This window comes from Protopterus annectens, chromosome 1.part0 (assembly GCF_019279795.1).
Source record: "Protopterus annectens isolate FY-2018-M chromosome 1.part0, PAN1.0, whole genome shotgun sequence".
Lineage (NCBI taxonomy): Eukaryota > Metazoa > Chordata > Ceratodontiformes > Protopteridae > Protopterus > Protopterus annectens.
The window spans coordinates 254857426-254929514 of NC_056725.1; positions in this window are offsets into that span (position 1 = coordinate 254857426).

Consider the following 72089-nt stretch of genomic DNA (forward strand, 5'->3'; position numbering starts at 1 on the left):
GTCATGCTTATCAGCAGATAAGCCTTGTAGTATAGTAACTAAGTCCATTTTGAAAAGTACCCCCAAAATTTACTTTCAGCTATTAAATTTAAATTCAATACTATAACCTTAAACCAATCCCAAACTGAAAAATTACAATTTAAATGGCCTTCAAAAAACTATAATGCAACCTGCTAAAATGGCATCCGATAACATTCAATATTGCAAGACCATCCGACTAACAGTTTTACAGCTCTAACAGATATTAATGTGCCTAAATTGTTAGTTATTAATAAATGCACTAAAGTAGGTTGTTAGTGTCTGTACTAACACATAATCAACCCATGTTTTATAAATTTGAGAACAAAACAGTTGGCATAACAATATTTGAAATACTATGACTATCTTACAAAACATTACCTATCATAAAATGCTGTATAACCTTCTTGTGTTGCATATATTTTACCAATACATTTAAAAATTAGTGCCGCCTCACATGATCCAACACAGGACCATATAAAACTAACAATTAATTTGCATAATCCAAATACTGTAACAACATTTCAGATACAATAATATTACTCTTTCACAAACAGTCCCAATTTCAAACCAATCTTCCCCACTCCAAATTTCCAACTGGTATATTCAAATTCCCTTCATCGAATGGTCCGCCATTGTAAAAATATTGTTATGGGCCCTGACAAACCCGACTTTACACTAAACAGTCAAAAGGAATCTGTTGAGCGTTAGCACAGGTAATTATCCTCTCAAATTTTACGCAACAATCACTTCACATAAGATGTTAGGACCCCCTTATCAACACATAACAGATGTAGCCAATGAAAGTGACCACAGCACCCCATGAATGTATTATTTATTCCAAAAGAATAGGCCAGAGAAGCACAATACATTAAACTCCTTACAAAACCACCCCCCCCCCGGCCATAATGTTTGCACAACCATTAATAATCACAGGAACACATATATAACATCCATAAATAACCAACATAAGTATTAAATCAGAATTTGAAATTCAATGTCCCATATTCAACCAGAACAGAAATATTATAATGTCCAATGTCCTTCCTTTATTCATGGATGGCAAGCACAAAAAACACAACTCTTTAGTGCACTTAAATAAATCTTTTCACAACTCTTCAATGTGCTTGAATATTTTCCCTCACCATCCCTTATAGGCATTCAAAACACTCATTTGGTGAAAAACACATAGATTGCATCAATAGATGTATTTGAAGCACTACTCCATCTCAAAAAAAATCATACATTACAATGTCCCGTATCAGCTTCAGAGACCACCAAATTAGTCCACTGGAACCAAATCAACACATTGCTTGAGTCTTCCGACCAAAAAGAATTAACAATAAGGCCAATAAATTAGTCTTTAGGGAAAAAAATATCACAATAATTTTACGTTTGTTCTTATGAAAACATGCACAGCAGCCCCAGCTCTTCAGTACATCCAAAAGTACTATAAGGGCTTATATTATTGCACTTGTTTACAAGAGCCCATCCCAGTTACATCAATAAGTTGAACAGTGTCCTGTACCAAACATTGTCTCCTACAAACTAGCACTTACACATTTCAATGTTCCATGTCAACTTATTCCCAAAATCTACCAACACACAATAAGCTGGGATCAAAGTATAAGTATAATAATTGTGTTTTCTGACACAAACTCAATATAAACAATTCTATACAGTCACTCCAGGTTACCACAATGGTTGAATTTCCATGCGAATGCAGAATCATGATTCTGCAACGATAAACACCAAAACATTGATATCAAAGCTACATAACACGCATCTATAAACGAACAACACTTTGGTCCAGTTCTCCTCTTCAAAAAGGATGCACTATTCTCAACCAAACTGGTAAAAGCCACTAAAATTATTCTCTCCTTACCCTTCGTAGCTGTATTCAACTCCGAACACTCAAATGTTCCGCCGTCTCATATCCAGAAATTCTGCAACCAGGAACGAGAACCCAAAGTGGTTTGGCACACATAAATCCTTCTCTGTTCACCTTCTATTAACCAAAAGAAGATGACACGACCTATATTTATATAAAATTAATCCCAATGAAGCAGCCACTTCTACCCAAGTGAATTTAGCCACTGATGTAAGAAAAAACGCTCATTCAAAGGCCCACAGTGGAGAAAGAACACAGTCACCTTCAAAGACACACCCAGCATGTTAAAACTGATGCACAGGCCCAAAACTCCTAGGTATTTCTCAAAAAACAAAGCCACAACCAAATAGGCATATTCATACTTCTCTTTAATATGGCAACACCATAAAAATCAGACCGGTTTTCATACTAAACATATTTCCAATTCTCTGTATAAACACACACTTAAACATAACAATGCCAAGTTCCACTTTAGAGTTTTTGATAAAGTTTGGGGGGGGGGTAGGAAAAACAAATTGGGATGGCATGCAATACTGAATAAGAAAGAAAGGGGATGGATCATTAAACGTGGGGCTTTATTCTTCCCAGGGCTTAATGACCATATGTAGTTTATGTATGTGATTATAGCCCTGATAAATGGAGCTGCTGCTGCTTTAAATGTTGATTTTTCAATTATGGGATTGATCATGGTATAAATACTGGTGATATGTGCTTTTGTATTTATTACTGAAGAAGGCAACATTGTCGAAACCAGTCTGAATTGTATGGTGTTGCCACATTAAAGAGAAGTATGAATATGCCTATTTGGTGCTGGCTTTGTTTTTTGAGAAATACTTAGGAGTTTTCGGCCTGTGCATCAGCCTTAATGTGTGGGGTGTGTCTTTGAAGGTGACTGGGTTTTTTCCCTGCTGTGGGCCTTTGAATGAGTGTTTTTTCTTACATCAGTGGCTGAATTCACCTGTGTAGAAGTGGCTGCTTCGCTGGGACTAATTTTATATAAATATAGGTTGTGTCATCTTCTTTTGGTTGATTGAAGGTGAATAGAGAATGATTTATGCATGCCGGACCACTTTGGATTCCTGTTCCTGGTTGCAGAATTGCTGGATATGAGGTGGCGGAACATATGAGTGTCTGGAGTTGAATACAGTTATGAAGGGTAAGGAGAGAACAATTTTAGTGGCTGTTACCAGTTTGGTGGAGAATAGTGCATCTTTTTTGAAGAGGAGAACTGGACCAAAGGGTCGTTCGTTTATAGATGCGTGTTATGCAGCTTTGATATCAACGCTTTGGTGTTTATCATTGCAGAATCATGATTCTGCATTCACGTGGAGATTCAACCATTGTGGTAACCTGGAGTGGCTGTATAGAATTGTTTATATTGAGTTTGTGTTGGGAAACTCAATTATTGTGTCGACTTTGATCCAGCTTATCATGTGTTGGTAGTTTTTGGGAATAAGTTGACATGGGACATTGAAATTTGAAAGTACTGGTTTGTACAGGACATTATTTGGTATGGGACACTGTTCAACTTATTGATGTAACTGGGATGGGCTCTTGTAAACAAGAGCAATAATATAAGACCTAACAATACTTTTGGATGTACTGAAGAGCTGGGTCTGCTGTGCATGTTTTCATAAGAACAAATGTAAAATTATTGTGATATCTTTTCCCTAAAGACTCATTTATTGGCCTTATGTTGATTGTTTTTGGAGGGAAGACTCAAGCAATGTGTTGGTTTGGTTCCAGTGGACTAATTTAGCGGTCTCTGAAGCTGATATGGGCCATTGTAATGTTTGATGTTTTTTTGGGATGGGGTAGTGCTTTAAATACATCTATTGATGTGACCTATGTGTTTTTCACCAAACGAGCGTTTGAATGCCTATATGGGATGGTGAGGGAAATATTCAAGCACATTGAAGAGTCATGAAAAGACATATTTAAGCTCACTAAAGAGTTTTGTTTGTTGCACTTGCCATCCATGAATAAAGCAAGGATATTGGACATTATAATATTTCTGTTCTGGTTGAATATGGGACATTGCTTGAATTTCAAATTCTGATTTAATACTTATGTTTGTTCTTTATGGATGTTATATATGTGTTCCTGTGATTATTAATGGTTGTACAATCATTATGGCCAGGGGTTTGGTTTTGTAAGAAGTTTAATGTGTTGTGTTTCTCAGGCATATTCTTTTGGAACAAATAATACATTCAAGGGGTGCTGTAGCCACTTTCATTGGCTGCATCTATTATGTGTTGATAAGGGGGTCCTAACATCTAATGTCAAGTGATTGTTGCTTAGAATTTGATGGGATACTCACCTGTGTCTAACTCTCAACAGATTCCTTTTGACTGTATAGTGTAAAGTCAGGTTTGTCAGGGCCCATAACATTATTTTTACAACGGCGGACCATTCAATGAAGGGAATTTGAATATAACGGTTGGAAATTTGGAGTGGGTAAGATTGGTTTGAAATTGGGACTGTTTGTGAAAGGGTAATATTATTGTATCTGAAATGTTGTTACAGTATATGGATTATGCAAATTAAGTGTTAGATTTATATGGTCCTGTGTTGAATCATGTGAGGGGGCACTAATTTTTAAATGTATTGGTAAAATATATACAGCACACGAAGGTTATACAGCATTTTATGATAGGTAATGTTTTGTAAGACAGTCATAGTATTTCAAATATCGTTATGCCAACTGTTTTGTTCTGAAATTTATAAAAAAGGGTAGTAAAAACGAAGTAGACCAACACCACGATTGATGAAAAAGCTTTAATTCACATAAAATCCAGGATGATTTATAAAAAAGGGGTTGATTTTGTGTTAGTACAGATGATAACAACCTACTTTAGTGCATTTATTAATAACTAACAGTTTAGGCACATTAATATCTGTTAGAGCTGTAAAACTGTTGGATGGTCTTGCAAAATTGAAATGTTATGGGGTGCCATTTTAGCAGATGGTATTGTAGTTTTTTGAAAGCCATTTGAATTGTAATTTTACAATTTAGGATTGGTTTAAGGTTATAGTATTGAATTAAAATTTAATAGTTGAAGATAAATTTTGGGGCGTACTTTTCAAAATGGACTAAGTTACTATACTACAAGGCTTGTCTGCTGATAAGCATGACTTAATGTTTTTGGAGTTGATAGGACTGAGGGGCATTTGGGTGATACACCCCATGTGGTTGACCAATGTAGTGAACTATTTAGTAAATTAAGGAAAAGGATGACCATGTTACATACTAATGTGTGGCATCTGAAGTTGTTTATGGCCTATCAGGCCAAAAATATAACACCAAAAGGGCTTAGGGTCCGAACAATGCCTTATGTGAGTATGGCTGATGAAATATTGAGTCAAGAATGGGCACAGGCACAGCAGGATGCCTCAATGACGTTTGTAAACATTTTGTCTTCACACTATGAATGTGTGGTTGACAAAAACTGTGTAGATGTACAAAAAGTATGTGAGGATCTGAAACCATTTGAGGGACAAGCCCAGTACCCAAGAGTGTCTAACCAAATTGTCTAGAGATTTATTAGCCCTGGAGAAATCTTTGAAAAGTAAAAAACGTCAAAAGTTTAATCGAGATATTAAGGATTATGAGCGTGGGAGACCCTTTGACCTCAGGAAGAGTGTTAAGTTTTCTGAGGGAAGGGCTAAGAGGGAGAAAGTAAAAAGGAAAAGACCCAGGTCAATCCTTAAAAAATCTGGCATAGAAAATAGCAGTACTTCAGGGGAAGAATCATCAGCAACTGATGTGGAACAAACTCTTATTCAGGGGTTACCCAGTTCTAAGAAACAAAGAGGCATGGAAAACCTTTTAGGCCAAGACAACACAGAGGGTGTAGAAAACATAACAAATATAAGCAATGTACAAATGTTGTTACAGACGCTGGGTCACCAGTAAATATGGTGTACAATGTTAATAATATCTCTTCTGTAATTCTAACAGAAGTGGAGGAACAATTGCTTAAGAAAGGACTCAAATATATACCTGTTTTTTTGTGAATGAAGATAGTGTGGTGGAGGACGTGTTGTTATTTTGTCGGTTACTCAATTTGAAATTGTACTTTGGTCCCCAGAATAAGGTCCAGAGATCTGCTGAATTTTGTTTTCAAAAATCCATGTTCATGCCCCCAATGGATAAACATGTGGCAATTTTTCAAGAGTCAGTTAAAAAAAGACCTACACATTAGAAATTGTGAAGCCACAATATTGAATCAAAATTTGACAGTTGAGGAACAGCAGGCATTTAGGAATTTAAAAGACAATACTAATATTGTTCTCATCCCAGCAGATAAAGGTGCGGTGGTAGTGGTCATGGACACTGAAGATTATGTATCAGAGGCCCGTAGACAGCTAAGGATGCAAGACATTACATACCCATGCCACAAGACCCCACCTTTCGGTTTAAGAGAGAGATTGATACATTTTTGGACCTGGCCTGTGATGAAGGGATAATTTGTTGCCCAAGATTCATAAAAACCTAGAAAACCACTGGCAGACTGATAGTGTCTGGTACTGGATCTCTAACAGAGCCATTATCAGCTTTTCTAACATAACACTTGCAGCCTTTATTGAAGATGGTCAGGGCTAGAATTCAAGATACAAGAGAATTCTTCTTGACAATAATAGAGAATTCTCAGCTGGAAGCACATTGTTTGCTGTGTACATTAGATGTGACAGCATTATATACCATTATACAATGACCCCCCCATTAATATTCCAAAATGTGCACACTGATTGGTCACCATGCATGTTGTAAATCAGACTTATACTAATGGAAAAAGGTCCGGTCACCCACACTTTTTCCATTAGTATAAGTCTTTTTTTACAGCAACGGAGAACGCAAGATTTCCGTTGCTGTTTAGACACTGTCTCACTATGCTAAAGGAGTTTAACATGAGACAGCTTTAAAAAAAGTAACGGAGATCTTCCTTTCTCTGTTGCTTTTCTTAAAGCTGTCTTGCTATGTTAAACTCCTTTAACATAGCATGACAGTTTGTAAAAAGCAACAGAGATCATGCTTTCTCCATTGCTTGCACCCACAGCTCTGATGTACTGCATGAGCATATGCATGCGCAGTACATCAGAACTGCCGCAGAATACCAGACAGCTGCGGAAGTGCAGCAAGGAGGCATTATACAATGCCATTATTTAAGAAAAGTAAGTATTTTGTTCTTAAATAATGTCATTGTATAATAGCAATAACCCACTTCTGGGTGTGAGTAATGCTGGATTTACCCACGGTTGTCTTTGTTTGGCCACTTGGGCTTCGCCCTCGTGACCAAACCACACCAACCATGGGTAAATCCAGCATTACCCACACCCAGACGTGGGTTATTGCTATAGTATTCCACGTTGGGCTGGACTGGAAGCTGTCAGGTATTGGTTAGAGAAAGCAGATATATACCCTCCAGGGTTCAACACCTTGCTATTATGCATGGTGGAACATGTTCTTACTAAAAATGTTATATTTTTCCAGGAGGATTGTTTTTGGCAATTTCAAGGAACAGCAATGGGGGCATGTTTTGCCCCCGTATATGCTGATTTGTTCATGGGCTATTTAGAGGATCTATTAATATATGATAGTTTACATAATATCTATTTGACCGAGATAGATATCTGGAGAAGATTTCTCAATGATTGGTTGGTTAATATGGCGTGGAGGGAAAGAATATTTGTTAGAGTATATTCAATATCTGAACAAAAAATAAGTGGGGGATAGAATTTACTCTGAATGTGGATACACAGGAGATTAACTTTTTGGATGTGACAGGACAAGAAATGATGATAACACGTTGGCATCCAGGATTTATCGTAAGTACCCACAAAATAACAATTTATTTGCTACAAGTCTACATCCCCGCCATACTATAGAAAATATACCTAAGACTCAATTTTTGAGGGGGAAGAGAATTTGTTCTTCTACAGATGTCTATCAACAATTTGAGGATGATCTTACGAACTGATTTTTGGTCAGGAGGTATCAACCACATTATATTAGGTAAGCTAAAAGATGGGTAGCAGGTCAAAATAGGTCCAAATATTAAGATATCATGATAAAAAACATGAGGATGATAACACTATTAGGTTTGTCACAACATTTGGTAGGAACATCAATATCATCAGGGGTGTAATCAACAAAAATTGTAATATCTTGTTAGCCAATGAGGAATTGTCAGGCCTACTTTCCTCAAAATGTCAATTTTCATATGGAAGGGGACGAACGTTAGGATCTTACTTAATCATTACAAATTGGGTAGCAGGGACATACATTTGGCACAACAAGGTACGTTAACTATTGATAGGGTATGTGGGTCATATCCATATGGGCATTGTTCATCCTGTAAGCATATGTTAAAAATTAAGCAGTTTTTTACTAAGAATACCAGTAGTGTATGATATAAAATGTTTTGCAAACTGTGGGTCAGATTGGTTGGTATATTTAGTGACTTGTTCCTGTGCTGCATTTTATGTTGGGCAGACCTCCAGGTCTATGTATGTTCATATTTCAGAACATCTTAGTGACATTCGTACTAAACGTATTTCAAATGCTCTGTATAAACACATACTTAAACATAACAATGCCAAGTTTCACTTTAGGGTTATTGATAAACTTTGGGGGGGGGGTAGGAAAAACAAATTGGGATGGCATGCGATATTGAATAAGAAAGAAAGGGGATGAATCATTAAACTTAGGGCTTTATTCTTCCCAATGCTTAATAACCATATGTAGTTTATATATGTGATTATAGTCCTGATAAATGGAGCTGCTGCTGCTTTAAACGTTGATTTTCAATTATGGGATCAATCATGTTATAAATACTGGTGATATGTGCTTTTGTATTTATCACTGAAGAAGGCAAGTTTGCCGAAACCGGTCTGATTTTTATGGTGTTGCCACATTAAAGACTAGTATGAATATGCCTATTTGGTGCGGGCTTTGTTTTTTGAGAAATGCTTAGGAGTTTTGGGCCTGTACATCAGCCTTAATGTGCAGGGTGTGTCTTTGAAGGTGAGTATGATCAAACACCCAACACTCTGGTCCACTGTGGTGCGTCCCTAATGCCAGGCATCCAATAATATGTCATAAGACCAGGGCCAGACAAATAGTAGTATATTATTATGACCACTGTATTGGGACAGTCCAACAACATCAGTTTGCAATAACGACAAAGGACAGTGCAACCCTGAGATATTGTACTTCCCCTGTATGTGTCATTACCACAGATCTAAAACAGGCTTCCTGCTGTACTCCCTATTCTCCATACATCTATCCTCTTAACTGTATCCTGTTATACACAAAAAACAGTTACATACCTGGTGGAGTGCAGTACTCCTCTGTTGAAATTTGCTACTAGTACTGTTTTGCAAAGGTGTGCTCTGTGTGAAGAAAGTTTCGTACAGAATGTTTGCCCATAGCCAGCTGCTTGCATTTTAACATGCTTCTCATTAGCAGGTAATTGCCTCTAAACCAATCTGTGACTCTGATATGCTAACTGCAGCCAAAACAGCTGAGTTGCATTATCCTTAGTGACAACCACTGTGCAATATATAAGGCTTTCATTTAGAACAGAACCCCTTTCTTAACTGTTGAGATGGACATTACTGGGGTGAGGAGACTACAAAATTGCAGTGGGTAGGTCTGTAGCAGAAACATTTACATAGAGCAGTGTGTACTACAGGTTGCAGGTAATAGTTATAGACAGGGAGTGTGAACACTTTGGAGGATAACATGCTGTAGGTGTATCTGTATCAGCTGTGTCAGCCTTGTTGTAGAGGCAGTATCAGGGTAAGGGTACCCTTTACACTCCAATAACGGCATGTGTTTAAGGTACGTTTGTTAGGCAACTGTGTTAATAACAGAGTACTAGGTGACATATAGTAATGTTATATGGATATGCGATGTGTGTCCCTAATTGCAAGACTCTGACTTTCAGCAGTGAAAAGCAGTTATTTAGTTTGCCATGTTTTGTGTGGATAATGAATGCATGAGTCATTAATTAATTGCTGTCTTCATAATGTAATTGAAATGCAGCACAACACTGGATTTGAATGGAGCTACTGAGTCACTGCTACATGGAGTGTATTTTCAAGATATATGTGCACGCAAACAGTGTTTGACATACATTTTGTACATCCATCAATATGTGCATGGCTTTATATAGATATATTTCTGTATCAGAGTCTCAGCTGAATATGCATTTTGCTATGAATGCCTTAGCAGGTGACTTTCTACATGCTGCTGATAAATGGTTACATTTACCTGCTATCACAGGCCTCAATTACATCCATTATCATGTCTTTGGCTGTCTAGTGGTGTACTATTGCACAAGAGTCCAAGATACACTCTAATTTATTCCATTACTTTTTATTCCAGTTTGCGTGGTGTGGCGCGGTACACAGCTCTGCTGAAACACACCTAATGACTGTAATTGGCAATTAATGTGTTTTGTTTAAACTACCTGTTCAGATTAAGAGTTGCGTGGTGTGGCAGGTTAATGCAGGGTGTTGCCAGTGAGATGGGCAGAGGTTCGAAACATACCTGAGGTGTTTATTTTGCACATTTATCTTACAATGTTAGAAACACATATAGTTATTATAGCTCAAGTTTAGCTGAGCTTACCGAAGCTATGTGACACAGCGTGTTGTGCAGTGCTGAGGCAAAAAAAATATATAAAGAAAAGAAAAAAGGGAGATAGGAAAGTGGTGAAGTCGAGGTAAGAAGGGGGAAAACATACTGAAAGGCAGTCAAGAATGTGCAGGAAGGGTGTAGGAATGAATCATAGCTATCCATTTCTTGTACAACAACTGTGCACTTTGAAAGATTTGTAAATGAATTTGGATTTTCAAACCCAAGAGAGAGGGGTGAGGACAATATAACTGAGTTGTCAAGCCAATTGGACCAAATTACATGTGTCCAGTGGACAGAAGTGTGAAATAAAGAGCTATGTATGGGACAATATTTTTGGGGGGGGACAGGTGCCCATTTTGTTTTTTTTAAGGTGAGAGTGGAATGTTGGGGAATGGACATAGGTACATGTGAGGGAGGTAAGTTAGATAGGAGAGGATGCATTTGCAAACAGACAAGACAGCATACAGGGGTGGTGTGTGACATATGAGGTGGTGAACACCTTGGAAAGGGAGGGTGTTGTGGAATCTGAGTCCCATGTGCCTCCAGACAGAAGCAGTGTGACTCATGTCCCCACCCATGGGACTGTCAACACTGCTGTATCACTGCCCTGAGGGTGGCTTTGCTGGAGGCTGAGCACTAGGGTGAGGCTGCCCTAACAGGGTGACCAGCATGCCCTCAATCCCAGTCTGACACAGGTTGTGGTCATAGCCACAGTGGACTATCCTTTACACCAAGACCAGCATCTCTGCATAGGCAACAAAAACTCCTCTGCCACTGCTCCCAAAAGGGGTCTGGGCCCCGTGCCCTGAGGCAGTACTACCCGATACTGCAGATGGTGCAGGGACAGCAGAGGGAGCACCATCTGTCTGGGTCCCAGATTTGTTGGGTCCCAGTGCCACTGCTGGCTGAGACAAGGTGGGGGGGGGGTCAGCCGGAACTGGCTTACCTTAATGTGTTGTGGTAAATGAGGTATAGCAATAAGTTACAGTTAGTAATAACCAGGGTCTATATTACAACCATGAAAAGTCAGTTCAGTGAAGGGCTTTTACATCAAAAATGCCATTCGTCGAGCTAGCTCTTTTGGGGGGCTGATCACCCCACTAATTATATATACCAACTCTGAGATCGCACTACAGTGAGGAAAGGGCAAATTTTATGATCTTCACTGTACGACGATCTCACTATAACAGTTCGTTGAACAACATTTTCAATGTAAAATGGTTGTAATATAGACCTGTAATAATAACCAAACCATTGTTAGTATTAACAGAACTGAACATCATGTTTATTCATCCAAATACATATTAATGTATATTATGTGCAACACAATATTAAGTAACAAGACAGTCAGTATGGTAACAGCATGCCAGTATGAAGTAAACCATAGGGCCAACAAAACACTTAGTTTAACAAATATGTTAATATTGCATCATAATAAAACATAACATTAGTCAACTACATTTTCCAAACTATAGTTACTTTACCAAAATATGTTATTATTAAATCATAATATAACATAACAATAATGAAACATATTTTCCAAAATATAGTTAGTTTAACAAAATATGTTTATATGAAATCATAATAATAAATAACTGTAATACATAAATAAATGAAGATAAGGGATAGGGAGAGAGAGAAAAAATATTCCATTACTGGCATTGTAAATTATATCCTTGAAAATACTGAAATACATACACTACAGGTGTGTAATGCCAGTTTTGAATACAGTGACTACAATTCTTCTATAGCTGATGTAGCACCTACATACCTCTCAAGCTGTTAGCATGAGTCAGTGTGGGCAAGCAATAACAAATGCAGGTACACCACTACACAGAACAGTTTTACCTAATGTGGACTTGTATAACTACTCAAGTGTTCTGTAAATGGATTTGGTAATACATTGCATTCCAGGTAATACTTTATCTGCTAATCATGTGACAGATGGGTTAGGCAATTTTAAGTACATTATGAGAAAACATGACACTTGAGAGGCATGTATGTGTACAATAAGTAAACTATACAGCCATCATGCCTTAGTTGGCAGGCGTGGGAGTAGAACACAATCACTGTTACTGCAGGGAACATCTGCAAATAATGTATTAATTGACTGCAGCAACATAGTACAGACATGCAAGCCATACTGGGATTACACAGCTTTATTTATGAATCAGCAATGCTGATGAACACATTATTGATATTGATGTTAACATTCTTTGAAATCTAAACATAATGCCTGCTCATAATATGGGCTACCTCGCCAATATATTTTTGTTGTGTCCCTGGTGAGAGAGAATATTTGAGCATTACATGACTGATGCTGAAACTTTAATGCTACATACCACTGGAGTAGAACCTAGGACAGTATGTGGCAAAATGTACTGCATACAAAGCATTTAACAGACTGAGATAGTGAGTCACTGTTGACTATTGAGTGACTGATACTTGCCTGGAGATCACCTGGAACTGTGAATTGAGCAGTACAAATTACAGAAATTCCTCTGACGTTCTACTATTATTACAGTGTTATACTAGACTGCAGGGGCAGTAGAACACACATGTATGGAATACAACTATACTGCATACATTAAAAAAGTTGTATTTTAGAATCAACACTGCTAGTGACCACATTTTAGTGTTATTGGTTTGAAATATCTGTGAAGTCCACACACAATATCTGCCCATGAACTGGGCTACCTCACTCATATACCATTATTACCTGCTGTCTGAGGAAGAGAGGGCATTATGTGACCAATATTAGCATGGAGATAGCCTTGGACAGTACTATGAGTTAAGCAATACAGTTTGCAGGCCATTAGATTTGTTGGCTACAGCAATTACAGTGTTTCACTTGACTGCAGCAACCTTACCATAGACAATCAATGAATACAGCTCTACTACAATGGTTTTGACAACACAATCCTGCTGAACAACATGTTGCTTACTGTTATTGGTATTGTTAATGTTTTATTGAAATACAGTTTTTATTGTTCATTTATTGAACCACAGCTCTACAGCTTGAATTGCCCATTTATTGCACTACAGTTCTACTTGACCATTTATTGCACTCCAGTTTTTCTTGTTTATACTTTATTGCAGTAAAAGCTTTACTCTTTCTTGCTTATTACAGTACAGTTAACATCCTAAATCCATACTTACCACATTCATGGTGCAACTTGGCCAGGAGCCTGGCGTGGGACTTGACATTGCAAGCACTCTCTGCTGCAGGTGTAGGGAGAGAGTCACACCATTATGCATACCAGTTTTGCAGACATTTAGCTGGCATATTGGTGAAACAAAAGTAAAATTACTTACATATTTGTGGGACATTCCCTGCTCTTGCCTCTTGGACCCAGGTGTCCAAGGTTCCCTCTTTTTCCTTTTCAGGTCATCACGGTGGTGATGACACTGCTCACCTGTGCAGGTAATACCAGTAACACTGGTGAGTTCCCAGGCTAAATGGTCCAAGGCCTCCACCTTACACTCTGAGCCCTGGAATCTGCCCTGTATCAGCCAGGGTTCATGGTTTTTAACAAGGAGCCCAACCATGACCCTGTACTCTTGAATGCTCCACCTCTGCTCCCGAAAGTGCACACCTTTACCAACACCACCAGCCATACCGATAATTGATTGAACTCCAATGACTGTTGCAGAATTCCTGTCTATTGGGATTAATACAGACATTTTCCCACCCTTAGATGGCATTGAGCAACATTCAAAAAAGCACCACTTCACCTAGCAGCTCTCAAACCAGCTAAGCAAAGTTAAGCAGCACAAACACGCACAGAACCATGGCTTAGCACCACGCAAACATTGGTAGCTATTAGCATGTTTACACACTACTTAGCATGAATGAGCAGTGCTTAGCAAATCAGCAGTGCCAAACTTCACAATAGTTTAATGAAATTAAAGATAAATAGCACATTCATGTACAGACATATTCAGCCTGTTATGGACTCGACCTCAGGAGCTATGTTGCTCATGTAGCTAGTTGGATGTTATAAAAACTAGTATACGGTCACATATAATACTAGGCTACCTGTTAGCATTGCTGAGCACCATGCCACAATTTGCAAACACACTTAAACACAACTATAAATAAATAAGCAATTGCATCCGATTTTTATTTTTAGATGTCTGGAAGGTGTCGGTCATGAATGTATGAGCTCCGCTCAGCTCTGCTGTGCTCCATGCCATGCCACGCAAACAAAAAAATAAAAAAAATAATGAAAAATAATAAAAACATTATTATGATAATTAATTACATCTGCTTTCTATTTTTAGATGTCTGCCAGGTGTCAGCTGTCTATATGTGAGCACAGCTTGACATTGTTGTGCTCTGCACTGCTGAAGCATACAGTAAAAAAAAAAAAAAGTAATTACAAAAATCATAAATATGACATATTATATAGGTGACACACTTCACAACACTACAACAGTGGCGGGCAGCATTACAGGGAGCCTCACACTCATCTGCAGCCATGAGTAGCTGATATACTTCTACCTACACTGATTCAATATCCATGTTCCTCGGCTCTTCCTCGGCAGAGCTCCGTCATCAAACTGCATGGCACACTGCCAAGGGGGGAACCATGTTCAAGTACATGGATACATTCCATGTGGGTTTTACATAGCGCCTACACAGACTTTATTAATGCTGGGGGATATCTTATACCAGTCAGATGCATATTATTATCAATAATTGTTATGATATGATCTCCATAGCAACCAAACCTTAAGAATAATGGCAGAATGAAATCAAAAGGAAAAATATTGCCTGAAAATCATTTAATTTACATAGATACAAAAAGCAAAGTTTTAATATAAATCACATTCAGACTATCCTTCTAATTCCCCTCATATCTTAACCATCTCAGAAACCTGGTTAAAGCCTCACATCTCTAACTCAGAAATCCTACCCCCAGGCTACAACATCTTTTGTGCAGACAGAGCAAATAAGAGAGGTAGGGGTGTTGCTATCCTCTACTCTGACCAACTTACTCTCTCTTCACTCCCAACTTCCTTACCCATCTTTGCTCCAGCAGAAATCCTCATTATAAACTATCATCGTAACCCTCATAAAAACTTGCCATTGTATCCATCTACATCCGCCCAGGTGACAACATCCCTATTCTTGAAAACTTTCTCTCTTGGCTCACACAATATATTCCCTGTGAAACCATTATACTTGGTGAAGTTAACATAGATTGGGCTTCAGTTTCCTCCTCATCTCCTACTCATAGTCTCAACCTGTACAGCTTCCACCAACTCATATCTTCCCCTATCAGGACCAACAAAAACTCTACTTCTTAATCTTTTATAGACTGGGTCCTTACTTATGATCCTAGTCTCTATCACAACTCTGACATTCTTCCTAACTCTCTAAGTGACCATTCCCCTATCTACATCCATAGATACTCCCAACATTCACCCAAAGAACACCTTTGCAAAAAATGTCACAACCTGACTCATTTCGATCCAGACAAGTTTAACTCTATACTGTCCAAAATCAATTGGACCTTCCTTTATAACCTCCCCATTAATGATGCTGTAACTACTTTCAATAATATATTTCTTGATATACTGAACACCATGGCTCCATCCAGAAAAATCAGGTTAAAATCAAACTGTGCCCCCGGCTCACTAAGCAAACATGCTCTATTATGCATCAGAGGGAAACTGCTTGGAAAATTTGGGTTAAAAATAAAACTCCTCCCCTACTCCAACATTATAAAGAACTTAGAAACATATGTAAAAAACTGGTCATCAAAGACAAAAAAAAACATTCTTTGCCTCCAAGCAATGTAGCCCACATACAAACCCTAAACAATTTTGGTCCACCAAAATTAAAATCCTCTACTCTAGTAACCCTCCTACCCCCAATCCCTTTCCTCTTGATACTGTCACAGAGACTGCTGCTCTATTAAACAATCACTTCATAGAAATAACTCAAAGACTAACTCAACATAATCCCATTGACTCTTCTTAGCCTTTACCTCCCAGTCCTTCTTCCTCCAATATATTCTCCTTACAACCAGTTCCCACTGCCTTCATCAAATCCCAACTGAATAAACTCAAACCCTGCTCTGCCTTTGTTGACAAATTACCTGCCCACTTCCTTAAAATTGCTGCTAATTCTTTTGCCTTACCAGTCTCCATGCTTATAAATTGTTCTATTACCGAAGCTCCTGTCCCTGAAATATGGAAGTTCTTTTACACAATCCCTCTCCACAAAGGAGGAAACTCCACTGACCCATCCAACTATCGTCCAATTGCTATACTATCCCTACTTTCCAAAATTCTAGAAAAATGCATCCATACTCAGCTACTTAAATACTTGCTTGATAATAATCTCCAAACTCTTACCCAGCATGGCTTTAGACCCTACCATAGCACATCTACCACACTACTCTCATTCACCCAAACAATAGCAGAAGCCTGTGATAAAAACTTGTTTTCTATTTATTCCTTGATCTCTCCAGTGCTTTCAATACTGTCTCCCACTCTAAACTGATAACTAAACTTTCTGACCATCATCTTAATACCCCCTCTATAGACAAAAATCAATATGCTGGCAGACTGTCTCCTCCCCATTTCTGCCTGTCAACACAGGTGTTCTTCACTGCTTTATTTTGGGTCCCCACTTGTTTAATATTTTCACCAAGAAATTACACTCTTCTACTAACCTCTCTTCACTTCTACAATATGCCGATGACTGCACCCTTATTACCACTTGCCAGAGCATCCCAGAACTCTTTGCTCTTACCCAAGACACTTTCATTTCTATCAAAACCTGGCTCACTGATAATCAACTAATAGTAATCCTAAAAAAAACTAAACTTCTACTTTTCATTCCTAAAGTACTAACACAACATAAATTCTCTTTCTCCATCACGTCCGTTAACAAAATCATCATCAGACCTGAACCCCAAACTAAATTATTTGGTGTCACCATCGACAATGAACTAAAATTCGGCATGCACATCAATCAATGCATAAAAAATTAACACCAAAACTAGGTCTCCTGTACTGAAATCATAAATTGCTTTCACCCTCCACCAAAGCCTCCCTTGCCCTGTCTCTAATCTTACCTTGTTTTTTTGTATGCAGCTCCAATCTTTACTAACCTTCAGTTCAGTCATCTCTTCTTTCCAAATTAGAGCCAACATACAACAAACCAACCAGGTTTGCCTCCAGTCTCTTCTATAAAAACCACCACTGCCTTGCCCTTAAGTCATTATAATGGTCTGAATTCCAACAACTTCTCCTTCCACAGCTGCATATTACACACTCAATTCTTTATAACCCCATTTCCTGCCCCTCCATCTCTAATATTGTATCTCAATATAATCCCTGTCGTCAGCTTCGTACATCTGACAATCATCACAGACATCTACAAACTGTCAAAAAATATTGGAAAGTCACTATATAAATACTCTGCATCTCACACCTGAAACTCCCTTCCTCTTAATATATGAAGTATCCCCCATAAAGCCCAATTCAAACTTGAACTTAAACACTACCTACAAAAGACATGGTCCTGTCTTTGTCAAGCTCCACCCTGATATCTAATTGCTTTCCTAATCTATTTTCTTGCTGTAATTATTTTTCTTTTTTTTCTCTTTTCTTTCTTCTTTCTCTTATTATTCTATTACTATATACCTATATTTTGCACTCGTAAATATTTTTGCATATGAATCATCTTGCTGTTACTGTATTTATATACTGAAACTAGTACATAACTGTATAGTTTAGTTCACTTTATTTTGATGTATATATTCTTGTTTATTTACCTATTGTAATACTAGATCTTTCTTGAATTACTGTAATTGTATTTGAAGCTTTTCTCCTTGGGTCTCCGCTGAAAATGGGCTCTTGGCTCAGTTGGACCCACCCAGTTAACAAATGACAATAAATAAATAAATATTATTTACTCTTGTATGCTCACTTATGCTAGTTGGTCTTACTTTAAACATATGCGTCATTGTATCATCAAATAAAAGTTTTATATAGGTTATAGTAAATCATAAACCAACCTATCAAAACCTATTTCATTACAATTATTATAAAAGAAAATAACTGCTTAAATTCTTATTTTGCATCCTTTTAAATATATGTTTAATCTTTAGATTCATAGGTAGCTATCAGGTCTGTGGTCAAGGACACCATTGAAGAGGCTATTACAGTTCCAAAACTCCAGTCTAGCCAATCAGCCCACTAAGATGCATACAGCAGGCAGACGAAAGCTATGGAAGTCAAGCCCTGGACCAGCAAAAATAACCTGCAAAAAGCTCACAGCTTCAATCCACCACATCAAATGCCAGACCTCAAACGCTCACCAACATTCACATCATTAAACTTTCACAAGATTGCTCAGATTCCACAAGCAATAGCATATGCCCCTACATGTGAAGTTAAAGCAACCTATTTAACAATCCTTTGATAACCCTATACAAATGGTCAAAGCTCATATATTCCTGTTTCAACTGTGTGTGAACAATATTGTACAGAAAAAAGTGTTTTAGTTACATCTCCCCACTATCATATATTACTGTAGTTTATATACAGTAAAACATATATTTAACTCTTTGATTCCTGCAAGAGTATAAGTGGTAGGAAAGCAAACTTCCTGTGTGTCCTGTAAGAGTATAATCACTTTTAGAGAAGACGTTCCTGAACCCATAGGTTCATAGGTAGGTACTAGGCTATCTGCCTGAGGGCCTTTATAAGCCTAGCCAGGGTGTGTTGGCTTTCACCGCCCCATTGATTAATTAACTGAGCCTCTGTCAAGCAGAGCCAATGAAGTGATCCCAGAGGTGTACGTTTTGTTACCCATCCACTCGTCAAAGCTTCTCTTGAAGAGTGTTAGTGATGGACTCTGCCTAATGTAGTTAGGAATTTTGTTCCAAAGCATGGGGAGTCTCTGTGACAGGAATCTATCCCTCCAACATGTTCTATTTATTGTTGTGGCGAGGTTTAGCTCACTAGAGCATGTGGCTCGCAGTGACTTGGATTTCTTTAGGTGGAACATGTCCATCAATTCTGAGTTGGGCATGGCTTTGTAAGTCAGGCAGAGATCACCTCTGAGTAAGCGATATGCCACTGAGTACAGCCGGAGTTTTTTCAGTGGGGCTGCATAGGACATATGTTTGAGACCAGTAATCCTCTTGGTGAGGTGCTTTTGTGGTCTTTCAAGCTGTTGGAAGTGTCTTGTGGGGTACATCCCAAATGGGGCATTGTACTATATGATGGGTCTGATGAGTGACGAGTAGAGGGGCATTATAACCTCTTTATTCCTAGATGCGAAAAATTTCAAAAAAGCCAAAACACAGCATCAATGGGGCTAGATGGTGTCCCAGGCTGCATCTTGCACGAACCCATGAAACAAGTACACTCATCAGTGTGTTCAAAGTCTAATTGCTGAAGTCCTGGTAAAGGTGCATGCATAAAACTAAGGCAGAAAGGTGACATCTGCAAGCTAACACAACTTGCTAAACATACAAGTGAAATGGTCACTGCAGGATATGCAGAACTGGAGTTATTAAATGAGCGTTTGCAAAAAGTTATGAAAAGTATGGCATATTTACTTTAATAGTGCAAAAATAGAGTGTGATATTGTCTTTTTGAGGGTGATGTATTCAAGCAGTGGATGGTAGCAAAAAACGACATTAAAACACAATGGGTAATGTGAAGACATTCTGAGATACAAATACTCTTTTGGTAAAGCAGTCATGACAATTACTTATATTTTCATAACTGCATTATGTGTGATCTACAAGTTAACAAGTGATGCCTTCTTATATGAAACATTAAGGTACTCAATGTTGCTACTGATGCTTGCCATCCAATGCAAATAATTTTATATATTACTTTTGTTTTGAAGTATTGTGAAATTATTACATGCATAGTTTGCATCAATTTGGCAATATCACAAAATAGTAGTATGCTTTCCCCTCTTGTCACATATCATTGGAAAGCTCTTGATCAGGTGAGTAATTAACTGTTATCGTGGCTCTATCTTCTACACTTAGCCAGATATATAATCCTTTATTTGACCATAACACTAGTATTTGCATGACAAACAAAATGAAAAATTTATTTCATAAATCTGCAATATGAAATAAGGATCTACAGACAGTACTTGAATATTACCACTAGTGTATAGCCCCAAATAGCTATCATATTTTATGATTTTTTTTTGTAACTCACACCATTTTCCAGATATTATATATCTAATGAAATGTGTTTTCAGTGGAGGATTCTGGAGCTGTGAGAAAGCAAATGGTTTTCCTGGCTTAGAAGACTTCAAAAAGCAAAGATGTTAATTAGTCCCCTGCTGTTCATGATTAAATGAATCTCTAGGTTCACAGGTAGTCACCAGACATGCAGTCAAAGAGACCATTGAGGAAATTATCCCAGCCTTCCAAGAAACATGGAGCACAATCCAGTCAAGTACCTTCCCTGAGTGACACAGTAGTTAAACAAAGGCTGTGGGAATCAAACCCAAACAACAAGAAACAGTCTGTCAACAGATTATAGTTTCAATCCCTACATAAACCATCAGATATCAAATGTTACCACATATTATTAACTTTCTTAAGACCATTAAAGTTACACAAGCAAAGTCACATGCCGATCTCTCTAACATCCAGAGCCCACCAACTATCATCATCATTATCATCATCATCCTCTTTCGGCTGTTCCCGTTAGGGGTCGCCACAGCAGATCACCTGTTTCCATTTCTTCCTGTCCTCTGCATCTTGCTCTTTCACACCAACCACCTACATGTCCTCTCTCACCACATCCATAAACCATATCTTAGGCCTTCCTCTTTTCCTGTTACCTTGTAGCTTCATCCTTAGCATCTTTTTCCCAATATACTCAGCATTCCTCCTCAGCACATGTCCAAACCAACGTAATCGTGCCTCTCTGGCTTTGTCTCCAAACCTTCCAACCTGGGCTGACCCTCTAATATACTTATTCCTAATCCTGTCCACCCTTGTCACACCCAATGCAAATCCTAACATCTTTAATTCTGCCACATCCAGCTCAAACTCCTGCCTTTTTGTCAATGCCACTGTCTCCAACCCATATAACATAGCTGGTCTCACTACCCTCTTGTAGACCTTTCCTTTCACTCTTACAGGTACTCGTCTGTCACAAATCACTCCTGACACTCTTCTCCACCCACTCCATCCTGCCTGTACTCTCTTCTTCACCTCTCTTCCACACTTACCGTTACTCTGAACTATTGACCCCAAGTATTTAAACTCATCCACCTTTGCCACCTCTACTCCTTGCATCCTCACCATTCATCTATCCTCCCTCTCATTCACACATATATATTCTGTCTTATTCCTGCTGACCTTCATTCCTCTTCTCTCTAGAGCATATCTCCATCTCTCCACGGTCTCCTCCACCTGTTCCTTACTCTCACTACAGATCACAATGTCATCTGCAAACATCATAGTCCACGGGGACTCCTGTCTGATCTCGTCTGTCAACCTGTCCATCACCTTTGCAAATAAGAAAGGGCTCAGAGCTGATCCTTGATGTAACCCCACCTCCACCTTAAATGCATCCGTCACTCCCACTGCAGACCTCACCGCTGTCACACTATCCTCGTACATATCCTGTACCAGTCTTACATACTTCTCTGACACTCCTGACTTCCTCATACAATACCACAACTCCTCTCTAGGCACCCTGTCATATGCTTTCTCTAAGTCTACAAAAACACAATGCAACTCCTTCTGACATTCTCTGTACTTTTCCATCAACACTCTCAGAGCAAACATCGCATCTGTAGTGCTCTTTCCTGGCATGAAACCATACTGCTGATCACTAATCATCATGTCCCTTCTTAACCTTGCTTCCACTACTCTTTCCCACAACTTCATGCTGTGACTGATCAATTTAATCCCTCTGTAGTTACTACAGCTCTGCACATCACCCTTATTCTTAAAAAAAAAACTATAATTTATGAAAATCTAAAAGTATTCAGGCAGAAATCCTTTAATAACCATCTGAATACTCAAAGCACACACATTCTTACCTGAACTAATATGTACCAACAGTATTGTACAGCAAAAAAATAAATACATAAATCTGTTTTAAAGTCATCTACCCAAGTAGTAATAACCATTTAAATATATGATCAGTCTTTAGGGTCACTGATAATCATCAGGCATGCAGTCAAGGAGACCATCAAAGGGACCATCCTAGCCTCTCAGAAACCCATGGCATTGTCTGGTCAAGTAACCAACACAAAAATCATACAGATGAAGGTCATTGGAATCAAACCTTTCACTAAAAGAAACAGCTTGTCAACAGTTCATGATTTCAATCCACTGCTTTAACTGCCAGGTTCTAACTCTCCTGACCATAAATACCATTTGAGTAATAAAACTGTTAAATTACATAAATAAAGTCACATGCCATTTTCTGTGACATCTATAGCTGTTTACATCTATTTATGTGAGGCTAAAGGTACATATATAATAATATTTTAATAACCCTATCTGAATACCTAAATACATTCTTGCTTTAAATAATACATGCCAACAATATAGTATAGAAAATATTATTTAAATGCATGTTATGAAAATGTAGAGTCTAAACAAGAAATCTGGAGCTGAAAAACTCTAAGGTTGCTGCTTTTGGAACAATATGAGAATACTGTTAATCAGCTTTAGTGCCTGATAGTGGTCACATTTCACACCTAACAGGTTGCCATTTAAAACAAAGAAAAGACTACTCCCGCAACACACCTAAAATGCAAATTAGGCTTACCTGTCTGTCATAGAATATTCTGACAAGTGACAAGAATGAATATAATACATTCTTTATAAAATCTGCTTAGAAGATGAAAAATAACATTAGGAAAGAGGGGGAAAGAAAAAAAGTGAATAATTATGTGAAACACTACTACACGAGTCAACATTAAAAATCAGATTGTGCTGTAACTGTTTATATATCTTTCTGCTACCTCATACTGTGCTCAGTTCACTCTTCCAGTGAGAAACGTCCCAGCACAAGTAAATAAATAATTCTAGACATATTTTATGACATTAGATGAGCATTCACTTAAAAAGGAGTATATAAAGCAGGTAAGCTCACTATATTCTTTCAATGCTCAAATTTATACCGAAGAGGAAGTGCTACTGTAGAAGTCTGTTTTTCATTGAAGAGTCAGATTGTAATTCCATTGCTTATTTTTGTACTCAAAAAACACAGGGCATAGTCCATTCAAGAAACCTACCCCAAGTGACACAGTAGGCAGATGAAGGCTGAACTGAGTTTTTATTCTTTAAGCATGTGAGGAAGATTAAGATTTGTCTGAGACAAAGATTTATATTAACAGAAAACCACCAAAAATTGCAAAGTCATATGTTAATGAGCTTTTTTGCATACTGAGTATAGAAATTGCTAAAGCAACAATATGGTAGCAGAAATACTGTATTCCGAAAAAAAATGTTAATTATTGTGACACTGTATCTTTTACATGGCAATAATATGCTAAAATGCTAAGTAGATATGTTTTCCATATTAAGTGACATATGCCTGTAGAAGAAACTTTATATAAGTAAATAAAATATGTTAAAAATAACTACAGTCTCAAAACAGGCTTTGTACCATGAAAATGGAGGACTGCAATGGTTATTCCACTTCACAAGGGTGGACCATCAACTGACTCTGGAAACTACAGATCTATTAGTCTGACTAGTCTAATATGCAAAGCCATGGACTGGAGTACCATGAAATTGATCAACAAAGACATTGGTGACCTTTAGACACTGGACCCAACCAGTTTGGTTTTGTCAAAGGAAGTTCATGCCTACTTAATCTGGAGAATGTCCTTGAGAAGGTCACTAAGGCAATGCATGAGAGGAAAATGGTGCATGCCACCTACCAAGACCTGGTCAAGGTGCTTGATAAAATACCCCACATGGGTATAGTTGGCAAACTCATAAACAGGGTATAAACCCCTATATAACTCACTGGATTGCCAGTTACCTCACAGACAAGACTGAGGAAGTTAGGACTGGTGATACCATCTCAACTAAAAGATTGGTCACCAGCAGTGAACCTCAGGGCTCTATGTTGGGACCACTCCTATTTGATATCAGCTTCTCAGAGGTAAAGGCTAAAGTCAAGGCTCTTTGACTGACCAAGACTGCAGATGACTGTAAATTGGGAGCTATCATAGATTTACCCATGAGCACACATCTTAAAATATGGACTAATACAGACAAATGAATGGTGCCAAAGTCACAGATTAAATCTCAAAGTCAAGAAATCCATTGTAGGACCTTTTTAGAAAACTGACACCCAGGCTAATTGCTCCATTGATAAGACACCCGAAAAAGTTGACCTGATAGGGATTTGGGAACATATGTAGACAGTAATCTGACATTTGACCAATAGTTGGCCAAGGTAGTAAGAAAATCGTTCTATGTCTCCCAACGTTTGAGCAGCCAGTTCCAAGGAAATCATGGTGCTACTTTATTCAACCCTTAGCAGATCCATCATAGAGTATGATGCCCACTTCAGCATGTACCTGACCAGATTTATGCAACAGTTGGAATTCCCACAAAGGTTCCCTACCAAGAGAATCCAGGGTATAAACACATTGTCCTATATAGATTGCCTTAAAGACATGCCTCTATACTCAGTCTCTTACAGGTTACTGAGAGACAATCTATGCTTGGCATAAAAGGCATCCTTGGATCCAGCTCTGATGGATCTTTTGCACATCTGTAAAATGAACAGCTTCAGAATCACTAGATCTAAGGATTTAAATATTGCTTCTGACATAAATAAGACATGTTGGTGAGACAGATATGTGTCTAAGAGGATTCGCATGCTCTTGAATAGGTTCCCCATCCAAAGGAACCAGAACCCATCCCTAACCCTGTTTAAGTATAACCTTGACCAACAGATGGGAAATTGGAAATTAACCCAGGTCTGGCCCCCATGTCCCTGATAGACAAAGGCAGACAGAAATGTGCAAACTAACATAGCCCCCCACATAACCTCAAGAAATGTCCTAGCTAACATACCCTCTCCTAATAAATGCCCATTATACATGGGTTGGATTTCATAGCTAGGATTATAAAGGCCCTGTTGGTCATTAGCCTAGTGTACACCTATGTACAAGAAAGAAGATTTTACTAGAGTTTATCAAACAAGATGTCATTTTGGCATTGACCTCTTTTTTCTATTTATGATTGACAGACAGTAAGAATAGACATTTACAGTATCAGCATACTGAACAGGCCTAATGAGAATGCAAAGTCAGACATTTTGGGGACATCTTGCAGAAGAAAAATGTTCATCAGTTTTCACTAAATAGAAAATTAATTAAGATTATCTGTTACAATGCAAAAATATATGCAACAAAGGAAAGACAATACAGCATATAACTCACAATAGTTACACATTAAAAAGCTTATGACAGTTGGAAATTGAAGTAAACTGTAAACACCTATGTTTAAGATTCCCTATCCCCTTTTGTGCTTTTTTGCTAAGTTATCCTTTTTACAGGTTATACAGTTAGAATAAATTATACTGCAGTTAGCTCTGTTTATAATTTTTTGAACTGCAGACTAAGCTCAATAAGTTACTTGTATTGAACATGCTTATATGCAATAAACTGTGTAACTTACAAATGTTTGTGCTATTGTACTTACTCAATGTTTACCCTGTTAGAAATGTTTGTAGTAGAAAGTTTTCCACAGTCATAAACAGTCTTGCCAATATATGTAATGATGTGAAATTGACTCTACATTTTCTGTCAGGGAATAAAATGAGATTTTATTAGAACTTACAGCCCAGGTCAGCGTGAGAATGATCCTTGAACCACTCCCCTCATCTTGTTGAGAATTTAACTAAATAAATAAATACAATGTTTTATCTCACTTCCTGGTTGAATTAGTTGTCTTTTCCTCAGCTAGGCCTTCTTTTTCTCGCTTCATTCTATTTTCACTGGCATTGTTTCTCCCTCCTTTATTCTTTTTTCATATCTCCTAAGAGCTATAAATTTGTCATCAAATCTCTTGCTGCTTCAGAACTGCAGTGAATATTTGTTCTTTCTGACATTAAGTGGTTCATACTCAAGCACATTGCTTTATTTTACACATTTGTGTTATCTACATATCTTAATTTATGCTTTGTAAAGCTTTCTTAAAACACTGACATTTTCAGAATCTGCTATCTTGTGATCTATAAACCTCATTTTTTATATGACTCCCTAATTAAGTTGACTGCAAGCCATACAGTTAAGTGATTATTTCTTCATAAATGGCTCCCCAATCCAGATCCAATAACCCCTCTGTCTCTGCATTTGACATCATGAAATCTAAGACTTGGTGTTTCTTTGTAAAGGTTCTAGATTTAGCTGTATGAGGACTACTCCTTATAGGGACAGATAGTGGCTTATTAGTTCAGTTTTCTATCCCACATATCTAGAGTACATGATTCTTCCTCTGACTCCTCTGACCACATAGTTTTTCTCTAGGTACTCTGGTTTTATTCCACCTCTCACAAATGTAGTGCATGGCAACAATTCCTTCCAGTCTATAGATAATGCATTTGCCCTTTTCATTGTGATTAGGGTCATGACAGAAAAGAGTTCCATGTTAGATGAGTTAACTTATCAGGTTAACAAAAAAAAAAATGCCATCAATTAATTCAGGACTGTCCACATAAATTACTTCAAACAGCTGGCAGAATAGATTGCTTTAGAGTTAAACCTGTTTAACTTTCTAATGGCAATTGCTACAGCAGATTATTTTCTGAGGAAATTTATTTTACTTTTATCTGTGGTACACTAATATATTTTTTCTTTTATTTTGTTTTAATGGAGTGTTGCTTTATATAAGGAACCTTTTGTTTGATTTCAAATGTTCTAGGTAATGACGGAAAGCAAATGTTATTCATTTTGTGAGATGATTACTTTTGAATTATGAAAGGAATTGGAAGTGTGTGTGCGTGTGTGCGTGTGTGCGTGTGTGTGTGTGTGTGTGTGTGTGTGTGTGTGTGTGTGTATACGTGTGAGCGCGTGTGTGTGTGCGTGTGTGTGTGTGTGTGTGTGCGTGTGTGTGTGTGTTAGCAGGAACCATGAATCCCAGGTCAATGTTTTCTTCGAAGTGTATTTTGGGTAAATTTGATTTCCCCCACTTCATTCACCACAGTCCCATTGTATTCTTGTTGAGATGTTTACAACATATGTTAACTTTACTTCAAAATTCTGATCTTGTTCACCTCTATTACTACTAACTATAAGCTCATATTGTAAAAGACCAGCCCCTAAATGTAATAAGATTAATTTACCCTTACGTTTATAACTTCATGTCTATTAGTTGAATAGTGTATGCCAATAGCTTTAACCTTTTTCAACTTAATTTTAATCTTTCCAGTTAGTAGCTAAAGTAGTTAATAATGTATAGTTCAATATTAGATGCTCATAAATGGTACAGACATAGTGGGTATACTACCAGCCTCCATGAAATTTTTACCATAGCTGTGAAGTGAGGAAGGCATATTTACACGACATATTCCAGTAACATTAACATCCTTTTTCTTAAAGAGATAATATAAAATACTACACACTAATAGTAGATCATGTTTTTGAAGTAGTTAGGCATTAGTGTGCAGTCATAACATATATCAAGAATTATTTCCATTCCAGCATGTCACTGGCTAGTGGAACATCACAAGACCAAAGAACTTCAAAGCATTAAACAACTTTGCAGTTTAAACATATTTACTCCAATAGAATTTATATGACTAGCCATTTGACACCATTATCATAGTCTGGCATTTTGATGGCGCTACTGGATTATAGTGTGACATGTTCTTGAATACAACTGATAGTTGAACTTGTTATTTATGGATCTGTGTATAAAAGATTTTTGAATCTCATTTGACAGCTCGAGCCATTATTCATTTTGGTGTAGAACTTGCACCTGCAGATTGTCTTCTCTGAAACTCTTTCTTCTTGTATATGTCTCTAAACTCTTGTGCTTTTACAAGTTGCCTAAGTTCTTCATAGTGCTTAGATCCGCCCATCTTAAAAAAATGCCTTGTTCATAATGTTCCATCTTCATCATTGATAAAAAGGGTATAAGTTATTCTGCTTCATTAACTCTTTCTTGTCATTGACCTTTGCACAGCAGTTAAATTCTAACTCTCTTTTTCTTAATCAACTAATGTTGCAGTGTATTTATCATAATAACTCATTTGTCTATCTACCCTCCTTACTTGGTATCAACAAAGAAATTGATGGTTAGTCTTTTGTGTTCTTCCACTCAAAGAAATGATCAGCCAAGAGGTAGAATCCCTTCACTGTATAACTCCAGAATTTCAAATGATGATATGTCAGTCACCCATGGTAACTTTTTCATTGGATGTTTTCCCATTTAAATGGGATAATGTAGACTTTTAGTTATGTGATTTAACTCCCAATCTTGTTGAAATGTTTTGCACTCAGCTGACTCACACTGCGGACAATTGTCTGATACAGCAGTGCCAGGTTTGTCTTATGAAAATATAGGACAGTATTCATAGTCCTGGGCTTCGCAAATAACTTTATCTGTCAATAGTGGTGCTGCATGGATATGCAAAAAAGGTCAGCAAAGGCCATTTGCAATGAATAAGAAAAAGTGAGGTCTTTTTTGAACACATGCTCATTTCTCAAGTTGAGCATTACAGCATTGTAAATTACTTCAACAAATCCTGAGGTTTTGCAAGCATGGCTAAGCAATCATGCTCCAAACATTTAAGGAAAGCTGTGCAGTATTTAAAATTTATTTTTTTTTTAATTAAAAAAGGGGTTTATAATGTTTATATAGTGGTATCCTTTTATGAGCACACTGATGACTTCATTAAAGAACAGAAAGGGGGAGATAGGAAAACTGAAAAGGAGAGACAGATAAAGGGGAACACACAAGGAAAACATCAAGAGGGTTTCTGCTGGAAGAGATGGAAGAGGACGGGCACTGTGTTTTTGTAGGGGGATAGACCCTCCTATTTTTTCAAATTTGTTTTATAAAAAAGAGTAGTGTGGGTGGGAAAAAGGTATGAGGTATAGTAGAAATGATAAGGTAAGAAAGATTGAACAAGTGCCAGCAGGATTCTCAGTCCACAGAGTCTAACACATGTCTACTGCCAGATGATGTTGCAGTCAAGAACCCTGATGTTGAGGAGGTAGGGGCCTGAGATGGTGAGATGGTTGGCACCAGATGGAAGAGTGTGTCTTCCACACATTGAAGAGAGGCTTCAGCTGGCTGAACCCTTCCATCCACTACCTCCATCAGTATATTTCCTACCAAGCTCTGAAGCCCACTTTCAGTGAGGCTTGCCGGGATTTCCCATGCCAAGGTGCCTGCAGGACAGGCGTCTCCACCTTGTCTCCACATAGTTGTTCAAAGATAGGCAGTAGGTAAGCATTCTCGAACCTGGGATGTACATGTATTGCTTGCTCCTGAGGGATTTGAATCTGTAAAAAAAGGAAAACAAGTGAGAGAGAAACAAAACAGTAAAGGTGAAAGAAATGTGTAATCGAATAAGAAAAACAGAGAAAAAAAGGGTGAGAAGAGAAAAGAAGAAATACACAATAAATCCTATATCATATTTACATGTCTTTTCACATACTATTGAAATATTACAGTGAAATCTTTATTGAAGTAAAACTCGTGTACAAGACATGCTTATGCATACAATGGGATTTGTCATTTGGGAAGTGGTTTTGCACTTGGGAAGAATGATATGTGTAATGCTTATGCATACTTCAGAAGAATTCATATGGCAAGTGCTTCTGACTTTTTGAAGGGGAGTGTGTATCACTCAAGTTATGCAACATACACTACATTCAATACAGTACAAAAATACCCTCTGTAATTGCAGAAGTAATCAGCTAAAAACAGTAATGCAGGTTATGTTTATATATCTGTAATGTTAGCTTGAACTTTAATGTTATCAGTTGCATTTGCATTTATTTCATCTCAAAGCTATAAAAATATTTTGCTTATGGCCAACACAGAAAACAGTTGTTAAAGGAGTACAACAGTTATACACACATATATTTTTTTACATTAATATGATGATTTCAAATCCTTTTTTATTCTAGTTATACATACTACAAGCTGGTAGGACAGAATTCTCTTGGATTTCAGTTATACTTTTAAAAAGATTCAAACAACCTTTCTATTTTTATTTGTTGTTGCTGGCAGTTATACTCAATGTCTTCCTCAGCTAAGAAAAGAGAAGACAATTTTTTCTCAAATTTTTTTTTTATTTTTCAGATACATTTGAATGAATTCCATAGTATTTATACATAACATCTTAAATAACTATGTGCACTATTTACATTAGCCTGACACTATAACATATCTTAATGTATACATTTACTTTATAAGTACGTCCAATCCATTATCAGAGTGTCTGATCAATTATTGTATAGTGTCAATCAATGATAAGACTTTTCTCCAAGGGTTGTTGATAAAAGGCTTTGGATACATTCTTAGTTCTTTAGTTTTAATTTCCAATAATGCTGTGGTCTTCCATAGGCTGTAGAAGTTTTCCAAAGTTGGTATTGTGTTTGTAGTCCATCTTCTTGTTATACACTTCCTTAAAATTGCACATATAATCCATACTAGATACATTTTTGACCTATTCAAATGAGGATCTTCATTCACATTTAATAATACAAGAATTTTAGTTAAATAAAATTATTCTTTAAATAAAGCTTGTAGAAAGTTATTAATACCATTCCAAAATGGCTTAATTTTAACACAATCAAAGAAAATGTGGTTCCAATCTGCATTGTGTACTTGTTCACATATTCAACATATTCCTTTTATGGAAGAACTAATTTTACTGATTCTGTCTGGGGTTAAGAATGCTCTGTGCAAGCATTTCTAATTAAAAACTTTCCAGTATTGTGTAAAGGATGTATATTTGATCGATAATAAGATATTTGTTTTAATATCGTCAGTTAACTGTATTGAGTGTCCTTTTGTTATACATTTCCAATATGAGGTTTTTGGTGTTGTTTTATAGTTTATCAATATTTTGTAAAATTTTGGAATACTGTTCCCCATGTCAAAGTCATTATATATGATTTCATAAATGTATTTTGTAAATTTAGGTATTTCTTTAAATGAAGAATTGTTAATTATCCTACTTAAATCTTGCGAATATGACAGAATACTCTGTAAAGTTAGCCAGTCCTGTTGTGGAATTTTGTATGTTGTTTTTATTTCTTGCATATCTAAAACTTTTAGTTCTTTGCTACATTGGAGCCAACAAACAAATCCTTTCTATTCCCAGGAATTAATAATTTCTCTATATATTTTATGTGGAAAGTTCTTTGTGACTATAAATGGTGTTAAAAGATCAAACCAGATTTTTAAATCTATATTTGCATTAATAATTTTCCTAAATGAGTCAATGTAATAATTAATCATATGAGTTTTAATGAGTTTAGTTATGTTATGTTATATTGCATACTAATACATAATATGTGCCATGGCAAATTGGTTTTATCTGTTATTTGAAATCTTTTTTGTAAATCAAATTCATTTCTTGATATTACAGTTAGTAATTCTTTCCAATTTGCAGAGTAATTTGGACTTTTCCAATCTGAGATTGTTTTAGATATTGATGCTTTTATATATGATTCTATTTCAAGAAAGTTTAATCCTTCCTATTTCCATGGTCTAATATGATGTATTAAAGCTATTCTGTTTCTTTTGGGAAACCATAAAAATTGTATTAGGCATGAATTTATTGCTTTAAGTATATTCCTTTCTGGTAACAGTTGTATTGCCAAGGCAATATATATATATATATATATATATATATATATATATATATATATATATGTGTGTATATATATATATATATATATATATATATATATATATATATATATATATATATATATATATATATATAAAAACACTATTAAATCTGGAACTTTTAAAATCTTGAATTTCAAAAGCTCGAGACCATGTAGCCGAAACCCCAAATTACCGAAAGACCAGAAGCGCGAAATTTAAAATCCCGGTGTTAAGGGATTTTGAGTTAGCGCTTCTGGTGTTGCGGTTCAGATACTTATGTGTGTGTAAGTGTGTTTGTGAGAGGCTTTAGTGTGTGTAAGTGTGTGTTGTGACTGGTGTGTGTGCGTGTGTGTGTGTGTGTGTGTGTGTGTGTGTGTGTGTGTGTGTGTGTGTGTGTGTGTGTCTGTGAGGGACTGTAATGTGTGGTTGTGAGTTAGCATTGTGTGTATGTTTGCGTGATTTCGGAGTTAGAATATTAAAGTAGGGGCGTGTGGGGGACACAGTCCCCCACATGGGAGGTGCAGAGGGGTGAAGCCCCCCTGCTTATCTTTAGTGTAGGGTGGTTTGTTTGTTGGGGAGGCTGTGTGTATGTTTGTGTGTGTGCTGTATGTATGTAGTACTTTTGCGATTTTGAATTTCGCGCTTTTAACATTTCGATAATGTGGGGTTTCAGGCTTGTAGTCTCGGTATTTTGGGCTTCAGGATTGTGTAATTTTGGGATTGAGTAGTGAATCCATGTATATATATATATATATATATATATATATATATATATATATATATATATATATATATATATATATAGGATCTTGGGCAGTAAAACCATTTTTATTAACTATAGTCTATCTTCAAATGTTAATATTATTTTGTTCCATTTTTCCACAGAGATTTTAATAGTATTGATGATATTATTGTAGTTTTTTAAGACTAAATATGTAAAGAATAAAATAAAGCCGCTTGAAGCCACTGTGTCAGGACAAAGTTCCTAAACACGTCTCTTCAGACCCTTTGGACCTCAGTTACATGTGCTGCTAAATTTATGGTACGTCCCTCCGGACATCAAAAATAAAGCAATACACTGTCTTTTTGAAAACAATCCAGCAATAGAAAGTCTGTTCAGACCCAACATAAAAGTCCAATATACCAGATAATTTTCCAAAGAATTCCAGATGACTCCAAATAATGAACAAACAGGTTTATTTGAATCAAACATATTGTGAAGAATTGTCTTACTAAAACTTAACTATTTCTATACCTATATATGTTTGATCTATGAGAACAAAGAAAAACATTGCCGTTTTAAGTAAAGTTTGTTTTATATTGTCAATTAGTAATTAATTGATTAATTTATTTTAAAACTCTGCCTATATAAATGTTGTATCTTATTGCAATTTGTATTGGTTTGAAAAAGCTTGTTAGCGAAAGCGCTCACCATTTGTTTCAAATAAACCTGTTTGTTCGTTATTTGGAGTCATCTGGAATTCTTTGGAAAATTATCTGGTACATTGGACTTTTATGTTGGGTCTGAACAGACTTTCTATTGCTGGATTGTTTTCAAAAAGACAGTGTATTGCTATATTTTTGATGTCCGGAGGGACGTACCATAAATTTAGCAGCACATGTAACTGAGGTCCAAAGGGTCTGAAGAGACGTGTTTAGGAACTTTGTCCTGACACAGTGGCTTCAAGCGGCTTTATTTTATTCTTTACATATTTTGTCTGTTTCTACGCTGAAGCACTGTATTCTCCGTGGGTGTTTTTATTTGTTATAGTTTTTTAAGACTAATTCATTATTATTCTGGCATAACTGAATTCCTAAATATTTTAAGGTAGATTCTTGTTTTCCTATTATACGATCCCCCTTAGTCTCCAGTTCTTTTTTTTTTATTTAAAAATAAAAAAAATGATCTTGATTTATTGAAATTGAGTCCTGAAGTCATGTGAAATTTGTCAATTAATATATCTAATTCTACTAATGTCTCTTTTGTATTAGATGATGTTAGTTATATGTCATCAGCAAATAGCATTACTTTAGAATTATATTGTTCATAAACATCTATTCCTTTGATTTTTATATTGTTACAAATTGAATCTGCAAATATTTCAATAGCCAGAGCAAATTGAATCAGTGACATGCGACATTCGTGTTTAGTGCCATTTGTGATATGTATAGATTCAGAGGTAAAAGGACCTAAATTGACATATGCTAAATTATTTGTATATATATTATTTAGGAGGTGAACAATGGATGCAGGAAATTCAAACAGCATTAGGATTTTGAATAAATAGTCCCAATTTAGAGAATCAAAGGTGTTCCCTATATCTAAGCCAATTATGAGTGTTTCTTTAGTTTCTTTATTAACATAATCTATAAGAGAAATTATCTTTTAATATTGTCATGTGTGTGTCTGTTATATATATAAATCCAGTTTGATCATTATTTATTGTTTTGGGTAGTGGTATTTTCATTCTGTTAGTTAATATAGTCATAAATATCTTATAGTCATTATTTAATAATGATATTGGTTTATATGAGGTACAGAGGTTTGGGGATTTGTTTTCCTTTAGGATTGGTGTGATTAAGGAATATCTCCAAGATGGTGTTATTAAAGCTTGTGACTAAATTTCTAATAGAGTTTTATGGAAGAGAGATAGTATCTTTGAAGAAAAAAGTTTATATATTTCCATAATTATGCCATCTATACCTGGAGCTTTATTATTTTACCCTCTTCTATTGTATCTGTAATTTCGTTGTAGGATATGGGTGCCTGCAGATCTAGTTTTAAATTTTCTGGTATTTTTCTTTTATATTAGAACATTTTTCATCTAGATTTAATTGATCGACATGTATATTTTCTTTTTGAAATGTTCCATATAGTGATTTCTATAGGCATCAAGAATGACACCGATATCTGAGACATTTTCCCTTTCTTTTCATGGAAGATGCTTTTAATGTTATTACCTTTGATTGTATTTTGATTCTTGTGGATAAATTATGTAGATATTTGGGAGAAGTGGCCAAGGTATTCATTTTTAGTTTATCTAAAGCTAAACTAGTTTTATGTGTTAGAATTTCATTGTATTTATTGTTTAATACTTCTACTTTCTCTTTCATCTCCAAATGAATTTGATTGTTTTCCAGCTTTTACTGACGAAAGTTTGGATTGCAGATCTAATAATTTAGAATCCCATTCTCTGATTTTTTTATACCAAATTAGGGTTTTACCATATATGTAAGCTTTTAATGAGTCCCGTATCATTATTTTATTTATCTCTGTGGTGTAATTAATATCTAAGAAGAACTGTAATTCAAATAATAACCAGGGTCTGAACTCTTTAATTTTAGTTATATATTCTGGAATTCTGGAGTTAAAGATTAATGGTTTATACCCATTTTGAAGTTTTAGTATCAATGAATTTTGGTCTGAAAAGGAGCAGGGAGTGATTGAGAAATTAATGATTTTAGAGTGTAAGTCAAGGGCAGCAAATATTTTATCTATTCTAGTTTGGGCACCAAATCTGCGATCTTGATGGAAATACAACAAAGATTTATCTTCCTTAAATTTGAAAGTATCTACAAGATGAAATGATTATATCCACTTGTTTAAAGCTTTTGATACAGCAGATGTACGCAGCGGTCTTTTATTTGTAGTTTCAGGAATAACAAATATACAGTTAAAATTTCCTTCTAATATTAGGCTGTCTTTATAATTATTGGAAATTAAATCCAAGTATTTTTAACAGTTCCTGTTACAATGCCTGGAAACCAGTATAGATTGGCTAGGGTCCATATTCTTTTATTATATTTAACTATTACTAATGCCGCAAGGCCTTCCCTATCTTCATACTTATAAATGATTTCTGGGTTAATCACATTTGTTTTCCATAAAATTGTTACCCCTTTTATTTTTGTCTTATAAGTGTATTGCACCAATATCATATATTCCTTAGGATTCCATTTGTAATTGTCATTTGTTTGGAAATTAGTTTCTTGAAGGAAGACAATCTGTGCTTTGTTCAGTTTTAAATATTTCACTAGATTTGATCCTTTGGTAGGATTGTTTAAGCCATTGGTATTTAAAGATAATAAAGTTAAATCCATCTCAGGTTATTTAGACTATGCATTTTTTGTTTAATTGCAACTATTAAGCATTTTCCTTTGATAACTATAGCATAATGTTTGAACTTTTAAAGGAAATTGTCAGTTTTATACTTTGAGTGTTTACCTATAAACTAATGTTTTGGTCAGGCATACTAAAAATGTTTTGTGAAATAACAAATTTAAATTAATAAATGTTAACAAAATTAAGATCAGCACTAGCTATGGAATGAAAATCATTCCTAATGTGATGGATAAACCTAAGTCCATCAGATTATCATTCATATCTTGATAATTCAGAGCATCTGAGCTCCATAAATTGAATTATCATATGGAGGATATTTGTAATAGAAATAAGCAATATTTATATTATTTTGAACAGATATAGTACATTTACATGAAAGGTGGATGGCAAGCAATTCAATCATATTAAAGTAGGATGTATCATATATAAACCTCGATAAAAGATTATAGCACACAGTTATTTAACATATTCACCTTATTGATGACGTTTTTCAAAACTTATTACTTAACATAAATAGATGGTAATAATATGTATACCTAATTTTTATAATACAATGTATTTTACTACACATATCAAAAGTTATATTTGTTGCCAGCATTTAAGTAATCACATTGTTTGATACTAACTTACTTAAAGCATCAAGTTTGTTTTATGTGAACAGTGATGAAAGTTATTGCATTTTAGTTATCAGTGCATCCTTCTTCCAACATTTCCTACACATAAGGATTTTCATAGCTATCATTTCTTATTAAAAAATGAGTGAAATTATAGGTTAAAAACAACAAATTCACTTTTTGTGATTAATTATGACAAGTTCCCTTTCCATATTCATAAATTGCCATGTTATAGCATGTACTGATTTTTTTTAGATTTAAATGATAATGTTCTATTTTGTATAATCAGCAAAGGTTAAACTGAGTGATTATTGTCAATTTAATACTATTTTTTCAGAATGTGATTGTTACATTCCGTGACATTCCTAGTTCAGGCTTCTATTGTTTCCCTTGACCAACTTTGTCAGTTTGATGTCATGTATAAAACATTAGTTACCTCGGTAACAGCTTAAGTATTATGTATGGTCAAAATGGGTTACAAAACCACAATTCAAGTTAAAGCAATTATATGACTTGTTATGCATATTTTCTTATATGAAAAAAGCATCATGATTCCGCTTGACATTGAATATAGTGTATGTCATTTATGACAAGTTAAAACAGTAATGTTATTATACACAAGCCCATGTTATTAAACTGTCTATTATCAATTTAATACTATTTGTTCAGAATATGATTGGTACATTCTATGATATTTCAAGTTCAGGCTTTTATTGTTTCTCTCGAACAACTTTGTCAGTTTGATGTCATGTATAAACATTATATACCTTGGTAACCACTTAAGTATTATATATAGTCAAGATGGGTTACAAAAACTACAATTCAAGTTAAACAATTACATGAGCTGTTATGCACATTTACGTATATAAGAAAATCATCATGCTTTCCCTTGATGTTCAATGTAGCGTATGTCATTTATGACAAGTTAAGACAGTAGTGTTATTATACACAAGCCCATGTTATTAAATCATGTCTTTAATATCTAAATTCAGCACTCTGCTTCACCTTGTATGATGATTATGTATTTTATGTCTAGATTTGCTAAAATCATACATTACATAACTGCCATCCGCGGTGGTGCAGCGGTAGCATTGTTGCCTTATAGCAAGAGGTTCTCCCATTCGATTCCCGGCTGGAGTGCCTTCTGTGTGGAGTCTGCATGTCCTCCCCGCAGTTGGGTGGGCATTTGAAAGACATGTGTAAATGGGCGTGCCTTTGTTGAACATTGAGCTGGCACCTCGGCGTTCATCAAAATCTACTGCCAATCATTAGTGGACCGAAGTTCCGCTGTGGTGACCCCTAACCGGGAAAAGCCGAAAGACAACAACATACATTGCATAACTATTGTGTGTGTTTTTTTTTTCTATTTTTTTTTTTTTTTGGCTGTTGCTTACTTATTTGAGGGACCACAAGCTGTAATACTTATTCTTACTATTAGCTCCTTCCAAGCATGTTTATACAGTCCATAGACTTTAAATTATGAAACCCTTCAAGTTTCTTATTTTTTATAAGTATATTTCCATCCTTACATACATCAGTACTTCAAGCATGGGTAACAATGCACATCCAGTTTTGTCAGAATACCATTCACTAGTTCATGTGGTGTATTTCCAGGCTATTCTTAAAATATCGAAACCAATATTTGTCCTGTTCCATTTTACCAGCCTGTTCCATGCAGTGGCCACTCTGCCAGTGAACTACGTAACACGCCTTCCATTCTCACAGATATTTCCACGAAGGAAATCTGATGACTCTCTAGCTCTTACTGGCAACCAATCACCCCTAGAATCATCTATCCCCATATGCCCAACACATCCAAGCAAGCTCACCTCCCAGACCACTGCAAAGGGTACTGCACAAGACCAAGTGCTCTTAGAAAAGACAATTCTTGTTTACCTGTATTTGCAGTTGTTTTAGACATATATGTATGCATGTATTCCTGTCAAAGCAATAACTCCTTTCCATTTTATTTTTTTATTTTCTGTTACATTTGCATAGCTGTATGAATTTGTACAATACTATACCAATATTCCCTGTCATACAAAGAGAAAAATAAATGTATGAAATGCATGTGGAATGCTGTTTTTAAATTACTATGCTGTGCATGTAACACTGTGTTCAGAAATGTAGCAATTCATGAAAGTTTGCATTTCCTTCACTGAACAAATGTGTCTGGAGAGTTAATGTAGAAGTACAACAATATTTGTTAGTAAAGTTTGTGCTGGTCATTCACTTGACATAGAACCCCACCCCACCTCCTACACCAACTTCTACTTTAACTAGGGTATGGTGTCGCAGACTTCAGCCGTGTTGCATGTGTAGGTAGACATAGTTTTGAATAAAGAACTGTGTTAAGCAACTGTTTTAGTTACATTTCTATGACCTGCACAAAACAGGATTCATTTAATGTAACTATTAAGTCATTTTATGCTACAGTAATACATTTTAATATATAATTGCAATTTTATTTTCATTTTTTATAAATCCATTAACAGATACCTTTTCTTGTAATCCAGTATATGATTTACAGAGCTTTATGTAGAGATTATTATTTTAATAAACATGTCAAATCTGTATATATTATGAAAATCTATTAGAAAATTACATGTATCCATCTTTTTTTAAGAAGATGTATGTATGATTACAAATATGATCATGATTTCCTCTGCATTTCATAATAACATTACAAGTAATATTTTCAGGTACACATATCTTTCTTAGAAAATACCTCTAGTTATGCAAACTTTGTAAACTTTTAATCTTTAACATGACTCAATGAAAAAGTGAACATTAGGAAACAATTTTTTTTTACTTGCTATAGAACTCTGACCTTTTTGCCACTACCTGGTCTAATCACTCAGCCAGCTAGTCAGTCATACACTTCTGCAAGTCATCAACGTGATGATGGCACTACTGAATGGAGAGGGCTATATCTGTCAGGTTTGAGAAGCTGTCACCCAACTTATGCCAATTTTTTTTCCATGTTGTATGGCATGTGCATGCCTCAATCTTTTTTTCTGATAAGAGTTATTGAGAAGGTAGACCATTATCAGGGTCTCCTTGCCAGACCAATTTGGAGTGTGGCTTCATGTCTTCACAGCTGGTGCCATTATTCAAAGTGCCAGAACAAGAATGAGGACAGTATTGTCAGGGATGTATTACTCAGGGTTAGAGCCACTCCCCATAGAGTGTGACATTGCCTTAACCAAACCTCATTTACTAGCAGGGGCATTTTAACAACTATTGATATTATTGGCAAGTTTGGTTTAACCAAAACTGTTTTGTCATACATTTTTTAAAGAAAACCAGTTACCTTTCCCTTTTCTTCTTGACTAAAATGGGAATATACGATTAATAATTTATTTTGCTAATTCTCATTGGTAAAGGTTATTTGTTGTGCCATAACACCAGCATGTGTCATGTAGTACAGCAGAATTTTTCTTTTAAGTTTGTCTTTTTTGGGGGAGAGGTTAAGTATCACTACTTGTGTTATTTTTAAGTGTTAGGAATATACAATTTGTTTGAGATGCTGGGGTATGACACACAATACTGGATGGGTAGGGGCATAGGTGCAATTTGTCACACCAAGTGCCTCTAGGAAATGTGCCAGCTTGTAAATGGCACAAATAGTCCTGGTTTGGTCCTCAGGTGACACCAGGAAATAGATATACTTATCCAGATGTGCCAAGACTACATCCAGCAACTGCTGCGCAATCCTTGAGGCAGAAGCCTGTGAGTTCTCCAATGTGTCCACAGTCTGTCTCTGGAAGGTCCCTGTAGCAAGTATAGTGAGGGCTATACATACCTGGTTGCCCACAGGGATAGGAAGGTCATGCAATCCTCCAGTGCCCCTATGGGGCTCAAACATACCAACTAAGACCTTCATACTTTCCCTGCCCACTCTGAACCTATTAAGGATTTCATGATTGTCAAAGTTATAATGAGTTTTCCTTTGCTTATATTTTCACATTTTTGGTGGTCAAACTCTGCTGGGAGTAAGTGGTTTTGACTCAGCCAACACAAGCAACTCAGACCTGGAAATAGGAATGCTAACACCAAGTGACAGCATTTTTGCTGACTGCAACTCAAATGCATTTTTTTTATACAGCATATCTGCAACCAGTAAAAACATGACAAACACGACTAGTTCATAGGTTCATAGGTAGGTACTAGGCTATTGGCCCAAGGGCCTAAGTAAACATAGCCAACAAGGTTCCATGGCTTACACCACCCAAGAAAGTTAATTACCTGTGCCCCTGTCGAGCAGAACCACAGAAGTGATCCCCAGGGTGTATTTCCTAATTCCCATACACTCATCAAGATTTTTCTTGAAGAGTGCTAATGAGGAACTTTGCTTGACATAGATGGATAGCTTGATCCAGAGTATAGGAACTCTCTGGGACAGGAATCTATCCCTCCAGCATGTCCTATTTATTGTGGTGACAAGGTTTAGGTCCCTAGAGCATGTAGCTCAGAGGGATTAGGATTTCTTTAGGTGCAGCATGTCCAACAGCTCTGGGTTTAACATAGCTTTATATGTTAGGCAGAGATCTCCTCAGAGTAGGCGATATGCTACAGAGTAAATCAGGAGTTTTTTGAGATGTTCAGTGTAGGGCATATGTTTGAGGCCAGTAATCCTCTTTGTGAGGTACTTCTGTGGCCTTTCCAGCTGCTGCAGATGTCTTGTGAGGTACATTCCAAAAGGGGTGTTGTACTCTATAATGAGTCTAATGAGTGCCGAGTAGAGAGAAACAATGACCTCTTTTTTTCCTGGATGAGAAACCTTTTGTGATGAGGTGTGCCACATAGAAGGAGTTCCTGACTACTGTGGTGATGTGATTATCAAAGGAGAGACTACTGTCCACTTGGGTCCCAAGGTCTCTTATCACACATTCGGCATTAAGTAGACTGCCGTTTATGTGGTAGTTCATGGGTACAGAGTTTTTACCAAAGGGGATGACAATGCACTTTTTGGCATTGAGCATGAGGCCATGCCTCTGACACCAGGCATCTGTCTCAGTGAGGCCCTTCTGTAGAATGTCCACATCATTTGGGGACTCGACTATGGCTCCTAGTTTGCAGTCATCTGTGAAATTCATTAGCCAGAGGCCTTCTGTGTTAGCCTGTACTTCAGAGAAGTAGACACCAAACAAGAGAGATCCCAGGGCTGAACCCTGTGGTGCTCCACTTGTCACTGGTTTGAAGTCAGATTTGGAGTCTGCAACTTTTACAGTGTGGGCTCTGTCAGTGAGAAAGTTGGCAACCCACCTTGTGACATAGGGATTTATACCTAGTTTAGTGAGTTTAGCTATAATTCCAGAATGGGTGATGGTGTCGAAAGCCTTGGCAAGGTCAAGATAGGCTGGGTCAACCACCTTACCCTCATCTATGGCTTTGGTGACTGCCTCAAAGAAGTCAGTCAGGTTCAGAAGGCATGATCTGCCTTTCACAAACCTGAACTGGGTGGGGTCCAAAGTTTGGAGGTTAACAATGTCTTTGTTTATGAGTTCCATGATGATACGTTTCATGGCCTTGCAGACCAGGCTCATCAGGCTAATAGGGTGATAGTTCCCAGGATCAGTGGTGACTCCCCCTTTGTGAAGTGGGATAACTATTGCTGTGCGCCATTCAGTGGGCACAAAGCCTGATGTGAGACTATGATTGAACATGGTGCTTAGGTGGGGAGCCAGTTCATTCTGAAGTTCATGTAAAACGCAGCCTGGAATGTTGTTCGGTCCTATGGATGCTGTGTTTTTGGTTTTAGAGAGTGCAGCTTTTACCTGCATAGATGTGATTACAGGGACTCTGCATTCTTCCTGTATAGATATGGGCCCTTTAGTGGGTGAGAGGGGTTGTAAAGTTAGCACTGAACCTATCTGCCAGGATGTTGGCAATATCAGTTGGTACTGTAATTTTCATGCCATTGTGCTGTAACTCAGAGCAGATCTGGGTGTTGCCATTGAGATTCTCGACATAGCTATAGGATACTTTGTGGTTGCCCTTAGAATCAGAGGTGATTTTGTTTTCCTAGCTAGCTTTGGAGGATCTTATAAGGGATCTCAGCTTCTTGCTGAGGCTGACCAGGGAGCTCCTCCACTCATGAGATTTTACTCTCTTTTGCAACAGTTTCTTCCTTCTGTTGTAGAGTTTGTTTATGGCACCACCAGATTGGCTTCCTTTTTTTGGAGGATAACATCTTGGTTCTGTTTGGGATAGCACAATCCATGCACTTGTGTAAGTGCCGATAGAGTGCATTTGTGTAGGATTCAGCAGTCGTAACTGTATTGTACATCTGCATGGGTGTCATGAAGTTCGCCACTTCTGTCTTAAGAAACATGAAGTTGGCTTTGGAGAAATGTTTTACCATGGTTTCCTTAATGGTGGGTGGGGGCGGGATGCAGATATCTAGGGTGATTAGCTTATGGTCAGATCTGACCAACGAGGAGTTGACTTCAGGTGTGGAATGCCAGTCACTCATATTGGTAATGACTAGGTCAAGGATATTGTTGTTCCTGGTGGGGGTGTGGATAAGTTGATCCAGGGCATTGGAATTTATGAATTCCAGAAAGCATTGAGCGAAGGAGTCGGTACATGAGTAGTTTTCCCAGTTAATGGTGGGGTAGTTGAAATCGCCCAGTATTAGGTTGTTTGATTGAATATTTTCCAGTAAATCAAGAAAGGAGGAGTGAGAATGCTGGTGCATGGTGGGAGATCTGTAGCAAGCTACAATTTGGATTGCAGTTTTGCCCAGAGTTAGTTACGCTTGGAAAACCTCAGATGCATTATGCTGTGCAACTAGCCTGGAGGTGTGGATATCCTTAATGAATATGGACACACCTCCACCTTTGGTGTTCTGGTCCAGGTTAGATGGCCGAAAAGTCTGGTATGAGTTATAGCCTGGTAATGCAGGGATGCTCTCTAGAGCCTTGAACCAGGTCTCAGTCACTGCACAGATATCGATGTTCTCCATTTTAAGGAGTGCCTCGAGTGAGTGCATTTTGAGATTTAGACTTCTAGCATTGAGTAGCATTACCCTCAGTTTTTGTTTGCCTGTTCCTGTTACGGTTGTGAATTTGTCATTTGAACCTTGCCTAAAAAAAGGCACTATAGTAGAAACCAAAAGACACTTAACAGTGCTGGGGCTCACACATGTTTTTAGAATAGTTATTTAAAGTACTGGAAATGTAAAATATTTTAAAATATTTAAAAACACTTAAATTTGTAAAGATTGTTAAATTAGTAGATGTATAGATTTGCACATATAAAGTTAGTATGAGATGCATTCATACAGTATATATACATATATAATTGATTACGATTGTTGGTTGGTTTGTTACAGTGATTAGGGGTGTATGTTGCATTCAAGATAATGATATGAAAGCAGTTGCATGGTTTGCTATGGCATTCTGAAGAAGTCTCTGAATAAGCAGAGACGAAAGCACTTAATTTATTATTTCTTTGCATTAAGACTCCCCACTGGCACAACTATAGAGTTGAGTCTTCAGCTGAGTGTCCCAGGCCAAGTCGTCCACCACCCTCTCTGTGAAACCAGTGCGCTGTGCCCCTACTCTGAGTAGCTGACACACTTACTCTTTGAGATTTGATTTTGACACACACACACACACACACACACACACACACACACACACACACACATACATGCACACACACACACACACACACACACACACACACACACACACACACACACACACACACACCTGGAAAAGCTGGCACAGATTTACTAGCTATGCCCCTCTGCCCAGACAATAAGGTAGATACTGCCACCAGGACACTCCAAAGCAAGCTACTCTAAGTCACTTACAAGGGTACCCAATTATACTTAGTGTAATTAATACTAATACAAATGGTAGTGTTTGACCAAAGCAATAAGGCTTCCAGCAGTGACCACAGTGTCATTAACTAAGTATAAGTACTCTCAAAGGTTAAAATATTCTCCAAAGGACCAGCCACAATGAAAAGTTTAATTATATTTAATAATAAATAATAAAAAGGACATGAAAATAATAAATGTCTATTTACAATAAATAGAATTTTAATCACAGCAAATATTAAAAATAACACAGATTAATAGATTCACACAGATATAGAAAAATAGTACTTAACTAATCTCACTATATTTTTCTGACTGAGCTAAAGAATTACTATTCCATGGTTACTTACTAAAGTAAAGCAATATGAAGTGGGGGAGTTATCCTTCTATGTCAGGGTTTAGAAAACATACTGCTCTGAGATTTCTGTCTCATCTAGTATTAAAACATCATTCCAGTGCTGGATTACAGAATGACATCACATACATCTGGTCATCTGACTTCTGGTTCCCATGCTACCTGCCTTAACTAGAAACTGAACCAGAATCTGCAAAAAGGGTTACCATATACACAGACAGAGCTTTTCTAAGATGTGCTATAGCATCTGGAAGCCATAAAACCATTTCAACACTTCCACCCTTCCAAGGTAGCAATTAGTTCACTGCTAAGTACAATATAGCAGGATTCCTAGTCCTTGTTTTTTATAGACATGTAAGATACAATCTTTATGGCCTACCAAGTAATTTAATTTCAAAATATTTTTCAAAGTTAGCTGGACTGGGATTAATCTCTTTTCTTCTAGTATACTCTGTTGCAATATTAATTTGAACAGTTACAATACAGTCTGACATATAGCTATATTTCTTTTTTCTGTCCAGCAGAACCCACTGTTGGTACATTTTTTAACACAAGCAGCTTTACCAATCCATTTTCAACACAAGCACCTGTACAAATCAGTTTGATATACAAAAGACATATAATTCTTTACAAAACTTTATCTAGCTGTTCTGGCGTAGGTTACATATCCAATGCCCTACTTCTCCTAGCATAGCTGACAATACCTGACATTGTCTCAGTTTCTATCATCTTAGTCATTTCAGGGTGCCTAAGAAAATATATTAAATATATGTCTTCTTTAATATGAAATAAATGTCTACCTACTCTGCGTCATGGTCTCCATGGTTATCTGCATGTTAATGTTTCATCTCCTAGAAAGTGGGTAATGAGCTGTATATGTCACAGTTTTATACAACTTATTATATCTATGTTGACATCCCTGGACACTACATAATATATTTTACTCTTATACGTATATTTCTCAATTCCAGTGTGTAATTCATACAGTGTCTCAAGCACCAGTCTTCTCATCTGGTTAGGTGCTAAAATTTTTATCAGGACTAAAATTTAAGTCTTAAATAAAACTGAAGTCTGTTTGACTTTATTCATTATCTACATTCCTATGCCATTATTAGTAGATTTCTGACACTATTGTAAATGTTCTTCTTTCATTAGTAAATATAGCATGTTAAATATCTCTTAGAGGCCTATGGGTATCCAGAATGTTGAGTCAGAACTCAAAATGGCATTCCCTATCTTGTGAGTGCATGATGAAACCTCCCTGCCACCCACACAAAATGCCCACATATATGCACAAACACTCAAAAACACACACATATGCATGCGCGAGCAGAGACACACACACACACACACACACACACACACACACACACACACACACACACACACACACACACACACACACACACACACACACACACACACACACACACACACACACACACACACACACACACACACACACACACACACACTACATGCACATATTTTCTCTAGAATAACTCCACATAATTGTAATCTGTAGTTTCAGAAGCCTTATGTAAAAAACTGGAGCATTGGAGGGGGTGGAGCCAAGATGGCCAACTGAAGACAGCAGAAATTTAGAGCTCTGCAGAATTATTGCTGATTACAGCAAAATACCTGCTTTTGTGCAGTAACATTTCATCGGCATTCAATAATAGTATAAACTTTGTTTCTCTCAAATTTGGTGGAAATATACAGCAAATTTCCTGTCAAAATCTACTGGAGACTATCATCTCAACTGAAAATGAACAGCTCTAAGCATTCTCACACTGACACATCCTTGAGGAAAGTTTTGCAATCAGTAACATCCACTCTTCAGGAGCTGTCTCTGAAAATAAATGGTTTTCAGGTAAGCCTGGAAGCTCTCAGGGAAAATTGTCTTAAACAAACTTATGCCTTTAAAGAAATGCGCCAACAACATCAAGCTAAAATATCTGACATAGAAACCTCATTGTCTGACATAAATGGAATACTGAAAGAAGGGGAATCCCAAACTGACTTCCTCCTCAAACAGAATACCTGGTTCCTTAATAAAATTGATGACCTTGAGAACAGAGAGTCAAGGTGCAATATCAGAATTCTTGGTTTACCAGAGAAAGCTGAAGGTGAGTATGCAGCTACTTTTTTAAATTCTTAGGTTCCTGAGATTTTGGGCTTATACAAGGGCTTTTCCCTGTGGTGTCAGTAGCTTCATCGCCTTCATATCCACCAAGATCTAGTGTAATAAAATTTTTATCTTACATATTCAAAGAACTTGTACTTAAAACTGCCTGGAGGAAAGCCCCTTTAAAGTTTAAGCATAATCTAATCAGATTTGACAATGACTATTCCTCCAAAGTTATGGTTATGAGGAAAAAATATTAAAACAATTAATTTTAAATTTATAATGTTAAAAGTATTAAAACAATTAATGTTTAATTTCTTAAAATAATATCAAAACACAAATCACATATCCAACTAGAATAAAAATATATTTGACCAGTGAAACAAGAACCTTTAATAACCTTGAGAAAGCTTTTTCATTTGTCAAAAATAATAATATAATATCTATCCCAGTTGGTCTACTTCATCCTTGAAAAGATCCTTGGAAAATAATTTGTGGTCTGATGTTAAAAAGAAGAAACAAAAAACAGATTCTACTACTATGACTACAACCAAATCTCTCAAAGCATCAACTTCCAAATGAAACACCTAATTTTCTTAAAGGTTGGTATTAATCTGAGTTCAACACTCATTCTAACTGTCAAATATCAATTTAACTTATGAATCTTGTGTTTCACTAATGCTTCAAATCAACAGCTCAGAAAGTCACTTAATGTTATATAACCACATTCATTGATCAGCATACCAGTATTTTTTTTCAGGTAAGCTTTATTTATTTGTCATTTCCCACATTAAGGCTACAGGTTTCCATCTCCTAGTGAAAAATGGTTGTTTTGTTGTATTTTACATTGTCCTATACTAGTGAACTGTCCTCCAGTGCTTTGATACTAAATTTGAGTATGTTTGATATTGGAAGGAGTTTAATGAAATGCTCATTAAGTTTGACTAATGGTTTCCTCTTTGTGTTGATGTTTGAGGCATCCAATGGGTAAATGGTTTAATCTTAAATTTGCGTGGCAGCTTGGAGTGTTAGTTTACTGTAACTGAATGACTTTGATGGTTGTGTTTGCAATAGTGTGTATGTGTGCTTTGGATGATTTATTTCACTTGATGAGTTACTTTTTGAAGAAGAAAAAAGTCCATTTTTGCTTCAATCAGTTCTTCAGTACGAGTTTCAGAGGTGAAGCTTTTTTAATTACCTCAAGACATTTCAGGAGTTGTTTAAATGATTGGCACTTCCACTTGTAGCCGAGGAGCTGTTATTCCTTACCCTGTGATGTTCTAGGATAGTGGTGCAGCCCTTTACAACGTTACACTTTCTCAGTAAATAGTTTGTGACTTTTTTCTTCCCCAAAATGGAGTGATTGGATGAAAGGGAAGTTTGAATAGGCGATTATGAGATGTGTTGATGTTGTAACTTGTATGTATTGCTGCATAGCTGAAGTTTGCTATGAACATGCCTAGGACTTTGAAGCTGATGTGTCCACTGTTTAATCAGGTAATTAACTTAAAGGGTGACCATGATATTGTACTGTTTGAATTCTTTAGTGACGAGATCTCTACTAAAGGACAAAAACATAGTTTGTACAGCATTTCTATGAAATCTGTTTTTCTCTTGTTCTAATATGCATACCTCTTAACACAGATCATTTGGGCAGGGTCAGAAATGGTTAAGGATGGAGTCCCAGGGATGGGTCCAGTTTTGAGTATTTCTCTTGTGAGTTTGGGATGCTGATGAAATCTCAGGTTCCATGTTGCCTTCCATTTTCCGAGAGGTATGAGGTCTGGAGTTCAGTTGCTTGTCTTCATCTGGTGGTGTCAATTCTTGGAAATTTGCCAGAAATCAATTCATTTTGTAAGGAATAGACCAAAAATATAGTGCAAAAATCTGAACAATTATATATATGCTAGAATTTGTTTCTCTAATTTGTACTGCATCACTCATATTGAAATATACAGATCTCTTTGAGCTGTTTTGTGTGGACATGTATTGTACTGCTTGCTTTAGCACACAATATGTACCATCCTATATGAATGAATCATAAGAGTTACAGGCATAAAATATCTTCATCCTGCTTCCAGTGCTTATAGTTATCCTGAGATTTATCCTAAGAAGCACATTTCCCAGAAAGTGTTAGTTATAATGACTATCAGAAATGCATCTAATATCTATTTTAAACCAAGTGTTCCAGTAGAATTTATACCATAAAGATGTGATGGCTTTGTCTACTTGTTATCATTTCTGAGAAGTTAAGAATAAATTGTATACTGTATAAAGCCAATGTTAATGGGAAAGGGCAAGTTATGGAGTTGTGTTCTTGTGCATTTATTTGTTTTAGATTTTTTATAGTATCTTCATTTTAACTGAGGAGGTATGTTTGGAACCCATGGTATGTGACTTGACTGTGCTTCTGTACAACTGTGCTAAACAGTCTTAAGTTATCTTGATGTATATCAGTAAATAACAATGCATATGATGCAATCAATCAAAATCTCTGTGCAACATGTCAATGTAGAGGATTGGAAGTTGCACTTTTCATTTATACTACTGGTTAATAGTGAAATGTATACTTTGATTTCAGTATGGTATCTCCAAGGATGTACTTTTAAAATATTAAATATAGCTTCTTAAAGTTGTGATGTTAATAGGAAGTTGTGCAACCTCACATTCATCCTTTACTTTTGGTCTAAGAAGTCCACTTTAGGATACACAAATTAATCATTCAAAATTCTAGTTTTTTGCTCATTATCTTATTCAGTATTGACATATTTTTAGTGTATTAATGTACAAAGTATTATTAAAGTTTGTCTTTCAGATAGCTGAGGTTAAACAAAATTGAAATGTTATAATAGTGTGATCCAACCTATATTTCTTTCTTGTATTCTCGCAGTGACCACTCACCTACCTTTCTATACAGAAGATGTGTACACACGCAAAACAATATCTCCTACAAATACATCCATTATAAAAAAAAAAAAACTTCTCCCCCACAACTTTTAACCAAATTCTCTAACACTGTGATTGGATCGTACTTAAGTACCTTTAGCTAGACCTAACAGTTCAATTTTTCAACTCTACCTTCCTTAACATACTCAATAATCTAGCTCCAACTAGGAAAGTTAATCCAAAATCCAAGCTTCTGCCCTGGTTAACCAAAGAAACTTAACTTTTACTTAAACAAATGGCTAGAGCCTAGTCAGCTTACCAATCCACCAAAAACAAATCTAAGCTCACTACTTATAAACAACTACGGAATCAAGCAAAAAAAAATCAAAATAGACAAGCAGTTGTACTTCCTAACATGCCGGCAACAACACCTTAACAACCCCCATAAATTCTGGAAAAACATCAACTATCTTCTATGCCCTGGTCACACTACTACCCCAACCCCAGTAACAACTAACAACTTTGATCTCATCGAACGTAAATCAAATCCCAATTCCTAAACTCCATAACCTCCCTACTAGGCAACAAACCAGATACACCTCTCACTCTTCCCACCCCTACTGTTGATAATCCTAACAATTTCTCCTTTACATCCTTTCAAACAAGTTACATAAAATCACTCCTTGCTAAACTAAAACCCTGACATCTGGCAGTAGATCAGCTCCCTAATGATTTTTTAAAAATTGCAGCCCCATCTATTGCCTACCATATATCTATCTTTATTAATCACTCAGTTGCTGAACACTTTGTCCTACTTCTCTGGAAAATATCCCACATCATCCCTCTCCACAAAGGTGGTCCTCCCAAAAACCTAACCACCTTCTGCCCTATAACCATTCTTTCTCCACTAGCCAAAATCTTAGAAAAGTGTATCCACAAACAATTTCTTAACCACTTCCTTAGTAAGAATCTCTTATCCAATTCATAGCACAGCTTCAGACCTAAACATAGCATTGCAAGTGCTCTAATCACTTTTGCCAACACCAGTCATCATCTCCTAAATGAAGGCCAAGCAGTCTCCTCTATATTTCTGGACACCATTTCCCACCAACATCTACTCAGCAAACTCTCAACTTTCAGCCTTAGCTCATCTTCTCTGTCCTGGTTCCTCAGCTATCTTTCCAATCAGCAGCAAGTCACTAAATGGGAAAGCACTTTTTCCCCATGCTCCCCATCTATGTTGGTGTGCCCCAAGGTTCTATACTTGGTCCTCTCCTCTTTATCTTATTCACAAATGACCTCAATGCTGTTACCAATCCAGCCGCAATTGTCCAATACACTATTGATGCTACCCTTATATGCTCTGATCCCTTTCCCCTACAATTTCAATTAAAAATGCAATCATCTTTCCAAAACATAGCAAAATACCTATCTGATCATCAACTAATCCTAAACCCTAATACAATTCAATTAATAATCTTCAAACATAGAAAAACCTCTGTCAAACCTCTCTGTCAATCCTCTCTTCAAATGGAACCAAAATTAAACCCACAACTCATACTAAACTCCTAGGTGTCACTATTGATGAAAATTTAACTTTTGAAAAACATGTAACTTTGACAATCAAAAAAGTGCTCATCACACTTGGCACCTGATATAGGGTCAGGCCATATCTTACCCACAATGCCAGGCTTTCCACTGCCCAATATCACCTGCTTTCTTCATTCCTCTATGGATCTCATATTCTCACTAACCTTCGCATGACTGACCTAAATAATCTAGAATCCTGTTATAACAAAATTGCCAAGTTTGCCACAAATGCCCCACACAGGACTCACCACTGTACTGTGCTCTCTTAGCTAAACTGGCTAGAACTCCCAAATCTTTTAGCTGTCAACCAACTTACTGTGACCCACCACTTAATTCACCAACCTAAAACTGTCCTGTTCTTTCCAGTCTTGTCCAGCCTAGTCACAATCCCAGGCCCCTCAGATCCTCCGATAAGCTTATGCTGAAGGTCACCCTCACCCACAACTATCATGGTGACTGTCTCTACTCCAACAAAATTACCAAACTCTGGAATACCATCCCTCAAACCATCACTAAAAATCCACACCCTCATGAGTTCAAACAACTACTACATAACTACCTAGCTAATCATTGGCTCCACTCCTGTCATACTCCAGGATAACTCCTTTTATCCTATCCCACACTCTTTCCACTCTACAATAGTCTACATCTTCATACTACAATGTCTCTCTTAATCCACCTCTCAGAAAGGTGTTTACCCCCCCCCCCCGGGAATACACTGTATCTCAAGTTGTATACTGTTTGACTTTGCAATATTCAAGACTGTTCAACCCACTACTTTCATGTGTAACATTCTATGTGAGTAATATGTTATTTGTCTTGTACCATCATTTTTGTGCTCTGTACTTAAGCTTGTAACAGAATTTGTGTGTTTTAATATTCATATCTAAAATATTCCTATGTAAATATTGTACTGTTTTGGTATTGCATTGTTCTGTTTTTCTGGAGCTTTTCTTTCCAGGCTTCCACTGAAAATGGGCTCCTGGCCAGTCCGGCTTTTTCCCAGTTAACAAATGTAATAAATAAATAAATAAATAACTTGTATATGGTAATCAAATTCTCAAATACTTTTATTAATTCTTGCCTTTTAAAACATGTTTCAGTGGATGCTTACAGTTTAATCATTATCTATATAAAGGGATATGGCTCCTCACATTTTAGATGTTATTCCAGATTACATATTAGTTAATATCTTTCCTAGTTTGATTAAGAAATATTGATTGTAAATTAGCATATTTATTTCAATAGTCTTCCTTTGTAAATTTATTTCTGCAGAGCTGTTTTTTGCATAGTCTGTTAGTCAGGAAGGATATTCTGATAGATCTTAGTTTATTTATTAGACCAGGAATTCTGATAATTCCATGTATGTTGCTAATAATTTATCTTTATATTGTTATTTCAGTTGATAAACTATTTTTGTTTTTTCATTCTACATTAAGCCCGAATTAGTATTTCTTAAATTTATAAAAATGAAAAGTTCTATGCTATTTATACTCTAAATTATTAAATATTCACAAGATACTGTTTGGAAAGGATAGATATTGGGATCCACAAACAATAATTATTTTAATCTCTAATTTCTTTATAAACACTGGTGGAATTATCACTATTGTCCTTAAATATAAATAATCCTAGGAAAAGATCAAACTTATTGAGATATCTGAAAAATAATAAAGCGCAAGTGGTCTTCTATCAAGAAACTCACTTTAAAACTGTTGCAAAAGATATTTGGAACACTGCCATTTTTTAACTGTGGCTCATTCCTCTTATAAAACCAAACGTATAGAGGTTATGAGTCTTTGGAAAAAGAATATCCTCAAATTATTTATAAATGTGAAGATCAAGATGGGCTTCTCACACTTGCTATTTTAAAGGTTAATAATAAGATCTGGACATTGGTTAATGTTTATTGGTTTCCTGGCATGGAAATAAATATAGCCAAAAAACATTTAGATGTAATTTCTAACACTTAAAAAGGCAACTTAATAATGGGAGGAAACTTTAGTTTTATCTTGGGCAACTTGGAAATGACTAACAAAGGAACATTGAGGCTTACTTCCGTAGCAAAAAATCTTAAAAAAATTATTGAATCACACATTTCACTTGATACATTTAATGTGAAAGACACTAAATCTTTAGATTTTTCACATCAAGATTATAGGTTTGGTTCCCAAACAAAAATAGATAACATTTTGGTCTCCCATGACTTATGCTTTAGAATTATACAGTTCTCCACACTCCATTGCCCTTTGTTTGATCATGATTCCCTCATTTTTAAATTTCAAATGAACTTCAAAGGTCTTACTGTTGCTACTAGAATTTGACCAAAATTAAGGACTTTAAACCATAGCTAATCTTGGAACTGCAATTTTTCCTGAAAACCAACTTTACTTCAGATGTTGAGATTGTTATGATTTTGGATGTCCTAAATCCTTACATTTATGGTAAAATTCTTGCTTGCTTGCTTTAAAACTTAAAGAATCTGATTCAGAATTACAAGACAGTCAATCTCAACGTTTATTAGATAAATCATATCTCTCCAAAAACAAATGTGAAAACAAAAAGAAAAGTGAGAAACTAAATAAGAAATACTTTGGTATCTTATCTCATAAATCAAATATAGCAATGGAGAGATTAAAAATCCACTCTTATTCTTTATCATCTAAACATATGCATAACCTCTCAATGAGAGTTAAGATGCATTTTAGATCTAACAATATTGTTAACATATTACATGAAGGCACAAAAAAGGATGTATCAGATATTGGAGACCTCCTTGATGCCTTCAGATATCATTATACAGACCATAATATCACTACTAATATAGAGACCAGTCTTTCAAAATTAAGTTTAGTGTACCTTAATATCAAGAAAATTCCAGGGGAATTAAAAACAAATCTTCAGACACAAATTACATATAAAGAAGTTATTGATAAAGCCAAGAATGGTAAACCCAACACAGCACCAGGAATAGATGAATAATCATAGAAATATATAAGCTTTTTCCTTCATCTATTACATCATAGAAGTATATAAGCTTTCCCCTCCATGTATTACATCTTTTTTTCATAAAACTTTGGTGGAAATTCAATCACAAGGTAAGATTCTCCCTTCTTGGAGATACTTACTAATAACTCCTATTTTAAAAGAGAATAAAGACATTTAATTTTGTAGCTTTTACAAACCCATTTCTCTTCTAAACAATGATTACAAGCTCTTTACGTCCATTTTTATAGACAGAATAAAAGTAACAATGGCTCATATAATCAATGATGATCAAACTGGTTTTATAGATAATATACACTCACATGATAATATTAAAAGAATATTAACCCTTATTGAATATTTCAATATTAGAGAAAAAAGAAGCCTTGTTAATTAGTTTGGATATTGCAAATGCTTTTGGTTATTTAAATTGGGATTTTCTATTTAAAGTTTTAAACTTGTTTGATTTTCCCTCTTCATTTACTTCTCTCTTCTTAAGAAATATCTGTATTAACGGGTCTATATTAGAACCATGAAAGGCCATTTAAGCGAATACATAAACGTCGACATATATTGCGTGAACCATGAGTACACTGAATGCCCAAAACTGCAAAATTAAACATCTTGAATTGGCATAGTTGGCCCTTCTGCGGTATAGCTCTGGAAGGTAAGTGTGCGATAATTACAGATCTTAGGGTTAGGGTGCGGGTTAAGGTAAGTGCATAGATAGTAATGTATGTAAGGTTTAGTGTAGGATTAGAAGTAGGGTTTTGTTAAGTGTATGTGTGTGGATTATTTATTTTGTTTGGGTATAGCTCATTAAGGTAAGTGTGCGATAGTTACAGACCTTAGGGTTAGGGTGCGGGTTAAGGTAAGTGCATAGATAGTAATGTATGTAAGGTTTAGTGTAGGATTAGAAGTAGGGTTTTGTTAAGTGTATGTGTTTGGATTATTTATTTTGTTTGGGTATAGCTCATTAAGGTAAGTGTGCGATAGTTACAGACCTTAGGGTTAGGGTGCGGGTTAAGGTAAATACATAGATAGTAATGTATGTAATGTTTAGTGTAGGGTTAGAAGTAGGGTTTCGGTTAGTGTATGTATGTGGTTTATTTATTTTGTTTGGGTGGGTATGTAGTGAGCAGTGGGGTTGGCCAACTACGCCAGTTCGAGATTTTGAATTTCGCGGTTTCGGGCATTCAGTGTACTCGCAGTTCATGCAATATGTGTCGCCGTTTACATATTCGCTTAAATGGCCTTTCACAGTTCTAATATAGACCTGTATTAACAGACTAACTTATGTTAAATTAGGAACTTTTACTTTGAATTCCATTCCTTTAACAAAAGGTATTAAACAGGACTGCCCTTTGTCTACTATTTTGTTTGTGCTAGTGATTGAAATGTTTACTATTCTAATTTGCAGTAATCCAGTTATTAATGGTATTGACATATATAATCAATACTTCTCCAAAATTTTGCTTTACGTGGATGACATTTTGTTAACTCTACTTAACTCAGAAATAGTTTTATCAGAATTAGAAACCTCAATAAATATTTTCAATCAATGTCAGGCCTTCCGTTCAATAAACAAAAATTGAAATTGTTGTTATTAAACAAAAAGGAAAAAAATACAAATTAGTAAAAATAATATCATTGGGAAACAAACAAAATCTCTAGATTATCTGGGTATAGTTATATGTTGTACAATAGAACATACTCTAATAACTAATTTTGATAATTTTATAAATATAAATAAAATTTCTATAGATAGATGGAACAGAATTTTTATTTTTTTTGAAGATGGGCTTCAGTTAACAAAAATGATTTTCTTACCCCAAATTCTCTCTCTCTCTCTCTCTCTCTCTATATATATATATATAATATATATATATATATATATATATATATATATATATATATATATATATATATATATATATATCCCAAGTTATGTCAATACTTCCAGAAATGCACTTCATCAAGGAGATAAACAAATAACTATTAAATTTTATGTAGTTCCATAATAGAAATAAAATAGCTTTTTCACATCTTATCAGGTCATGAGAACAGGGAGGGATAAAATTTCCACATATTGAAACTTACATCAGAGCTTCAGTTATTAAGATTCTATTGAATTTGGTGGATCCAAATTATTCTTGTAATTGGAAATCTTTACACTCAGCTATCTTACAAAATGAAAACAATATTTCAGCAAACATCTCCTTAGAAAATAAGTCCAATACATTTTGGTATTTTTTTTGTTATATCACACAGTATAACATCTCCGTAGCAACTAAATTAAATTCCATAAAGTCTATACTAAACAATTTTAGGAAATTTATCATTGCTAATGCTGAAGCTAAAATCTGGTTTGAATTTTTAGTACCTTTCAGTATTGCAAAAAATGTGATAAAATAAATATGAATACTTTTAGTTCATGGGAAACTAAAAACTTTATGTGTTAGTTACAATGTATCAAAGAATACAAAGTCATTGATAGTCATATCCTTATGAAAGATTTTTACTTTGCCTCGCAGGACTGGTTGTTCTTGAAAAGTATATTTGCTCATTCCCAGGATCTTTGTAAAATACTTAGCAATTCCTTTTTCAAAGCGAGACCCAATCTATTAAACTATTTATTTGGAATTATATACAATAAATCTAAGATCGGAAACATTTGTTCCAAATTATATAAAATATTACTATATTATAAATCACAACCACAACATAATTTTTTGAATTATATTACTATGGGACACCTTCCTTGTTTATCTCAAGAAAATAAATCCAATATCTTATCATCTGTTAAGTATACTTCTTGGTCACAATACCGGAGTATATTCACTTGGAAAAATCTAGATAGACCCTTCTTAACCCCTAATCAGATATATAAATTTAATAAATCCAAGAACACTCTATGTTAGAGATGTTTTCAGGTATGCAAAGCAGATTTGGTTACATATCTTTTATGTTTGTCCTATGTTAAAAATTATTTTGGAGTGATCTGGATGAATTCTTAAAACTTTTATTTTTTTGACTCCTTTACACTAAATAAAGCCTTAATTTTATTTAATGTCAATGATGACTTTACATTGAGCAAAGATAATCTTGTTTAATTATGGACTATACTTGCAATTGACAGAAAAAGTATTACAAGGAAATGGAATTCTACATCTCCCCCACTCATCAAAGACTTCTTATTCTTTTCGAAAGAAATTCCGCTTAACGAGACTAAAGTTAAAGACTACAGAATTCATTCCAAATCTTACATCAACAATCCATGGAAAAAGTTAGTTCTCTCATTGACATTCTACAAATGGATTCTATCTCTCTCCAATGAATGATTGAAAGTTATCTTGCATTGTTATTCATATATTGAAAAATGTTAAATTTTGAGTTTCTTCTTTCTTTTTTTATCAGGCCATTAAACATATTGTAAATAGCTAAACCCATTTAATTTGTTTGTTAATTAATGTGTTTTAAGGATAGATCATTCATTATCTTATGATAAGAAAAAAAATTATTGAGCAAAAAAAAAAATGGAACATCATACATGTAGGACACTGCAGCTCTCCAACTCACCATATTAAACCATACATAAGACAATTGCTATAACAGGGAAATGGGAACTGCTAAGAAATAAAAAAGACTTCCTGGGTAAACATTGAATCAGGCTTGATTTATAAACCCTTAAGACAGACCCTGTGTCTGACAAACACAAAAACATTGCAGTCATTATTGACTCTGCAGTGCATATAAAAAGCATAGCCACAATGGATTTTGCCAAAAGCTCATGACAGTTTCATTCCTTTGTGGACCAAAATTATGGATATCTGAATTAGATTAAAAAGGATTACGTGTAATTGTGATATGGGCATTATTCATGTTGGAGTGAGCAGTCTGTGGAGGTCCTTCATGCTGGAATATAACAAGATATGGCGGCTTTAATGAACATCCTGACAAGTCCGGAAAACATATATGCCAAACAAAATCCTCCTATCACCTCATCTGCCACCTGCATGTAAAGACAAAATCACTGGCGTTCAGTCAGTTGCAAAGCACATGATATCAAAAAAAGGACATTCAGTAAATGTCAGCCTGCAGTGAGATGTTCAACTAGCTAGATTTGTTTTGCTGCAGTGTACTTTACCTATTTCCTCAGTAGGTACAAGTAATGAATAGAACACTTTTCCCATGATATCCTTTTTTTGAAAAACTTCTGCAAAAATAAATAATAAAAAATGAGTAATCAATAACTTTGTAAATGGTAACAGATGCAACAATCAAATTTATGTGTAAAATATTATCTATCCCTCTATGATACTAACTGTACAGTCAAAAAACTTATTTCTCCCTTTTTTTAACTCCACAGTGACCATCCTCAAGAACCCCCTGTCATCACCAAACTGACCCATTTCTTTCTCCATGAGTTGAACGTCATCCCATTTGTTCCTGACTACGGCAAAAGCCTTATGGCCTTTTTGTTCCATGGTCTATGTAAGAGCTCAAATTCCATGTGTTTTCCATGGAGGGGGAGATGTGAATGTTAGGAGTAGACATTAACATGAAGTGCCCTTAACTGCTCCAACCCATCTCCAAAAGTGGTTGTAACTTTCTCAATATCTGTAGCTGAAGAGATGCATGTGTGCATCACACGCACACATGACCAGTCCAATGGTTAACATGCAACATGATTGTTATTCTAAACATTTCCTGCAAGACACAAAAAGACTAGACAGTAGTTATTTTTCTTAATAACAGTTGTTTCTTGTGTAACTAGAAACATTTCTAATGCTATAAACTTATCACCCTAAGCAGATCTTTCCAGTTGTCAGCATGCCTTACTATCATAGAAAAGATTTTGTGAAACCTTAAATGGCAACTCATTACTATAATCAAATTTACTACTTCTTCCCCGATAAAAGCATCACCACATCACTCATGAATGCTCACAACCTGGGCATATACCAACAAGAGCTACAGCACAGCAGGCAATGTCAGTGATACAATTTTTAGGAGCAACAAAGGCATGATTAGCAACAGAAAAAATACAATTTAGACTGAGGCATAAATGGAATCGAGAAAGAAATACACTTCAGATTAAGGCAGAAATTATATGTGGATGCCTCATTCCATTTCATGCCTTATCACATTTACTCTTTGACAACCACCTATTAAGCTATGTTCAAGAAGATTCTCGGTTTGGTTTAATGAATGTTAGAATCATAGAATATGAAAAAGGTGAGACCTATGTTTTTTTCTTACTTTCTCTCTGACTTTGTGTAACCTTGAAGTTAATATTATTAATATAATATTTTATATTATATTATGTCCAGCAACTTGCTGAAAGTGACATCCATTGACCAGCAACTGATTGAGCACCACTTGCTTATTAGCAGGCAATCAAATAAAAAATAAAAAAATAAAAAAAAAACTTGTTTTTTGCAGAAGGCCAAGTCCCCTTGCACCCCCCCAAATCTGAGATTGGAGGAAGACAAATTCCCTGATCCCCACTGTACTGTGATCCTACACAGAACAGTTGCCAGCATATCAGATCATCTGATTTTTGGTCAGCTGTGCCAGCAGTTTACTGTGTTCGACAAGTTGTCATTTGGTACTGTAGTGCTATTAATTACACTTCTTTTATACATAACTAAAATCACATAATACACTGTTAGATCCAACCTACCAATTAAAATTGATTGCAAAGTAAAACCATACACAAAGATAAAAATAGAAATAAAGAACTATGTAGCATCATAGTATTTCAATTTTACAACATCATCTGCTCAGCCCAGTCCCTACCCAAACTGCAAAAAGTCACACAGGAAGCCTTTTCCTCCATTGAAACATGGTTATCCAATGCCCAATTAATACACAACCCAAACAAAACTAAACTACTCATCTTCCAACCCACCAAACATACTCAAAACAACTCTCACTTTAACATCACAGCAAAAGACAACACCACTATATACCCAACTGAACACATCAAATTGCTAGGAGTGGAAATAGACAATAAACTAAAATTTGACATTCACATATCCATGACCATAAAAAAAGTCCACAAAAAACTAGGAGCATTATACAGAAATAAACAATTTCTCACCAAAGCAGCAAAGATTTCAATAGCAAATTCCCACCTTATCTCCACCCTACTTTATGCCTCTCCAGTATATACCAACCTAAGGCAATGTGAAAGAAGACGCCAAACAAAAATAGTCCTCGATGACAACTTGGAGGTTGGTGAGGTTTGTAGCAAACCTAATTTTTGCACAGCTTTTGTTTCTCCATTCAGTTTAGACTCTGGGTTAATTTGCTCAATTATTCGCAAGAACTGGTATTTCATTATTAATACCGGTTTACATGAGAAGCTTGGTAGCACCCCATTGTTCATTTTCAAGAAAGGTTCCAACCTTAAGGAATTGTTGCAGAGAAACAGTTCTGCAGATCTCATGGTTAAATATAGGGGTACTACCACCTGTGGGTGTTGCAAATGGTGCATACACCTATGGGTAGGTAGCTCCTTCATTATGGGTAAAAGGAAGTTCACCATTAACCATAGGATCAACTGCAACACCAAATCCATTGTGTATGTAGCTTTTTGTGAATGCTGCAACGTGTTTTATGTTGGTAAGACGGACCGTCGTTTTAAGGACCGTATCTACCAACATTTATACGCTATTAGGAATCAGAGGTGCGATAATGCCCTCTTCAAACATATATTGAATAACGGAGGTCATAGCTTTAAATTTATGGGCATTGATCAAGTCCTTTGTGATAAAAGAGGTGGCCCACAGTCACTGCTATTAGAGACCCGGGAATTAGAGTGGCAACTACTGTTGGATGCCTTCTCTTTCCCGGGTCTAAACGATAACTGTAATATAGCCTCTATTTTAAAGTATAAGAGCTATTTAAGATGATGGGATTATTTAATATCCCTCCCTGCCATCTTGTACAAAACAATTTTGTATAAAACAACTTTGTTTAAAATATTTCTTTCCCCAACATTATACAAGGTTAGCAGTTATGGGTCTCCTTTCATTCACAACGGTGTTTTACTAACCACCATGTTTTGATAAGGCTTATTAAATAATGTCTACATTTTTATCCATTTTTATCCATTTATTGCCCTTATTTGGTGATAAGATATGGTTTAATATTAGATTGAAAAGATATTTTGTTGACCATCATGTCCTTTAGGCTGTCTAGGTGCTTGAATATGGTTTGAAGTATTATATACATCAACTACCATTTTTAAACTTAATTTTATATTTATAGGTATTTTTGATGTATTTTTAAGTGTAACTACTAGTTTATTCCCGGTTTTACTGGGATGTACTGCCACTTTCAAATGTAATTGTGTAGTTAAAAGTGTGGTTCCACTTTAAACCTGTAACTAGTCGAACTAGTCACATGCTTTTTTTGGGTTTTAAATTATGTGCGCTTTTAACTGGTGACATGCTGAAGAAGCTTCTGTTGTTACAGAAGCGAAAACGCTGTTTTATTTCTGCCTGAATAAAATACGTTACAGTTTTATTGGACCTCGTCTCTTTTGGGCACCTTTTTGTCTATTTTTGTCTAACCTAAGGCAATGCGATCTAAACAAGCTAGAGACCTGCTATGACAAAATTGCCAAATTCGCCACAGGGGCATCCTACCATAGTCACCACTGTCTCTCACTTACTGAACTGGGCTGGCTTGAACTCCCTCACCTCCTTCAGTGGTATCACCTCTCACTCGCCCACAAACTAGTAAACCATCCACTAAATGTCCCATCCCTCCAGAATCTACTCCAACCCTATCGCACCACCAGAACACTAAGATCCAGCAACAAAAATCACTTGCAGATCACTAAAGCCAGTAACTCTGCTGGTGAAGCACTATTCTCTTGCGCCATAGCCAAATTATGGAACTCACTCCCACCCACAATTACCTCCATACCATCATGCACCAACTTCAAAACTTTATTAAAAGTGCACCTAAAAACATGCTGGCTATGCCCTTGCAACTCCCACTCTAATATCATCCACCCCATCCAACTACTACCTTTCTTTCACCTCCACTAACTACCTTGATGATAGCAAGCTCAGATGCTCATAAGCCTAGTACTTATTATACAGCAGGAACTTCTCATTGTTACATTTGTTAATGCCTGTTATGTACTTCACAGATAAAGATTCTAGTTGTCTACTGATGTACTATGTTCTTCATCTGTAAATATGTTGTAAGTAATTTCTATGTTAAATTGTTAATCGCTATGTAATCCTATGTAACTACTGTCTGTTTATTTTACTGTGGAACTTTTCTCCCCAGGCCTCCGCTGAAAATGGACCCACGTCCAGTCGGACACTCCCGGTCAACAAATTTAAATAAATAAACAAATAAATAAATAAAATAAATACAACAGAATTAATAGCCATTGTATAAAAGAAGTGTCATTAATAACATATTTAGTTCTGAGGAAGTTCTCTGTGATGTACAGAATGAAACTGTTAAACTGGTTCTAATAAAATTTGAGTTTAGAATACTGTTGCCTCCTCTTTGGTACCACAGAATATATCAGTTTGTGTTTGGTGTGTTTCTGTGAAGTATTTAATTTGCTAGTTATATACCTAACTTAAGCTTCAAACAGACAGTATAGAAGTTAATATCAAATTATTAGCTTTTAAAATTGTTTTGGCCAAAACAACTGCCCAAACTTCCCTTAAAGGTTACTAGAGATGTGGCTGTTAATGAGCCATTGCCTGTGGTCCAGTGTTTGATTCCCTCAGCCTCCATTGCCTAACTGTATAACTCCGAGCAAATCTTAACCAGACAGTGCTCCATGGACTCGCTCTAAAAAGGTTCATTGCTCTACCAATTAAGAAACAGAAATAAAAAATAAAATAAAAATGAAAGAGGACATTGACCTTTAGATCCTGCACTGCTGGTGGCTTACAAACCTGGACATATTATTGTTCAGTGGCGGCTCGTGCTATCCGACTGCAGCCCTCCCAGGAAAAACATGAAAGTGTATTTGACATTTGCCATAAAAAAAATAAATAAATATATATATATATATATATATATATATATATATATATATATATATATATTGTGTTTTTTGTGTGTTACACAATAGTACGATAAGTCCCGGAAGTCGAACTGCGCATGTTCGTCGAGTTCCGGGTTTTTTTTTTTTTTAACAATGAACATAGTATCTAATATCTGACTGCTGTAAAAGGCAGTCCAGATTAAAGAAAAAGCATCAGTGTGATGCCCAGAAGTCTATGCAGTTTAACCGCACCATAAATTAGAAGGGGGTTCAGACTGTCTTGTCCGCAGGCATGTACTTGACATGGATGACTGAATTGCTACTGATTGGTTCTCACTCTCTTCTCAAAAAAGAGAGCGAGAAACAATCAGTAGCACTAGCACAGTAGTACTGTACTTGTCTTGCCTAAGAGGTTGGGACCGTTGGATTCCGTGGATCATACTGGCGTTGTCGTTGGTGGTGCTTGGTAAAAGTTAAAAACTTTATATTTTTTGTCTTGGCAAAGGGCTTGCACTACAGTCAGAGACAGGAAAAGAAGAAGAAGACGAGATACATAAACTGAGGTAGGTGCTGCTGGACTCGGCTCTGTACCCTTGATTTTTTTTTTTTTTTTTTTTTTTTTGCTGCAAGCCTGGCTGCAACTCTTATACACCTGTAACAAACAGTAACCTAAAACAAAACAAAGCACACTAATACCAATTCCAGATGGAAAAACAGCCACATGGTCAATAATCAAGTGAGTTATCTTTGAACTTCATTGTGTGGCCGTTTATCCATTCGGAATTGGTAGCAGTGAAAGGTGCTCGACTGCTCGTGCTTAACTTTTAGATTATGTGAACCTACGAAAAAATGAATAGTGTGCATGCTGTGACAATATTTTGTATTGCTATAAAGTATGGTCACTCCCTCCATGGCTCAAAAATAGTATTATGCCATTTAGAGTTATCAAAAATACAAAGGTCTTTCTTAAATGAAATAACCTAGTGTGTCACCATGTTTCAAGAAGGTATAGATTACTTTACCTGACTTTTCGAAATTGTCATCTTGGACAGTAATTCTTTATCTATAAAGTGGTCTTTCCATGTTTTTATTTTATTGAGGTAAGCAATAAAATGTGGGTAAGGTAGCATTACCCCTTCCAAATTATTTTTCTTATCCTTATATAGCATTTAAAATAGTCTCTCTTACATGTACGATACCTAGGTATTGCAATAACTTACCTATGACACTATAATGTAAGTAACTGAATATGTATGTGATACCATTTCAGACTTAAAACTGAAACCACGATCTGCTCATGTGATAGATTAAAATTGGAAGTGGTAGTCACTTCATGTTTATCCTAGTTTTCAAGTTCTTTTTCAGATTAGCTAAGTAAATCTAAGTGAAGATATATGGTATAATAGTGTTTAGATATTGTGAACAGTTCTGCATGGCATAAGTGCTTTTCCATATATTATTGTTGAAAACTATTTTGTTATATTTTGATTTGGTTGCATATGACTTGAATGGAGAACAAGTGAAGGACAGGACAGTACAGAAAGTGATAGTATTAAAGATGAGAAGACTAAAATGTAACAACTGGTAAGAAATAAGGGCAAAAAGAGGCAGAGAAAAAAACTTCATGGATAACAGTATTAAAAAGTAAAGAAATGTTAAGCCTAAGAGACACTCAGGGCAGACATTAAGATTTGCAGAGATTCCTCATCTTTGGAAATGCATTCCTTGATTCACGATATGCCAACCATGAAACAATATCATGGAAATAGTTTTGAAAAGCTAGAAGATTTAATGATAATGCATCTTCTAAATGTGGGGGGATATGTATTCTATAAAGAAATCTTAAGGCATGAAGAGAACCTTAGTTATGTTCAATGAATTGTATACTTCAGAGAGGAAGTAGCCTGATTGTATGAAATTGGTGAAAGAACTTTGAAAATGGCAGTTAAAGATTACATTAAGCAAACTGAAGGAGTCTGGTGACTCATATTTGAAGTTCAGCAAAAAAGAAAGAAAAATTAAAAAAAAAAAGAATAAAGGCATGGATAAACATCAGTGTATAGACTGAACATAATGGTACAGCAAATCCAGTTTGAAGGTGTCCTCAAAATGTAAAAAGAAGGATATAGTTGAGAGCATGAGAATGTCCAAGTTACAAAAGCTGAGTGGGGGATAATTAGCAAAAGAATTTGGAATTAGCCAGTGATGTGGAATGGAAGGTATGTGAAATGGTATAAAACTGTAGTAGTGTTACTGATATATAAAAACTGTTAAGAGAAGGGAGATAATATAGAATACTATAAACAACAACCTAAAAAGAAGGGGGTCATTCTTCAAAATTAGGAAGCCAGGGCAATAGGCTAGCTACTACATAACACCTAACTAGGACCATGGCAATAATATTTCCATAGGATTAAAAAGGCTGAGTCGAAGTTCACCCGGTATTTCTTGTCCATACCAACAAGCATTTCATGTTCCAAATTAGTGACCCTGTTAAACAGCAGACTGCAGAAAAGTGATAATAGCAGAAACTCCCGGTAGAAACAGAGATGACTTGCAGTAGCTGTAGAGGAGTTTACCAGTGTTTTTGCTGGGTACATAGACTTGCAGAAGATGTTGTTGGGAGCTACGGAAAGTGCAGTTGGGAGTATAGGGCTGGATGAGGGTAGTTAGGTGCTAAAAATGTAACATTCTATATCAGTTACCATTTTAGGTATGCTATCCACTAGGAATACATTAGTAAAAAGTGCTGTAGTGGGAAGAAATTATTATTATTACATATTAAAGTGAGCTACAGGTTTTAAAGGCATAGTAAATGTTGTTGTCAGAATTAACAGGATATGGAAAATGGTGTCTGGATTTTATTCTGAACTTTGTTTAAATAAACAAGCCCATTTAGCATCTATTATAGGGCAGTGCAGTATCTATAAGTAGGTTCCAATCAGTAACAGGTTTACCAAAAATTAGCAGGCACTGCATTATGATGACACATTTTATAATATTCTGGTTACTTGAAACAGCAGAGAGAATTTTTGAACCGTGACTTACTATCCAAGTAAACAAAGTCCAGTTAGGAACAGTGTACTAATATGTCTGAAATAAATGGATTGTACTTCATTGACAGTCGGATGTTATCTCATGGAAATAATTCAGCACACACTTCTCACCTTAGTGGGACTATTAATCATGGGAAAATTGAAAAATTCTCAAAGAGTCAAAAGGTTAAATTAAAGCATGCTTTGTAGTAAAGATAGATTGTGTGAGATACACAGAAAAAAAATCAGGGGAAATACTTTGTGAAAAAAAGTTTTATGACTCTAGTGGCTGTGAAATAAAACAGCTACAGGTACCTTGCTATGCATGTTTTCATTGGCAATAAATATTTATATGCCATAGGGAAAATAATGACACAGCAAGGGAGACACATTCCTAAAGAATAGGTTATGAGATCTCATTCACCTTTAACCCCATGTGCACTGGGGAAGCAGAAAAGGACAGAAATGCTAACAATTCTGTTTTGATTTGAAAACAGTACTAATCTCCTAGATGTACTGAACTAGAACTATTGCATTTTCTTTTCCAGTCAGGCTATTTGGATATGGGAACCCTCCAATTTGCCGAGAAAGCTGAATGAATATTCTTGCAGTTTCTTCTTTATTTTGTATTACAGACTTGAATTTTATTTAAATCTGAGGCAACAATGCAGGTTTTGTTAAGGACTGAAAAGAAGGGAAAATGCAGTCTGTTCTCCTACTAACAGTAAGCAAAAACTTTGATAATCTACCTATGTGTCATTTATGAATACTGCATAGTTTTGTGACTTAGTAAAAGTTTCCAGTTTCTCTAGAAACTGGTAGAAAAAGACATTTAGATGCCAATAGAATTACTCTGTCACCAGCTATCTGTATAACATATTTTTTAATGTTTCCCCTGTGCTCTCAATTACTGACTTTCACATTTAATTGGAGTTTACGTGTGTGTGTGTGTGTGTGTGTGTGTGTGTGTGTGTGTGTGTGTGTGTGTGTGTGTGTGTGTGTGTGTGTGTGTGTGTGTGTGTGCGTGTGTGCATGTGTCTGAAAATAGGTTGATTTTGTTTCAAATACCATTTGTAAGAATGCCCTACAAGCTACTGTCCCCAGAGTTAGGTGGGTGGAATTCTTGGCAATTAGTGCTTACTATCCTATGAAATAACTGTTATGTGTAAAACCTGAGTGTATCAGTTGCTGGTCATAACCAGCAGCAGTAGCTTACATTTGTTTTAAGCTATTAAGGCCTCTCACCCATTTGAATATCTCTTCGGGTGACAGTAGTTGAGAATTAAAACCGTTACCCTCTCCCTGCAATAATTCTTTCAAGAGGTAGAAGATTCAAATCCAGCAGCCCTTTTCTTTGCAGTATTTCACACAGTGACCTAAATACTGTGGTCTTCCTGTCTGCCATTAATTTTTCTGTCTATATATGTATCCATCTGTCTGTCTGTCTATATATGTATCCATCTGTCTCTAATGTATAAGCAAAGGAATACACATGCAAATGTTAATAATGCACAGCTTTTTTCAACAGACAGCAGCATTACATAAGACTGTAATGACATCTGTTCTTGTCAGAACTTTACAATAGTTACCTATATAAACTGTCTTTCCCAAAAAGACATGTAAGAAAGCACTAAATTGACACATGCTGAAGGTATAAAGCATATGAACTGAAAAAATATGGGAAAGCATTTTCTTCCTTTTTCTTTCTTTCTTTCTTTCTTTCTTTCTTTCTTTCTTTCTTTCATTCTTTCTTTTTTTCAGCATGTTACTGAATTTATTTTTTCCTCTCCACTCATTTTGTCTTGATTGGACTCTCATAATGACAGTTTGACACCCAGGTCAGCATATTTAATTAAAGTCCCAGTTTTTGTGGTTTTGAGCATAGCTCAGCCCCTTTCTAGTTGGCCACACCCCTTCTCATTGGCCCCACGCATTCAGCTGTCTCCTGCAGCCCCTCTTTGATTTGAAGTTACCAGCCATCACTGTTATTGCTAGACTGTTGTATTTTAAGGACAACTCTTTCTTCAGATTACCAAAGTAACTAAGAAAATTATGCCTTTGAAGTTGCAGACTTGGCTGTTCAAGCCTGTTTTATCAGAGCTGCCAATCTAACTGCAGTTTCATTAAAGCTATTTACAAACATAATACAAATAACATGCAAAAGCAAAGAGACACAGGAATACATTTCCTACTAAATTTTCTGAATCACCTGTTAAGGCACACATTTTATCTACTATGAATGACATATCAGCCAATGCAGAGGTATGCCCCATCTAAACAAGTGCATTTTACCTTTCCTGTGATTGATGGTTTTCAAAACTTAAAAGTTGACAATAAATCTGAAATGAAAGTAAGAAGAAGGTAGCTTCCCTCAAGTAGTTTATGTAGTTGATGTTCTTCTGGATGCTGAATGGAATTTATTGAGTGAATTCCTTGCTAATTTTTGGATGCAAACTTTCCTCAAAGTAAACCTGACTGGAATCTACCACAGTTCTGCCTCATCTTTCCCAGCTGTATGCCTACACTAAGTGCGACATCTGTACAGAGCTCTATAGAGGCATGGGCATTGACTAGGATTTATCTGTCACTCGATGCCTGTAATAAATCATTCAAGTAAATGTCCATGACTTATACATTGCTCAGAATATGTTTAGTTTTACTGGATTGGTCAGCTATTTGCTTGTATTAATATAAAACTTACTAGCATAGTGTCTTTAACTGTGAGTTACTTGAAATGAAATTTTCTTCTGCAGATAGACTTAATAAGTAACATTTTATATGCAGGAGTCCCATTAACTTTGAGTATTTTAAAAGAGAGTTCTTCAATGGGATTCAATGAACTTCATGTAGGCTTTGCAGGAAGCCTACATGGAGTTTACATGTGTGTGCAGTGATACACAGTGAGTAGCAGCACCCATTGCATGTTCATGCCAGGCACCACATTTAAACATAAATAAGCAAGGTTTTGTGGCTGGTAATCATGCTGCCAGCCACGAAACCATTTAAACAAACTGGATAGCACTTCTGTTTAAATCAGAGCACTAAGCGTCCATGGTTTTGCACAGGATGCCACAGTGATCATCGGGGCTCCACAGATAGCTGTCAATCTCTTAGTGCAAGACATCTGGAAAAGGCCAACATAATGTGGAGACAATGACCCAGAAATAGAGACATAGTTGACATAGTTGTCCTATAGAAATGTGCTAGAAAAACCAGCAATTTGTGTTAAGATACATGTTCTGAAGGATTTGAAGTCTGAAACTCAAATGTATGCAATTACTGAGTCACATCCGTCCTGAAATCATCCCATGCCTTGGGTTTGTCAAGTTCAAAAGGATGATAGTGCTGTCATCATGCATGCCCTCAATGATCTCTTTAAGGACATATAACAGATGTAGCAGACATGATGTAGCATTTACAACTCACACAGGTTTGTTGCACATAGCGGGGATATCACTAGTGTCCATTTAGAAATGGTCCATAATGACATGTTGGTCTACCTCACAGATGAGGAGGGTCAGGATGTGTCTATACATCCATGCATTGGGTGCTGCCCCCCAACTCACATGGATGCATGTTGAAAACATCCTTCTACAGCAAAATAGTCTTAATGAATGGCGTGCTGAAGGGTGTATTAAACAGTGTCATGAAGGTGTATGTGATGAGTGATGTGACAGGTGATCTGTGATGTTGTCACAGCCCATTGATTCTGTGTGATAGGCCTGGATGTAGATAAGACAGTGCATATTGGCTATCCTCAACTGGTGTAAGGTTTGAACACAATTCCCCATGCAGGGATCATTGAGAATGTCTTCCAGCTGGGGATTAAACCTCATGTCATTATATGGGTAACCACTTGGATCACTGACAGAACATATACTGTGAAAGTTGGTGAATCAACCTGTACTAGTAGAGATGTCACAATTGGTGTAGCCAGGGATCTATGCTTGGCCATTTACTGTTTGGAATCTGATTCTCGACAGTTCAGGCTAAAGTATATGACCTTTGGCTTACCATGTTTGCTTATTTTTGCATACTGGGTGAAATCATTGAGTCCACCAATGAGGCTAACACACACAGATGATTGGTGACAAAGCCACATGCTCTACAAATAAATGCAGAAATGTGTCTTTATTTTATCCTTCTGAAAAGTGGAATTCCATGCCAATTACAGCATTTTCAACAGACCTGCTATGCTGAAATCCAGGGATGGAAGCACTGGGAACACATGTAGATAGAAATCTGAACTTTGACCACCAAGTGTTCATACTGGTATTAAAAGCCAATGCTGTGCATACCATAAGTCATGCCATCATATTCATATTTTAGGATTGTATGACAGTACTGTATTCAAACCTCATCAGAACACTAATAAAGTATAAAGCTCTCTTTTGCATGTACCTCAGCATAACCAGGAAGAAGTTGTAGAGACCACAAGGGTTCCTCATCAAGAAAACACAGGGCCTACAAACCATGACATGATGTACGTGGATAGACTGATAGGATGAGGTGACTCTTGCCTGGCTTCCAGGCCAGTCTTTGAGCCTTCCCTGGTGGAAATAGTGCATATGCACAAATCAGATATAGCTAATGATATGAGTAGTGTCTGTTGAGGAGAGTATGGTAATAACAGTGTCCCACATTTGATGCAAAAGGCTTTTTGTAATGTCAAGCAAGAGTACAAACACACACACATACACTTGATTGCAATTATAATTGCACCCCTACCAAAGTATTCAGACTACAAATGTCTGCAATTAAGGTAAGCTCCACAGCTCAAATCTGACTTATAGTGTCTCAGATAAAAATATATAGCTGATGACATCAGCAGTGTCTGTTGAGGAGAATATGGTAATAACAGTATTCCACATGCTGGTGCAAAAGGTTTTCTGTAATGTCAAGCAAGAGCACAGACACACAGACACCCTAGTAGACTGCAATGAGAATAGAACCCCTACCAATCTAAGGTACACAGACTACAGAACTCAGTACTTTATGTAAGCTCCATGGCACAAATCTGGCTTTTACATGACTTCAGGTCAACTTACAGTGGATGACATTAGCAAGGCATGTTGAAGAGAAGATGGTAGGAGGCCTGCATGAA